Source organism: Helianthus annuus, chromosome 15, assembly GCF_002127325.2.
Source record: "Helianthus annuus cultivar XRQ/B chromosome 15, HanXRQr2.0-SUNRISE, whole genome shotgun sequence".
Taxonomy (NCBI): Eukaryota; Viridiplantae; Streptophyta; class Magnoliopsida; order Asterales; family Asteraceae; genus Helianthus; species Helianthus annuus.
Window position 1 is genome coordinate 60,309,911 of NC_035447.2, and position 72,089 is coordinate 60,381,999.

Below are 72,089 nucleotides of genomic sequence, written 5' to 3' on the forward strand. Positions count from 1 at the left end.
TTACCTGATTTACTGATTATTTGTGCATACTTGTGATTGTGTTACAGACACATGGATACATCAGGCACCGGAGACTCAGATACCACTGGACCTCTACCCATAGTGTCGGATGACATTGTGTCATCGGAGCGTGAGGTGCATACCTCAGACTACACGAGCACGGATGATGATGACTTCCAGCCGTTCGCTCTACCCGACGGCATTGATGAGCATACTGATGACTCTTTGCCCTTCGCTTTACCCGAGGGTGCCTATGAGCCTATTGATGGCGATCCTGCTGAGTATCTTCCCCTTGTTGTGATTCCAGCTCCGATTCCTCTTGCTTCTTATCCAGCACACGAGCTATTACTAGACGCCGAGGCTGACGGCGACATTGATCTCTACGAGGACGAGCCTTTTGAGGACGAGGATCCTGATGCAGCCCCTTTACCCGCTGGCGGTCTCTTGATGATTGCTGATGCCCCAGCTGGAGACTCGCCCGTCCACTCACCAGTCCCAGACTCCTTTGAGTCTGTGGCATCTGCTCCGTCTCACAAGGTGAGCACTCAGCATTTTGTTCATGACTCGGACCCTGATCAGGCATCTTCTGCCGCCCCCATTCCGAGCCTTGTATTTGAGCACGACGATATTGAGGATTCCGATCCCGTTTTTCCTCCAGGATTTGACCCTGACCGCGATATTGAGTATATTCCTATGGACCAGCATATGGAGGACCCTGTTGATCCCGTCGATCCTATCGATCCCTTTGATCCAGAGTTTGATTTTGACATGGCTTTTGACGACCCGGAGCCTGCCGTAGCCCCAGAGCAGGCAGCTGCTTTCGATCCTGTGCATGAGCATGACTTGGTACATGCTGACGTTCCTGTTGAGCCCGTTTTGGCTGACCCGCCTGTTGGCGATCTTCCTGTTGACGATGTCCCTTTGTTAGTTGCTGATCATGCTGTTGATCCTTTTGTTGACCCACCTTTGATTGCTGACGTCCCTGTTGACCATCATGTTGACCATGTTGATCCTGTCATTGCTCCTTTTGATCCTGTACCCATTGAGCCTGAGCACGCTCTATTTGCCGAGCATATGGATCCACCCGATGAGGAGGCTCAGCACGGTTGGATACCGGCTGACGAGGATGTTCCACCGCTTCCACCACATCACACTGAGGCACACCATACTGATTTTTCATTTCAGGTCCCACCGTTTGTACCTCCAGCAGGGCCTGGAGAGGGCTCTTCAGCCCACCCCTTTGGGCACATACCGATGCCTATGCCTTTCGTACCTCAGATGACACCTGTTCCATCTTCTGTTCATGTAGCACCATTCGATCCCACCAGCATGCCACTGCTTTGGTCATCTTCCTCACCGATGCCACCCACTGATCCATATCATCCATTCCATATGGGACATACCATAGAGGACGTCTTGATGTCCTTTGTCCATCAGCATGATTCCCATACGCAGCGACTCCAGGAGCTCGAGAGAGCTCAGCTATCTTTTGGTCCATATCTTGGTCAGACATCTTCATCTTTTCAGCCTTTTCGATCATTACCTCCTGACTATGCTGCCCGACTTACGACCTTGGAGCAGCAGATTGCATCTGTTATTCGCACTCAGCAGGCGATGGAGGAGGATTGGCTTCATTTACGCCGCTTACTTTACGCTCACTTTCCCCCTCCTCCACCCCCATCCGCATAGGGCTCATTGGTGCCATAGTGGTAGGCGATGGTGAGACGACCGCGATTGTGACTGCACAACCTTTTGGAGACCATCTGACGATACTGATTTTTGTTGATATTTGTTGATGTACTGGATGTATGTGACACTGATGTGATATTGTTTTTGACAGGGGTGATGTAGCCTCTATTTGATTTGTGATTGTATGATACAGTGACGTACTGATACCCTTACCTCATTATGGTCTCGATATATATAACAATCGCCGTATTCTCACCATATCTGATTCACTTGATTGCTTAGTTATGTTTTGGGACATGGGATGTTGTATGTATGATATTTGCAACATGGGATGTTGGGACATGGGATGTTGTATGTATGATATTTGCAACATGGGATGTTGGGACATGGGATGTTGTATGTATGATATTTGCAACATGGGATGTTGGGACATGGGATGTTGTGTGTATGATATTTGTGACATGGGATGTTGGGACATGGGATGTTGTGTGTGATGTATTGATAACTTGAGATGTTATATGCTACTACTATTACTATATACGTATGTTTATTATGGCCTAATCGACGTACGCATCTTTAGAAGATGGCACCCAGACGTCAACCGCAGCCGATGCCCACTACTCCTGAAGAACTACAGCAAGTTATTGCTGCTGCTATTGCTCAATATGCTGCCTCGCAAGGAGGACCAAGCGGAAGTAGCTCGAACATTAACGGCAACCAAAATCCTCCTCATGGTAACCCTAAGTCATTAAGACATACCATGGCCTAAACGGATTCCTTTAGCAGATGCTAATGCCGTTCCTATGATGTAATGTATGTGCAGGGTGCACCTACAAACAATTCTTGGACTGTAAGCCCATAAACTTCGACGGCACAGGTGGTGCTGTTGCTTTCGTCCGCTGGGCAGAGAAGACCGAGTCCGTACTTCGCATGAGCAAGTGCGCTGTGGATCAGCAAGTCACTTACATCTCAGGGCTATTTGTGGATGGAGCCCTATCCTGGTGGAATCTACAGGTCCAGACCCTTGGCGAAGCCGCAGCTTACGCACTAACCTGGACAGAGTTGAAAGAGCTCATGCGCAAGAAGTACTGTTCTCGTGCTGAAATTCAGAGGTTAGAGACCGAATTCTGGCACCTAAAGATGGAAGGTTCCAAGATAGCTGAGTATGTCCAGAGGTTCCACGATTTGTCGCACGTGGTACCCTACATGGTTACACCGGAGTTCAAGAGGATTGAACGCTTCATCTGGGGATTGGCTCCTCAGATAATCAGTATGGTGACTTCTTCCAAACCTGCAACCATCACAGAAGCCATTGATCTGAGTGTGGCTCTCACCGAAGAGGCGATTCGGTTGAACAAGTTTGATGGGGTTGAGCCCAAGAAGAAAGAGACTCATGTGGAGTCATCTGGTGGTAGTAAGCGAAAGTTTTCGAGTTTCAAGCAAAGCACCGGGATGGTGGTTAAAAAGGGAGAATCGAGTGCGCCAGCTCAAGATACGGCTGGTGGTAGAAAGAAAGGAAAGGGATACATGGGTGCACACCCCAAATGCAACTCATGCCAAAAACATCACTCTGGTCGTTGCAGCCTGAGAGTTTGTGAATCATGTGGGAAGACTGGTCATACGAGGGATTTCTGTTGGGCTAATGCTGGCCGGGGAGGCCAAGGAGGAAATGGGAATAGGAACAACCGTGGTGGTGCTGGGAACCGCCCACAAGGAAGCCTGGGAGGTGATGGAAACCGTGCCAACAATGCTAACCAAGCAGGCGCCATGAATCGGAACCAGGGAAACCATCAAGTTGGAAACAATGGTGGGAACGGGCAGAGGCCCGGATGTTTTAATTGTGGAGATCAAGGGCATTACAAGAGGAATTGCCCAGAATTAAACTAGGCACGCGGAAGAGTGTTTAACATGGAAGCCAGGGAAGCGCGCCAGGATCCCAACGTTGTCACTGGTACGTTCCCTGTAAACCAACGCTATGCATCCGTTTTGTTTGATACTGGTGCCGATTATAGCTTCGTATCGCTAGAATTTAGAAACATGCTTGGTTTAGCCGCTAGTAAGTTAGATATTCCATACTCGATCGAATTAGCGAATGGGAAGTTAGTAGAAGCTAACGAGGTGATTCGAGGTTGCGTAATCGAATTAGGAGAGCGTGAGTTCGCTCTAGATCTACTACCAGTCCAGTTGGGAAGCTTCGACGTGGTAGTAGGGATGGATTGGTTATCGAGTAACAAGGCAGAGATAGTTTGTCACGAGAAGATTATTCGAATCCCGACCGATGATGGTGAGACCATTGTTGTTCATGGGGAGAAGCGTGAGACGCCGTTAAGGATGATTAGCTGCCTGAAAGCAAGGAAGTGTTTGAGGAAAGGATGTGTTGCTTTTCTAGCACACATTGTGGATAAGAAGGCTGCTGAGCCGAAGATCGAAGACATCCCTGTCGTGAGGGAATACCCAGAAGTCTTTCTAGAAGACTTGCCTGGCTTGCCACCTCAAAGGCAAGTGGAGTTTCGCATCGACTTAGTTCCAGGCGCTGCGCCTGTGGCTAAGGCACCCTACAGACTTGCTCCGTCTGAGATGCAAGAACTGTCGACACAACTTCAAGAGTTGTTAGACAAGGGTTTTATCCGACCAAGCTTCTCGCCTTGGGGAGCTCCAGTTTTGTTTGTGAAGAAGAAGGACGGTAGTTTCCGTATGTGCATTGACTACAGAGAGTTGAACAAGCTGACAATCAAGAATAGGTATCCTTTGCCAAGAATCGACGATCTGTTCGACCAGCTTCAAGGTTCAAGCTTCTATTCAAAAATAGATCTTCGATCTGGATACCATCAGCTACGGATACAGGAGGAGAGTATCCCGAAGACAGCCTTCAGAACTCGATATGGACACTACGAGTTTCTCGTTATGCCGTTTGGTTTGACAAACGCACCTGCAGTGTTCATGGATTTGATGAACCGAGTTTGTAAGCCGTACTTGGATAAGTTCGTGATTGTATTCATCGACGACATCTTGATTTATTCGAAGACAAAGGCTGAGCACGAGCAGCATCTTAGAGCCATTCTAGAGTTGCTGAAGAAGGAACAATTGTACGCCAAGTTCTCTAAGTGTGAGTTTTGGCTACGTGAGGTGCAATTCCTTGGACACGTGGTGAATGGAGATGGAATTCACGTGGACCGCACCAAGATTGAGGCGATCAAAGATTGGGAAACGCCAAAAACGCCAACCGAGATTCGGCAATTCTTGGGTTTGGCTGGCTATTATCAAAGGTTCATCAAGAACTTTTCTAAGATCGCTCAACCGTTAACGCTCCTCACGCAGAAAGATAAGAAGTTTGATTGGGGAATCAAACATGATGAGGCGTTTCAGATATTGAAGGATAAGCTTTGCAACGCGCCAATCTTAGCTCTACCAGAAGGCACTGATGATTTCGTGGTATATTGCGACGCATCGCGTCAAGGATTGGGTTGTGTGTTGATGCAACGCCAAAAGGTTATCGCCTACGCATCACGCCAACTGAAAGTGCACGAAAAGAACTATACCACTCATGATTTGGAGCTAGGCGCAGTGGTTTTTGCTTTGAAGATCTGGAGACACTACCTTTACGGTACGAAGTGTACAATCTTTACAGATCACAAGAGCCTCCAGCATATATTCAACCAGAAGGAGTTGAACATGAGGCAAAGACGATGGGTCGAGTTGTTGAACGATTACGACTGCGAGATCAAGTATCATCCAGGGAAGGCGAATGTGGTCGCTGATGCCCTAAGTCGTAAAGAGAGGATCAAGCCCATAAGGGTTAGGGCTATGGAAATGATAATTCAGACCGACCTTTCCTCGCGCGTTCGTGCAGCACAGAAGGAAGCTCTCAAGGAGGGAAACCTTGAGGCAGAATATCTCCGTGGGATGGAGAAGATGTTGGTGCCAAACAGGGAAGGAACATTGTGTTTTGGGAAAAGGATTTGGGTTCCTTTGTTTGGTGGTTTAAGAGAGATTATTTTTGATGAAGCTCACAAGTCACGGTACTCTATCCACCCTGGAGCGGATAAGATGTACCAGGATCTTAAAGATTATTACTGGTGGCCTAGGATGAAAGGCGATGTTGCTGTTTACGTGAACAAATGTTTAACTTGCGCCAAAGTTAAGGCGGAATACCAGAAGCCTTCGGGACTCCTGCAGCAACCAAAAATTCCCCAGTGGAAGTGGGAAGAAATCTCCATGGATTTTATTACGAAGTTGCCAAGAACGCCAAAAGGCCATGACACTATCTGGGTGATAGTGGATCGCTTAACGAAGTCAGCACACTTCTTACCTATCCGCGAGAAGGATAATACAAGCAAACTGGCCGAAATCTACATGAGAGAGATTGTTACACGCCATGGAGTACCTCTCTCGATTATCTCTGATAGAGACGGGAGGTTCGTATCGAGGATATGGCAATCCTTCCAGGAAGCTTTTGGCTCAAAGCTGAATATGAGCACAGCTTTTCACCCGCAGACCGACGGCCAAAGCGAGCGGACGATTCAGACGTTGGAGGACATGCTGAGAGCATGTGTGATGGATTTAGGCGGTAGCTGGGATAAGCATTTACCCCTGGTTGAGTTTTCCTACAACAACAGCTACCACACCAGTATTGGTGCCGCGCCATTCGAAGCTTTATATGGACGCAAGTGCAGGTCGCCGCTCTGTTGGTCTGACGCAGGTGATAGACAATTGGTAGGTCCCGACGTAGTTCAGGAAACTACAGATAAGATCGCGCAAATCCGAGATCGCATTAGTGCGGCTCGTGACCGTCAGAAGACCTACGCAGATCTGAAAAGGAAACCTCAGGAGTTTGAGGTTGGGGATATGGTTTTGTTGAAGGTATCACCCTGGAAGGGTGTGGCATGATTTGGGAAACGTGGGAAGTTGAATCCGCGCTACATTGGTCCTTTCAAGGTTTTGGAAAGAATTGGGACCGTAGCATACAAGTTGGATCTACCTGCCGAACTGAATAATGTTCACGATACATTTCATGTATCCAATATGAAGAGAAGTCCAACTCAAGTTAACGTTGCCATTCCTACCGACGAAATTCATATTGATGACACGCTCCACTTCGTTGAAGAACCTGTCGAGGTCACGGATTGGAAAGTTAACAAGACCCGCCGGAGCAGTGTCAAGCTCGTCAAAGTTCGATGGAATGCTAGACATGGTCCTGAGTTCACCTGGGAGCGTGAAGACCGAATGAAAGGAAAATACCCCCACTTATTTCCTGAGAACCCTGCTTCTACAAGCAGAATTTAAAATTTCGGGACGAAATTTATTTAACGGGGGGAGAATGTGACAACCCTCACAAAACCAGGTATCCGTACGACTTAATTAACTATTAATTGTTGCCTATTTACTGTGCTTAACTGAGATTTCTGATAGACTGCTACTTGATTGTTGATACTTGTACATATCTGCATCATACTTTGATTCTTCCGTCACTACATTATTACTTACTGAACTCTAGTGACAAACATGATGCACAAAAGCGCAGTAGCATTTGGACGGATAACCTATTTGACATGCTGATATAGCCAGCATCAGGCAAACACTGCCTCTAAAGGCCTGAATGAGCCAAAAATATTTTACTACACCCATAGAGTGTGTAGGGATACAAGGGTTGTATAATTGCGTCTCTAGGAATAAGATACAGAGATTGGATGTGCCTAAAACGTACTCTAAGCACAAAACACAGCACTTTTATCAGCATACTAGCTTCTAGCTAATTAATAAAGTGCCAAAACATGGGGAAATATTCCTGACACTTTGCAGAATAAATTGTGTCGCTAAAAATTTTATTTACAACGCTTAAAGGATTACTTAAGCACTTTAACGGATTACCATCCGACCGAACAACCGGACTATACCCGGAACATAAAAATATTGCCAGAAATATTATTAGCCTTTTTTCTGAGCCAGTTAGGGTCCCTGATTACCCTAACACCCGCTTTATAACGCATTAAACAACTAACGGGGTTAATCCCTAAAGTTAACCGACTTAACCAAACTAAACTCTAACTGAACGATCAAGATCCAACCGGGTGACCCCACCCCCCTTAGGGCCGGTTTGGTCCCTTTGGAACTAGAGGGTACACCTTTTTATTATTTTATTAGTTTCGTGGATATCTAGAGCATGAAACCGATGGACGATGGCACTTGATTTTTCTATATAAACACTCACACACTACATTAGATTACACACACACTAATCACCAACTTTCTCTCTCTTGCTCTCCTCCCTCTCTCGGCCGTAAACCACCACACCCAACCATCCATCTTCGAGTTCTTGTCTTGCCATTCCAAGTGTACACAAGTGTTGGGGATCACGTACGAGGAAGCTTGAAGCAAGCGGAAGTTGAAGGACCACGCTCATTTGCTTTTATCCACGCCACTTTCGCCAAAGATCTTCCCTAGCCCCGAGCTAGAGGTATAACATTTAAAACTTGTTCTTGATCGTATCTAAAGTGGTTAAAAGGATTTTTAACGGTTAAAAGTCGGTAACCCACCTTTTGAATCTAAAAAGTCTACAAAAACTCGAATATTGTTGGTTAAAAGCATATAACGCGTGTAAAAGTCGTAGTATTCAAATATGTTGGTTGTAGAGACCCGATCTACGATGTGGTGGCTCTTATCATCGTTTAACCCGACTTTGTTAAGATCCCGAATCTTGACATACACTTGTTTCTTTTGTACAAGGGTTAAAAGGTGAAACTCCACCACACGAGAAACATGAACTTGTGTAAAAGTGTTTTGACATGAAAAATAGTATTTAAAACGAGCCGATCTACGTATGTACAAGTGGTATATTCGTAGAACCAAGTGTCGAGAAAATCATGTTTTATAAAAGTTGGATAACATGCTAACAAAGGTGATTTTTATAAACTACAAGTGTATAAATACTTGTGAAACGAAAGATCTGACAAAATAACAATTTTTATAAAAATTGTCGGGAAGTTGTAAAGAGTGATTTGTTCCAAAAACGGGGTTTTTGCAAGACTAAACTATTTTATACATAGATCCACTAAATGTAACGAGATCTACACAATAGTTTTAGAAAAACTAAAAGTTCATGTAATAATGTGATTTTACATACTAGTCTACGAGTTTAATGTGTTGAAACTAGTTTGAAGTATCGGAAATTGATTTGGTTGATTTGAAGAATTGTTGAAATGATTCTGTAAAAGAAAATGATACGCTTGAAAGCGTGGCCACCTCCAGTTACAGGGGAAACTCTGGCGAAATTTTCTAAAAATCTAACACTTAGAATTATTTACAAGTGTTAAACTATTTTGAGATGTTTTCAAACTATATTTCGCCATGACTTTATTTATTAAATAATCGGAGGTGGGATTTTCACAAAAACTAAACGTGATAAATATTTATTCGATAAATATATTTTTCGCAACACCGTTTATGATTATTTTGTGAAAATGTATAAATATTATTTTTAGAGTAAAAATAATATTTACTAACTTTGTCGAACCCAAAATAATACCAACACTTACACGACAAACATATAAGTTACAATGGTAATTACTATTACCGCTTAATCGCCAAAACGTAACTTACGCCTTATCCGGAAATATTCATAAATGCGGATATTGTCAACGTATTATTTTGGAAAGTATTGTGTAAAAGAAAATATATTATTTTTGAGAAAAATAATTATATTTTGGAATGAGAAATAAAATATATATTAAGTGAGACTTAATGTTATAAACACGCATGTATTAATTCCCCCATCCTTGGGAAGGAGATTTTCTACCAAGTATATACACGGAACGGTTGTCTAACCGTTTCCCGAAAAATTAAACTATAAAGCTAAGGCACGGCCATCCGTCTAATAGAATTAGCACATGTAGGTCGTTGCGCAGCAGTTGGATATTTGGATTACTTGGTATTGTGACGCACTCACTGTGAGTTCATGTCCCCCTTTTCTCTTAACTGTTTTCAGTTTTCTAAACTGCGGGGGTGAAATACATGTTACTATGATTATGAATATGTTTATACATGGTATGGTTAGCGTAAGGAGGTTTGTTACTCAGATCATGTGAGTGGGTAGGCACAACTTGAGGCCATTAATCCTCGTAGTAGGACCGAGGGACAGGAGCGGTAGATCTATCTGGGTGTAGCGAGCCCATCCCCAGGTCCATCATAACGGACCTCGGGGTGACTTAGTGCCCGACGCATAAATCCGCTAGGTTTGAGTCATCCCTACTTGCACTTCACACATATCAATGGCCTTGCAAACCATTGGTGATCTCTTTTCTTTTTCCTTATTTGCTACATACCAGGTTTTTAATAAAGATAAAGGTTTGTTTACGCACTTTCGCATGAACTCGCTCAACATTATTGTTGATTTTTCAAATTACATGTATTTCAGGAATCTAACGATCTGGCGCCGTATGGCTTGTTTTCCGCTGCATTAGGCCCGAGGTCATCCAGGGTTCGAGGCTTGTGACTCTTTCCTGGACAAGTCACAGTCCCTGAACCATGTTTATTTTAAGTTTGTGGTTGTAATGTTTAGACAAGTTTATGGTTGTCGGGTGTTAACCCGTTAAGACAATGTTTTACTATTTTATTTTTAATGGATGATCTTGCATATTTTTAATTCATATAGCTTGTTGTGATTAAGCTATGGTATTAAGAAGTCACACCAAATTAACCACGCTTCCGCAAAGCCAGGGTGTGACATTTTCAACATCAAAAACCTTTTTGTCTGAATAAAATTGATTTGAAATCTTAATTTTACCAACTTTCTTCTTAAATTTTTCAGCCCGAAGTGGTGGAAAATTCTCATCATCCACAGTCGGAACTGATTCTTCACCATTTACCTCAACCTGTGGCTCCTCTGATTTTGTGGAATCAGATTCATCGCCAGAAAATAGCTCCTCTGATTTTGACCTATCAGAATCATCGCTAGAACTATCAACAGACTTTTTAACAACCCATTTCTGGTTGTCAGATTTAGCTCTCTTCTTGTAAAACCTGTTTGAACATTCACCAATTTCAAATTTTAAATTTTTGAATAATTTTGTTCTGTCAATTGGTGGTTCAAACTCAACAATTTTTTCTTTTAGTTTAGAAACTCCCTGTTTGGTATGTTTTGCCTGTGAACAGTGCATGGCAATATGACCATTTCTTCCACACTTGAAACAGGTTCAAGTTTTCTTTTTCTGTTCAGCAATCTTCATTTCCTCTTGCTTCTTTGCAAGGAACTCTCTGTTTGATTTCTCCAAAATTCTTTCTTTTCTTCTTCGTATGCTGAAGTTCCTGAAACAAATGTCATCTTTGATTTAAAATCTCGAACATATTTTTCATTTTTCTGTTTTTCTGTTGGAATAAAACCCAATGCTTTCTTTTTGAAATTACCGTTATGGTTTGGTTTCTTTCGATAGCCAGAACCAGAACTGTAACCCTTTTTCTTGTTTTCTCTTTGTTGAACTCTTGAGGTGTATTTTTTAGGTTTATTAGTAAGATTTAATTCTTTTATTTCAAAAATATTGATTTCTGTTAGTTTGAAAACCTTGTTTATCATTTCAGTTTTGACACCTCTTATTGGAAATTCCTCATCAGAATATAACTTTTCAGAATCATTCAAAGTGTAAACAACTTTGAATGTTTCATCATTCAAGTTAGATTTTGATAACATGAATTCTTTGTCATAAACTATTTTTCCCTGTTTTTCATTTTGACCCGGAGTGCTGGACTCAGACTTTGACTCTGACATAGACTCCGACTTTGACTCCTCTGTTTCATCGCTATCTAACACATGATCCACCACTTTCTTCATCAATTGAGATTGTTGATCAGTGTCAGACGATGTAAAAGTAACATCAATATTTTCTGGCAAATTGACCTAGGACTCCGACTCCCACTGTAAGTTTGTAGCCTTTTTGACTCTTTCAGAATTTGGATTTCTAGGCAAATATCCATTTTCCAGCGGGGGTGGACACTTGTTATAACTGACACCTTGTTTCTTACCAGAATCTTTCTTGTCAGTCTTTTTCTTAGTGTCATTCTTCTTCTCAGTCTTCTTTTCAAGAGTCTTTTCTTCAGAACCTTTTCCAGAATTCTTTTCTTCAGTTTGTTCTTCTGTCACCTCATCTTCTTCGAATGCCTTCATGCCTTCAACAGTTGGATAGATCCTGTCAATGACATAAGAAGTTCATGAGTAACTTTTCAACAAACGATTAACTCTTTCAGTTTCAATTCTTTATAGTTCCAATTTCTGTTCAAAAGCAGCACACTTCTCGATATAGTTGTTCACAACTTTTTGCTTTGTCATGAAAGATCCCTGAAGTGTCTTCATTGCTGTTGCCTGCTCTTCACTTGTGTCATTGTACATATTCATCGCTTTGTTCAGCACATCATAAGATTCCTTCAATCTGTTCATATTGTGAATCAACGAACTGTTTTGTTTCTTCATTGCTTCACAATTTTCACACATTACTGGACATTTTTTCGCAACAGCTTCTTCATCAATTTTAAACTTTGGAACTTCTTTCACCTTTTGCCTTATCACAGGAACATCTTCATCATCACTACTAACTGGTGTTTTTACCTTTTTCTTTTTCTTTTTGGCTTTCTCATCTTCGCTATCACTTTCTGCCATCATCTTCAGATGTTGTGCCATTTGTTTTGCATAATACTCAGTATCATCATCACCGTCTACTTCAATTCTAGCAACAAAAGCTGTGTGAACTGGAGCTTTATTAGGATCATAGTCATCCCAATTGAAATTCTCCCAGCTAAACCCTTCAGGTAATTTTTCATCATCTTGATCAATCACACATGCTTTACCATCAGCTGGTATATATTTGTCCCAGTTGAATTATGTTGATGGCTTCTTTTCATCTTGATTTACCATACAAGCTCTCTTTGAAGGTTCTTCAATTACAACCCTTCCATGTACTGTTTCTGCCTGCTGCTGAGTTGGTTGTTGAGCAACTTGATGGTAGATGGCTTTCCGGTAATAATCATTGTTGTTGTTGAAAGGATTTTGAGCTCCACTTGCTTCGCGATTCTTGCACTCTCTCTTGAAGTGTCCTTTTTCCCTGCAACGAAAACAAGTGACTTTAGATTTGTCAAAACCCAAAGTAGAAACATTAGCCTCACGAAGATCATCTCTTCCTGTGATCTGCTTGAATTTCTCATCTCTCCTCAACACGCTAGCCAAACACCATTTTATATCCATTAGCTCCATCTCTTCAGCATCAATCTGGTCATAATCTTCCTTAGTTAGCATAGGATTTCCGATTCGACCTGCAACAAAACTTCGATACGATTCTAAAACAGTTCCTAACAGAGACATGTGGCTCTTTGCAACTTCTTCAGTATAATCTTGATCATTCTCAAGATTCAGTACAATGTTGCATAATAGCTTCCTACCACTCTTTGTCACTGTCAAATTTGGATCAAATGAAGGATAGGATGAGAAACTTGTTTTGCTGCTTGATCCTGTTGAAGAACTTCTGGATGAATTCTTTGCATTGAAAGCAGTTTCCACTTTTGGAGAAAAATTTGTGGTTTTATCATTCAACCCTGCTTTGTAGTAAAGCCCAATGTCTTGTTCACCATCGAAGTCTTTCATTCTGGAAACCTTTCTCTGTTCCATCTCCCGAGCCTCAATCTTTTCAATGAATTTGCTAAGTGTCATCTTGTTGAAACCTTTCTTGTTTCTTAGCATCATAAGATATGTACCCCAAGTTTCGTGTGGCAACGCATCAGCCAGTTTCTCAATCAACTCTTCATTCTCTTTGTTGATACTAACTCTCTTCATGTTAACCAACAGATTGCAGTATCTTTCAATTATCTGCTTTGTACTTTCATTCTTCAAACCACGAAATAAATCAAACTCTTTTTTCAGAAGCGATTTCTTGTTTTTGATCATCTCTTGGCTTCCAACAAACTTAGATCGTAATGCTTTCCAAATCGAATATGCACTCCTAGTGTGTTGTAGTAAAACCATGATGTCTTCTTTCACAGCTTGTTGTAGCAGATTCAACATCATTTTCTCATTTTTATATTTCCTTTTATCATCAGCACTCATGTCCTTGATCGCAATCTCCTCTTCATCGGCATTTGTTGGTCTCACGTATTTCGTCTCAATACATTCCCAAGCATCTAAATAGTTTGCTTGTACCCAGTTTTCAAAACGACTTTCCCAACCTTTATACTCCTCAATGTTCATGAGTTTGGGAGGTTTTTGCATAGTTCCTGTTTCGTTTTCCAGCATCGTATTCTGTGCAAGAGTGATCGGGGTAACTGGAGTAGCGAATGCGTTATAAAATTCCTCGTCCATGTTTCGGATTTCAAGAAATTCACACAACTGTCTTTCAAGCGAAATAACCAACTTCAAACAACAACTGTTCAAGCGAGATCACTGAACACTTTGGAGCGGAATCACCACAATACATTTCAAGCGAAATTAGAAGTGAAGCAGAAAAATGATTCAAGTGGAATCACAATGAACTTACAAGCGGGTTCTAGTTTCGAGCGGAATCAAGCCCAAAATTCAAGCGAAATCACGCTGATGTCATCATTCTATCGAGTGTTTTCAAGCGGAATTACAAAAATTTCAATTTTTAGATCGATTTTAGGCCTGAAACTTTCAAGGTTTTGTTAAAACATGATTGCGCACATACTGTGTGAATTTTAGCCAATTTTAACCGTGAAAGGTTATGAATTTTGAAAAAGAAGGTGTAGAAATCAGAATTTGCAGCTGAATTGGTATGAACTCTTCCTCCTGAGCTTTGATACCACTTGTATGATCGTTTTCAGACCCGAACGAGTCGATCAGAAGAGTTTTGCTCAGTTTGAACGGCAGAAATAGACAAACTGAGGTCAATTCAGCTAGAATATCACTTTAAACTGTCTCTTTGATTGATAAAATGACTTTTACAGCGTGACGACACTTCGGCAACACTTCGTTGCAAACCGGAACAACTGACTTACTGATTTCGCTCCAAGTGCCATATATATAGGCATGGTATTCCGCTTGAACACATCTCAAGCGGAATCAACATTACAGTTTCGAGCGAAATCATCATAAACATCTCGAGCGGAATTAGAAGCTAAGTGATTTCGCTTGAACATGGCCTAATGCCATTTCAAGTGGAATCAGCTCTAAACTCCACTATCTCGTTTTTCATGCCCTGATCTATCTAACTCTATACAAGACTCGATACAAGATGAAGACGACAGACGGATGCACCAACACCATTTCTAATGCGAGGAAGGTTTTCCACCACACTATTATTAATATATTGTTGGTGTATTAGGAGGGCCCATAATAATAAGGTGTTCAATAATAATCTCATTGATCCGCCAAAATTATAGAATACATCATGTCTGTTAGTTTTCTTTGGGTCAAGAGTATGTCAAATGTGATGGTATTAATTGGGCTAAGTGGTGCATGTTTGATATAGATGGTTAATTGGTGACAAGTTTTTTTGGTAGATGTACTTTGTGTTTTACTTACTTGCTAGTGAACGGTAAATTTTAGGTATACATTATTAAATTTTAGCTATGGTAGATATGCATTGATATCGGTATATAAATACACTACATTGATTCAAATTTATATTTGATGGGTTATGAAGAAAATGGGCCTAAAACGATACTATCATTCTATATATCAATTGACAACAGGTGTTTGCTATAGTATTTGAGGGTATTTTTGTAATTCAAAGCTCTGCAATTAGATTATCCACGCGTTCAATTTGCTTCTCTGTTCCTCGTCTTCGTGCTCTCCAGAACAGAACAGCTTGCGCACCACAACCACTACCGACTCACTTCCATCTATTACTAATCATCTTTGATTGACACCACTGCCAGTGCCGACCCTCTTCCATTCGCTGATCGCAGCGGACTGCCGATTCCAAACTAGGTTATGTATATGGATGCTCTGATGTACCAGTTTCTTAGTTGTTTCAATCTTGGATGTTTTTCTTCACAAAATTTAAATTTAGGCCATCTTTAATTTACTAAATTGGGTTTACTCTCAGGAAAATCTTGAATTTTGGGAAAGTTTGCATCCAGCTTCCCTCATATTAAACCCTAGATTTGTGTTATAGCTCCACTTTAAGAGGAAATAAAGTCTGATGCATGCATTGAATCTGTAAATACCGTAAATCAATTGGAAAATCATGGCATATGCGCTTCAATTCATGCAATAAATCCAGTTGAGGTCTAAAAAGTAACTCGAATTAGTGAACAATTATTACTGATGAAAAGGCTTTCATAGAAAACATTGAACTCGGTTCTTCAGTTTATAGAAAAAGTAGTTTAAGAAACAAAACTGTTAAGTTATAGTTGTTTTAAAAAAACAGTTGTTCATTGTAGTTGTAGATTTTCTAGCCAGAATCTTTCCCTAGTTCAAGAACTCAAGTAGGAAAAAATATGTGGCCTCGGTTTCGACTTTCATGGATTCAGGATTTATGTTGGATATTGAAGATAAGACCTTTACAATGCCAGACGCGTACTTGGCGTTGTTTCCACATCTGTAATATGAAGGTAATTTTCATTATGTTTAATTGGTTTCGCTGTTTGAAAATTTGTCGATTGTATGTGAATGCGTTGTTATAACATGTAGCTGTTATAGGATCTTGTGGAATAGGATTTGATTCTGCAAGCAGTTCGGTACGAACGAAGAAATTTCGAACAAAAGGGTCAGAACTCACTGATAGGAAAGGAGAGACAAACAAAGCAATGCTAAGAGCTCCGTTCAAATCACAATTGAAGTTCAGACTCTCAGATCTTCGAAACCACACATTTACTCATACGAAAGCTGCTACACTTCTATCCATAACAACATAAGTTTACATTTACTTAGCTCGTGTGTAATTAAAGAAGAAACTAACCTAGAAAAGTTGTTCGACAAAAATAACACTTCATCTGAAGGTCATTAGTATGTTAATATTTATAATTTTATAAGTCTCATAAAACACTTTGCTTTTTACTATTGTCAAGGCCACCAGTTGTGGGGCGCAACAACGTGCCAGCTCAGCATGGGTAGGGCACGTAACACGCGCGTGAAGGCACGCCGCGACTCAGATCTTTTAGTGATTAACTATGAGGGCTTGAAGTTATGGTATGAAAGTTTGGATCTTAAATGTTTGTTGATTGCATATATTGTTAGTTACAAACAAGTTTTTTCCCTTCTCTGTTAAACCCAGTTAACCCGCTAACCTCTCTTCTGCCTCGACTCAGTTACCTGATAAAAAAATCATGAATATGTATAAACTGATTGGTTTTAATTTTCATTAAGGACATAATGTAACCTGACGAATCCCCTTCACAGTAAAGCACACTTCGCCCGCCGCAACGAGGCGGGATACATTCTAGTTAATAAATAAACACAAAATACAATACGAACGCTCCGCTTGCGATATGTGCATATAATGTATATATGTGTGGGCACTTGGGGGGGAAAAGTGAAAGTGCACTAGTTTTAACGTTATTTTACTAATTTCGTGAAAATAATGTTAAAAGAGGGGGATAATTAATCATGTATCATGTGGTGGCGTTGATAGCCAAAAGACAAGGGAGTAGATGCACTAATCGGCCTTTGTCTTAATTGTTGAGTGTTATGTGTCTTATGTCCAAGGCTTGATGCAAAACTACTATCGAGCCGGGGTTCTCACTGGAAGCATCATCTCTATTCCTACGGGGTAGAGGTAAGGCTGTCTACAATCTACATCCAGACCCTACCTTAGCTTTGCTATTGGTGGGATTTAATGAGTATGCTGATGATGAAAATACCACGAAATTGTTTTCTTGTGCCTCCTACAACATGGCCCCACACATTGAAGATATCTTTGACTGATATGATAAGGACTCTATGTTTGAAAGAGACCACACATGAAACACATGTAGCAACTTTATATATTAGTCTCACTCTCACCCATCTACATTCACTTCATTTCTCAGCTATTCCTATTGTAATTTGTAAGTTTATTTACTTTTTTTTCTTGAGTTGAGACTTGAATACTCGATTTCTAAAATATTTTCTTTTGCTTGTTTCTCATTTCTTAAATAAGTTTACTCAATTTTTTATTGTATAATTTTGAATCTGGTCTGATTTTGGCAGTAAATATTGCTAAATATTTTGAATAAGGTCAACATGCTTCAATTATGTGATAACTAGTGAAGATATATTATGTATCAAAGATACATTTAAATTGATAGAAAACTAGCTGAATATATAAAATGTTTATGTATAATTTTTGTCTTGTTCATTTTTGTTTCTTGATTTATAAAATGTTTATCATAGTTCAAATTTGGTCATTTTGTAGCCTTTTCATATTTTACTTCAAACTTGAAAGTTTGCACATTACTCACTATCCACCAACTATAATGGGCCAACACGTTAGAGATCTGATCTTTAATTACTTTGCAGATGCTCTGTAGCCTTACTCACTATCAACAAGCATGAGGTTTAAGAGGATTTGTCTAGCAAACCTTAAATGGCGTCTTATTCACTATCATTGGCTTAAAGAACGTTATGAATATCACGTGTTCTGGAGCTTTAAAATGTGAGTTTTAAAGCATTATATTGCATAATATACTTTATATGAATATTTCTATACCTATGGCTTTAGTCATCTTTAGACAGGTGAATAAGCATCCCATAAACACACAAAACACTTTATAAAAAAGTTAATAAATTAGATGTGGGTGTAAGGGATTCTAACAAAAACTCAAGCACGTTGGTCTAAAAAGTAAAAAAAATAAATAATTTTTTTTCTAGTTTTTATAAAAGTACATCATAAAAGGAGACATATTGTAACATGATGCGTGTTAATAACATAGTAGAGACATATAATATATTAAATTGGAAAGAGTAAATTATGATTTTGGCCCCTTTGATTAGGTAGAGGTTCCTGTAAAAAAATGGTTTTTTGTGAGAAAGGTAAGAAAGAATCTACACAATTAGATCTTTGATCTAATGGTTGAGATCATAATGGCAAAATTGTAAATAATGTTTACTATTAAACATATTAATTTTCTAGATTAAGGGGTTGTTTGGTAGCCTTTGAATGGTCATTAAGAGGCTACCTCTTAATGGAACCATTAAGAATTTTACCAATGAGAAGTTAGAAGAATGTGAGATGTGATGATTTACCATTCAGATGTTACCTCTTAATCATTCAGTCTTCAGGTTACCTCTTATTCATTCAGAAGTTTTAAACCATTAAGAGGTAGCATCTGAATGGTCATTAAGAAGCTACCAAACAGCCCCTAAGGGTATATAGGTAAATTTAACATTTTTAAATTAAGAAACTAAAATTAATGCACATGTAACTTCCCCCGTCTTTTTTAAACATCAATAACTTTTTATACGTAACTTTAAAAAAAAATACACCATAATAACGAGCGTTTTTTTATCTTTAATATGAGTACCATATTGCTATACTTATATAGAGAAAAAAATATGTTTGCTGAATGGTGTTATATACTTACTGAATGGTGTTATATACTTGCTGAATGGTGTTTATAGAGATCTTATAAAAAAATCCAGTTTCTACAATTAATGTGGCGGTTATGGAAAGTTTTTAATTAATTGAATTAATGATAAAATTACTTATTTACCCTTTTGAATTAATTTAGATTTAGGACACATGTTATCTCCACAATATTTCTCACCTTTCTCACACTTTTAACCTTTTTTACAATAACCTTACCCCATAAGATTATATTACTTTTACTATATTAGCCAAGAAAGAAATTTTTTATCATCTGTACCCACATCTCTTTATCTAACTATTTTGGCCTCTGCGATTAATTTCATCCATAATCCTGGTTAATAAATGGTCACATGCTCTTTACATGATGGACAATTAAGTAATTTCATCTACCTAAACCAATTAAGTATTTTGTATTAAATTAGGAAATGATTGCACGACACTACTACAAAAAGAGGCATTTTCTATGAAATTTTGCTACGAGTTAGCTACGGATTAGCTACGAACACATTTTGCTACGAATTAGATACGGATTAGCTACGAACTTCCGTCGCAAATAAATTTCTAAGCAAAACTCATAGCAAATCCGTAGCAAAATCGGTGAAGTTAATATAAAACATATAATGTAGCAAAACCGATAGCAAAATCCGTAGCAAAACCATGAAAATAAGTATTTAGAAATAAACTAAAAAAATTAAAATAAAATCTGTAGCAAAATTGTGAAAATAAATATAATAAAAAAAACTTACTAAAATTGGTAGCAAAGTCCTTAGCTAAATTATGAAAATAAATATTTAAAAACTAACTAACTGAGGTTTAAAAAAACGATAGCAAAATCGGTAAGTAAATAGAGTCCGTAGAGAAATTGGTTGCAAAATCTAGAAAAATTCTTAAAACTAACGTAGCAAAATCTGTAGTAAATCCATAGAAAAATTCATTGCAAAATAAGAAAAAGAAAATATTCAAAAAATAATTTTCTAATATCCATCGAAACATCCATAGCAAAATACGCTGCAAAAACAAAAAAAAAAGTTAAAATTAATTAATAACAGTGGTAGCAAAATCCATAGCAAAACTAACAAAATAAATATTCAAAAAACAATAAAAAAGATGCATTAGAAAATCCATAAGAAAAAATGGACAAAAGAAATATTAAAAAATAATTAATAATATATACAATAGAAAAATTAAAAGAAAAAAAATATTAATTACTTAAAATAGTTAAAAAAAGTCAATTTTACACGGACTGATGTAAACATAAATACATTCAATATAGCCATCTCATACAAATAATACAAATAATACGTACTAAATTATGCATAGGGATTAACCATAGGGATGAGCAAATGGTGCTAGTTACCGGTACCGAATGTATTTGGTACCGACTTTTGACGTTTTTGGTACCGGTTTGGTACGGTACCAGTATTTGTCAGTTTTACCACTCAAATACCGGTACCGTACCAGGTTTTTCGGTACCAGTGTCCATTCTTGGGATTTTCAGTACAAGTTGACACCGAACTCATCTCTAGTTAAACATATTAGATCGTTCTGGTAATTGATTTCTATAATGTTTTCATATTATTTGCACTCATTTAATAAATATTTAAAATCCATGGATTTTGTATATTAACTGGGGTCCAAATCGTAATCTAAGTTAGGGTAAAATCATAATTTGTTCGGGTCAATGGAGAAGTGTCAGGCAGTTGCCTAGCACTATTCCCCTCCCCAGCTTAGAATTACGATTTGGACCCCGTTAATATACACAATCCATTGGCCCGAACAAAGTACGATTTTACCCCAGCTTAGAATTACGATTTGCCCCTCAGTTCAAAATTACAGTCTTACCATCGTTGAAGATTTCGACAAATTATGATTTTACCCTAGTCAAATTTACGATTTTTCCCCCAATCAAAATTACAATGTTGTCATCGTTGTAGCTTTTGACAAATTATGATTATACCCCAGTTGAACTTGTGACTTATCCCCAGTTCAGAATTATAGGCTTTTCATTGTTTCGTTTTTTTTTCCAGCAAAACTTTGATAGTGTTTTGTTTTAATTGGTAGAGAAATATTTGGCCGAGCGCCCCACAACGCCTAGTATACTACAAAGACCATGAGGGGGAACAATGCCAAGCAGCTGCCCGTCACTCCCACATTGGCCCGGACAAGTTACAATTTTACCCACAGTTTAAAATTACGATTTTCCCCTTTTCAAAATTAAGATTTTGCCCCTAATTCTAACTGACATTCTTGCCACTGTTTTAGATTTTGACAAATTACAATCTTACCCCAGTTAAAAATTATGATTTTGCCCCCAGTTTGAAATTACGGCCTTCCCATCGTTTTAGTTTTTTTAGCAAAACTATGATTGTGTTTTATTTTAATTGGTTGACTCGATATAATTTATATTCGTGTCAGGCAGCTGCCTTGCACTCGCTCATTGTTTTGACAAATTTCAGTTTTGCCCCAGCTAAAAATTATAGTCTTTCCATTATTTTAGTTTTTTTTTTATCTAGAAAAGCTATGATAGTGTTTTGTTTTAAGTGGTAGAGAAATATTCGGTCTAGCGGCCCGCAATACGGACAGGGCATAAAACTAGTTCATTTGCATATATAATATCTATTTAGTTATATGCAATTAACACTTAATCATGTTTAATATGTTACAAATAATTATTCAGTTTATACAATAAACACTTAATCATGTTTAATATGTTATAAATAATTATTTAGTTTATAAATTATCTATAACTAATCAAGAAGTAGGGTTTACTTTTGCATTATCTTTTTCAATCGCAAATCACAATCAAAAACCAAAATCACTGCTGTTTATTCTTTTATTATTGTTGTCGATTTTCTCTATATTCTCTGTTTAATCTGTATTGCTCATCTTTCAGGTTAGTTTTTTTTTCTACTTTGTTTAATCGATCTGGTGTTTTAATGATTATCAGTTTAAAGATTTTGATTGCTCAGTTTATTATTGATGATTAGTGATTATCAATCTATCAGTTTATTGACTTTGTTTAATCTGTATCAGTGTATTATTGCTCACCTTATAATTTAGATGCTTAGTTCAGTTTATTAATTATTGATTTTTTGACTGCTCAACTTATTATTGATGATTACTTCTTAGTTTTTTAGGAAATATATCCTTAGTTCTTAAGATTGATTAGAAAGACACTTGTATAGAATCTGTTAAGATTATGTTTGCTATATAGAACTTGTTTAATTTGTTGTTTATGCTATGTAGAACCTGTTTAAGTTGTTTAATATGCTATAAATTAGAAACTATTTGTGTCTTTTTTTGATGTTTTAAACTATTTGTGTCTTTTTTATTGTTTTATTGCTGCTGAGTTTCTCATCCTCATGTTTTAGGACGTGCATTGATTTTATTGGTCATGGAGTGGTATACTGATCGAGCATGGATGTATAAAATGACCAATAGTGATGGATTTATTAATAAGGAATACTATGACAATTTGAATAAGTGGTTATACTTCGTCTTTTCTAAAGATTCAATTGTGGATCGAAGGGTGACTAAGCGTCGTAAGATAGTACCTAACATCAGATGCCCTTGTTTAAGATGTCAAAATTCCATCTACTTAGATAGAGAAACTGTTCAAGAACACTTGTTAAAAAGGGTTCCATGCTTGATTACTACACATTGTATGAGCATGGTGAAACTTCCGTCTGTGTGGTAGGACAATCTTCTACTATGAGGGAACTTGATGATGATGATTATGGTTGTAGACGCATGGTGTTAGATAACATGTATTCGTCAGGCTATAATTCGACAACACACGCAAATCTAGATTTAAATACTCTTGAAAGGGATGTGCCGAATTTAGAAGCAATGGGATTCTATAACATGTTGTTGGTGCACTTGTGTCTGTACTTTGTCTGTATTCAGTCACGATGTAAACGATGTCCTTGTCACTCCTGTAAGTTGACCAAGTCAACCGTCCTCCTGGTTTGACTTGGACCAACAGTTAGGAATATGTTTGTAAAGTGTCTGAGTCGAAAGATGGGCCATCGAAGGATTATGTCTATCCTTCGATGAGCTCGAAAGATGTCCAACGAAGGATACTGTTGAACCTCGAAGGATATACCATCCTTCGAGGTAAATATAGATCCTTCGAGGGCTTTGTGATCGACAGATGATCTTTCGGTCATTCTGAATGATCCTTCGACCAGACCTGCTGTGTATGGGTATATATACCCATGCAGTGTGTTAGACAAAGATAGATGCACACAGAAGGATAGAGAGATACTTGAGAGCATTCTGTCCGAAACACACACACACACTTTGAGAGTTTGCAAAACACATTTGTGAACATTGTGCTTGTAACCGGAACCTTTCATTCGCATTAATACAAGTGGTGTTAATCGGTGAATCTTTGTGTGTTTGTGTTTGTGCTTGTTTCATCCCGGTTTGCTCACTAGCTTGGATTCCGCACTTGCTAGTGGGTTAGTATAACAAGGTTAAGGTTGAACCTCATCCTCCGAGAGGGACCTACAAGTGGTATCAGAGCTAAGGCTCTTTACCTTGTTTAAAACCGGGTTTGTTCAAGTTCTTGGTGTGTTTGGACACTTGGTTTAGCACCCGTTTTTGGTGGTTTTCCTGCATTTTTAAACTGAAAAACGTGTTCTAAACTAACCGGCAGTGTTCATAAGCGGGTTGGGTAACTTAAAAACTTGTTTTTAAGTGTTTTGGTGATTTCCGGCCAAACTCCGGTCATAATTCCGGTGACTGGTTCTGGATAAGGATTTCCATTTTGGGTAATTTTTGTTTGAAAATTCTGAGTTGGTAAGAAGGTACAGTCTGACCATACCTTTTGCGTAAAGTTGACCTTCACCAACCCATCACCTTTTCACCAACCTTTCACATCAGTGTCAGTGTGTCAGTGAGCATTTCGAAAGATATCCTTTGACCTCGAAAGACCATCTTTCGATCAAAGACAGCTCGATAGATAAGCATCTTTCGAGTAGTCTTTCGAAGTCTAAGCATTATCTTTCGTTTCTGGAATCTAGTCGAAAGATAGTTGTTCGAAAGATAAGGATTTATTTCGAAAGATAAGGATTTATCTCGAAAGATAAGGATCTTTCAAGTGTGAATCTTTCGAAATTTTGAATCTTTCGAAACCATTGCTCGAAAGTCAACAGTGATCTTTCGACCACTGTTGATCATTCGAACAAGTGTTGATCTTTCGTTTGTGGTCTGTTTATTGTTAACAAGTTTCTGTTTTTCAGATCTTTCGAACCAGGATCCTTCGGCTGTGTGTGATCTTTCGGAATATTCATTTAGCATTTATTTTTCTTATCAATCATGAATCCGAATTGGTGGAATCCAGCTCCAGACAGTGGAAAATATACAAGTTCAGGTTCCACTCCCTCATGGTGGGGTACACCGGCTCCCGATAGTGGAAAGTACACGTACACAAGTCTATCACCTTCATGGGCCGAGTCTCCGGTATCAACATCTTCACAAGAAAATGCCATATCATCAAGTCAATGGGCATTAGTATCGAATCAAACTCCGAGCATCCAAAGTATCTTATTGAGCGAAAGTGAAACCGGAAGTTTGAATCGACCCCCGAAGTTGATGCATTTAAATGAATATCCAGGCTGGGTTGATAGATTCCGTACATACGTTCTTGGTCAAAACACCGAGTTGTGGATACGTTTCACCACAGATTTCGATCAAGCTATAGAAGTTGCTGCTTCAGATACTGCTACGTTTGCCGATCTTCCTGAAGATCAAAAGAAAACGTATGATCTGGAAAAGAAAGCATACGCCATTCTCACTCAGGCGTTAAGCAAGGATATCTACCACCAGTTTGTCAGCTTCAAGACAACTAAGTAGTTGTGGGACGGGTTAAAAACCAGAGGAGTAGGGAATGAAGCAACACGTCAATTGCGTCATGATCTGCTCAAGAAAGAATTTGACTGTTTCACGTGCATGGATAAGGAGTCTTTGGGAGACATGACAAGCCGGTTTTATCATTTGCTTACTGAGTTGAATAATTTTGGTGTAGCTACAACTCAAGCAGAAGTGGTGAAGAAGTTTGCTGATGCTTTGCCTCCCCAATGGAGCAGTTTCTTGGAAATCCTGAAGTATAACGGAGTGTTGAGAACTAAAAATATCAACGACTTCGTGCAGCTTTTGGAAAACAAGGATCAGGAGGAAACATTAAAGGCGAAGAGAGTTCCACTGCCACAAAATACAGAAATGTATTATGGAACTTCCAGTACTTCGTCTGCAAGAACAGGTCCACATGCTCCATTACAAACGGCATTTGTCACAAGCACGGATATGTATGGCAATCCGGTGCAAGTTCCTGTTAAGCCACCTCCCACCACAGACATGTATGGAAATCCAATACAACCACCTCCTCCTCCTCCTGCTCAACAACAACGTGCGTGTTATGGAGGAACATCATCTGCTGGTCAACAATCAAAACCAAATACAGTACAGCTCGACACTTCAAGCTTCTCAAAAGTCAGTGTAGAAGTAGCTAAGGAACACATGGAGCTGCTTAACACTGTAGTGAGCGCGTACTGCGGGTTAATAGAAGGTCAGATTGGCAACATTAATCTGACACAAGAAGATTATCGGCAGATTGATAAAGAAGAGATGGACTTGATGGATATCAAGTGGGCCTTTGCTAGTGCTGTGAGAAGGGCAAAGGATTGGATGGAAAGTACTGGCAGAACCAGCTTGGAGAGTAAGAGAGACACCAAGTATGGGTTCGATAAACAGGCAGTGAAGTGCTTCAACTGTGGTGAACGGGGTCACTTTAAGAGGGAATGTACAAAGCCAGCTCAGCACGGGAACCAAAACCCCTTCAGAAATCAAGGCAACCAGCAGAACAGAAACAATGAGCGTACATTGGTGCCTGTCAACAACCAAACCAACCGGGCACTTGCGGTTCAGGTGGATGAAGGTTGTGACTGGTCAATCCAGTTGGGTGGTGATGCTCCCGATGGAACAGCATGTTTTGCTCAAGTTGTGAAGAATGTAGTTCACACCAGTGGTGGAGAATCTTCCGCCAGTGGTGGTGAATCTTCTGAAGATGAAGACTCTTCTGGGTACAGCAGGAGTGTTGATGAAGAATCCTCAAGTTCGGGCGATGATCATGTGGGTGAGACATCAAATGCAGCAATCAATGCAGATATTGATGAACTTTTGGGAGAAGCTGCAGCAGAGACTCAAAGAAGATCTATTCTGGTGGATCAAGCTGCTTATGCTTCGTCTTCTCTCCATTCAGCCTTTATGGCTAATGTCGACGGTTCATCAAGTCAGGTATGTGTCGATGAACCCACTGTTGATAATTGTGATGAATGTGATAGATTGCATGCTAGATGTGCTGATTTAGAGAAAAGTATGTCTGAGTTGCAAGGCAAACATGATGCTTTACAAGCTAGTTTGTTTGACTTGCAAGACAAACATACTAAATTGAATGAGAATTTGAGTGACTTGCAAAGTAAGCACGAAGCTTTGCAAGAAAAGTATGATGTGACTTTTATCCACAATCAGAAATTGACTGTGGACCTTTCCAAATGCACGGAAGCCAACATGTTTTACGAAAACCATGAAAAGGAATTTAAGTCGGTAATCGAGAAATTAAATAAAGATAAAACCGAACTAACTAAAATGGTTTCCAGAAAACAAACGGACATTAATTTGTATATATCTCGTCTTGAGACAATGCAAAAAGAAATGGCTTGTGTAAAAACGGAAAGTGAGGCAATCCAACTCAAGTTAGATAGTTATTTGAGTTCTAGCTATGTGTTGGATCACATCATTGATGTGCAAAAGGAGAAAAGGGACGTCACGTGCATAGGCTATAAGAATTGTCCACCACCAGTGAGACATAATTATGATGCCATGCCGGATGAGGAGGACAGGGTGTTCTTTGAACCATCTGTGCCTCTAGATGTGAAAGAGTTTGCAGCAGGACTCGGATACCAGAAAGAAGTATCCTCAGATTCAGATGTGTCAGCAGATACATTTGTAACTGCTGAACAGAATCAGGATCCTCCAGTTGTGATTGAGGATGCTGATTCTTCTGATGATGAATCTGATGATACTGATTCAGCAAAGTCTGATGCGGTAGCCAAAAAAGAGGACATACCTCTTGAGAATCATATTCTATGTGATCCTCCTGCAAAACCCGCTAAGACTGTTGCAATCGAGTCCTCGTCTGAAAACGAGTCGGAGAGTGTAAACTTGCTGTACACTCTTGTTGGTGATGATAAGATTTATTCAGACAAAGATTTTCCTATTAAGAATGTTAATCAATCCTTAATCAGTAAAGTCTTTGAGAATTCGACTAGTAAGTTTTTGGGAAAGACAGGACCACGTGTTACAGTTACACAGTGTCCTCCTATTCCAAAGGACGAAATTCGAAAACAATTTGGCAACAAGAAATTACCAACAGTGCAGAAACAGCAAAATTACGCCAAGCCAAAGGGAAAATCACCGGCTCAAGCTCAAAAGAAGCCGAATCAGAAGAAAAACAAGAATGTAACCTTTGTGAAATCGACGGGAACGGACAAAATTGAAACGTTTGAAAATAAATCTAACTTAGATTTTGTCAAGAAAGCTACTGTTTTGAAAAGAAATGAACAAAACAGTTCAAAGCCTAGTACCTCGGGTTCACAAAGTTCAACATCATCGGCTAAGCAATCACATGATACTTCGGGGTTTGTTGAACGAAGATCATGTTTTGAGTGTGGAACAATTGGACATATAATTCGAAATTGTCCATATCTTCATAAACAAAAAGGAAAAGTTGATGTTCCCCGTGACCAAACTGACCGTAAGCAATCTGTTTCTGTAAAGCAAGATCCCCGCCTTGTAAAAGAAAGGGAAAAGAAACAAAAACGCCAACAGGTCAAGAAAATTGAAAAGGCAATTAAAACCGATGTGGTTAACAAATCATCTGTTTCTGTCAAACCAGAAAATTCAAGAACTTCAGACAACCATGAAGTTAAAATTTTAAAGAAAGACACTGGTAAAACAAAACAGACATGGAAACCTAAAACGGTTACTGAATCAGGGGGAACATCACAATTCACCAACCATCAAAGACAAGAAGTTATTGTCATTGATGAAAATGGAAGACCCAAGACCACAATGGCTTGGGTCCCCATCTCCAACTAATCATTTTGAGTTCATGTGCAGGGTGTTCCAGGAGGAACTATCAGTAGTCATTGGATTGTTGATAGTGGGGCATCCAGGCACATGACAGGCGACATGAAGCTTCTCTACGACGTCAAATCTGTTAGAGGAGGGTATATTGCTTTTGCTGGAGATAAAGGTGGATATATTACGGGTGAAGGAATGATATCCAACGGGATTGTCAGCTTTGACAAGATCAACTTTGTGAAACAACTTGATCACAATCTTCTTAGTGTTTCTCAAATCTGTGACAAGCAGTTCTCAGTACACTTTGATGGTTAATGGATTTTATGTGCTAAAGCCCGGCTTTAAAATTCCAAAAGAATGGATTCTCTTGTCAGCTCCAAGGATAAATGATTTGTACGTCCTTGATATGAGCCAAGCTATTACTACGTCTGCACAAGCAACTTGTTTCGTTTCCAAAGCCAGAGAAAAGGACACTATCTCTTGGCACAGACGAATGGGTCACATTCACTTACGCAAAATGAATCATTTGGTATCAAATGAATTGGTGAATGGTGTTCCTCTCAAAAATTTCCATTTTCAAGACGTCTGTGTTTCGTGCCAGAAAGGAAAGCAAACGAAGAAGAAGCACCCTACAAAGAAGATCAACACGGTGGCAGTTCCTCTTGAACGTTTGCACATGGATTTGTTCGGTCCTGTCAAGCACAAGAGCATTCGGGGTGATCAATACTGCCTCGTGATAACTGATGATTATTCAAGATTTTCTTGGGTAGCGTTCATGGCTCACAAGAGTGAAACCTTTGGTATTATCAAAAACTTGATCATTCAGATTGAGAATTTGTATAAATTGAAGGTTAGGCGGATACGTAGCGACAATGGTACTGAATTTAAAAATCATGCCATGACGGAGTTTTGCACTTCAAAGGGTATTCTTCATGAGTTTAGTGCAGCTTATACTCCTCAACAGAATGGCGTCGCTGAACGTAAGAACCACACATTGATCGAGACTGCTAGGACAATGTTGGTAGAGTCGCAGTTGCCCATTCCATTCTGGACTGAAGCTGTGGCCTCTGCATGTTACACATTGAACCGAGTCCTTACAGTCAAAAGGCACAACAAGACCTGCTTTGAGCTTCTTCAAAAACAGAAACCAGATTTGTCTTATCTTGAACCGTTTGGAGCTCCATGCACAATCATCGATCCTAATGGAAAGTTTGGGGCAAAAGCAATTGATGGATACTTTCTTGGGTATGCCACCCCTAACTTACGAGTCTGGAATCTAGAGACTAAAAGGGTCGAGGAATGGTCTGAGGTCAGAGTACAAAGGCACACTTTGCCAGTCAAATGTCCGGGTCAACCTTGGATGTTTGAGTACGATGATTTTTTCAATTCGATCAATGTTGAAGCCGTTGAAGAAAGTGCTGCGGCAAGGATGTTTTTCGAGAGTGACAATGCAACAGTTTCACCGGTGGTTCGTCCAATTCTTGTTAATCAAGAACCATCTTCTTCAGTGAACAGTAATACTCTCAACAACGAGGATTTTCATGATGCAAACGAATTGAACGAATCTTCAGAGGATGATGAATTTCTAGATGCAGATCAAGAAGCCCCAACAACAGCAGTTCATGGTACTTTAGAGGGTACTCCTCCAGTGGATGCCCATAGAACAGCTGAGGCTACTGCATCATCCTCTTCGTCAATTCCGGGCCTTGATTTGGTTGTTGATCTTAATCTTAACAACCTGGGTAAAAATATTCCAGTTCGAGAAAATCCTGAAACAAGGATTCATAATACCCATCCTCAACAAAACATCATAGGAAATGTGCAAAGTGGCATTCAAACAAGAAACATGTTGCGAAACAACAACAATGCAGGCTTGTATGCGGCTATTCGAGAATCCGGGCAACAAAACAATTGGTCTTTCGCGTGTTATGTTTCACAGGAAGAGCCAAGAACTTGGAAAGAAGCCTTGAAAGATAACTCTTGGGTTGAAGCAATGCAGGAAGAACTGCAACAATTCCAGAAGCTGGGTGTCTGGAAACTCGTAGAGAAACCTGCTGGATACAAGAAGATTGGTACCCGTTGGGTTTTCAAATGCAAAAAGGATGACCGCGGAGTTGTTATCCGGAACAAAGCTCGTTTAGTCGTTCAAGGTTTTCGTCAGATTGAAGGGATCGACTACAACGAAGTCTATGCACCTGTTGCACGTCTGGAAGCTATTCGAATCTTTCTGGCTTATGCCTCATTCAAAGGATTCAAAGTTTACCAGATGGACGTCAAAAGTGCATTTTTACATGGTGTGGTTGAAGAAGAGGTGTATGTCGAACAGCCTCCAGGTTTTGAAGATCCTATCCATCCCGATCGGGTTTGGTTGCTCAACAAAGCTCTATATGGTCTTCATCAAGCACCACGAGCTTGGTATGCAACCTTATCTCACTATCTGCTGGAGAACGGTTTTCGTAGAGGTCTTATCGACTGTACTCTTTTCATCAAAGAACAAGATGGAGATCTTCTTCTGGTACAGGTATACGTTGATGATATTATTTTTGGTTCTACTAATGATGTCTTGTGTAGGAATTTCGAGCGCATTATGCAGGATAAATTCGAGATGAGTGCTATGGGGGAAATGACCTTCTTCTTGGGCCTACAAGTGCAACAAACTGAGTCTGGGATATTCATCCATCAGACTAAATATGTTGGCGACATCTTGAGCCGGTTCCAGATGTCTGATGCAACGCCCATTGGTACCCCATTGCCAACTAATCACGGAATTACTCCAGACTTGAAGGGTGAAGCTGTTAGCCCCTCAAACTATCGCGCAATGATCGGATCTCTTATGTACCTCACAGCATCAAGGCCAGACATAATGTACCCAACGTGCCTGCTTGCCAGATATCAAGTTAACCCGAAGGCCTCACATCTTGCAGCTGTTAAAAGGATTTTTCGTTATTTGAAGGCTTACCCGGACACCGGTCTGTGGTACCTTAGGGATAATAACTTTGAATTGGTCGCTTTCAGTGATTCTGATTTTGGCGGATGCAAAATCGACGGCAAATCCACAACGGCTGGATGTCAGTTTTTAGGAAATCGCCTAGTCACATGGCAGTGCAAGAAGCAGACATGCGTCGCTACATCAACATGCGAAGCTGAATACATTGCTGCCTCAAGTTGTTGCTCCCAAGTTCTTTGGATCCAACAACAATTGCGCGACTACGGTTTTGAATTCCTAACTACTCCTATTTACGTTGATAATTCTGCTGCTTTAGATATCACTAGAAATCCTGTGCAGCACTCAAAGACCAAACACATCGAAATCAAATATCACTTCATACGTGATTGCTTTGAGAAAAGGCTAATCGATGTTGTTAAGGTCCACACCGATGACCAACGTGCCGACCTTTTTACCAAAGCATTTGACAAATCAAGATTTGACTTTTTATTATTGGTAAACGGCATTAAGGTCAAGCAAGAGTAAACCAACATCGGAAAATCATTTTTGTAAATATCTTTGTGTTTTAAATTTCTCTTAGTTTATTGATTTTAGGGGGAGTAAATCCAAAAATCGGAAAATCCAAAAACATCGAAAAAATTCAAAAACACAAAAACAATAGAAAAACAAAAATGAGTTTCCTGGCGAGCAAAAGAGAAAATGATAGTACATCAGTGGTCTATACAAACCTCTTTAAACCTTAAATGAAAAATGATAAGCAGCTCTATATAAGATGTATCGGTAGGCTCACAATCATTTTAAAGTGTGCAGGGTGATATAAATCTTAATCGACTGAAGACCAGGTGGGAACCATTCATTGGCATATGGTCTTAGTACCGAAATTTCGTTTGATAGATTGCCGAGGTTCTGAGATATTCGGTCTTTATGCTGCTTATCATCTGGGTATCATGGTTGTTTCTTTTACCGAAAAATAACGGGGACGCAAGTCTAGATCTTCCATGATACTATACATACGTGTACATATTACATACTGCATACTGCATTCGACCTCAATAAGTGATAAACAATCACATGTCCAAATCGAATAAGTGATAATATATCACATTTATCCGGGAGTCAAGTTCGTCTCTCTGCTGTACGGAAGTACTGACCTGTTCACGGACTTGCTCCTGTGCCCTCATGCATATGAAAATCAAGTTCCTCATCAATAAGTGATTATATCACATAGGGTTTGTTTTCAATTCAAAATAAGTGAGAATCTCACATCATATACGGTCAAACAGATGATAATCGGCATACTCACCGGTAAGATGAACCCTCGTGCATACCTTGATACGGGAATGTGTCGTGATGTGGATGAACACCGGTCGGTAAGTATAAATCATACCTTAACGTATCCCCTCGCCATGATTACATCTGATAAGTTGAGCTTAAGTGGACAATAATATCGATAATTGTTATAGGATGCTTATCTTAATGTTAACTAACTGAACAACAGGAGCGTTTGGCATGACCGTACACTGATATGATTCTCTTACCCTCGAAACTCGCAAAAAGAATGTCTGTATATATTTATTTACTACTTGCAGTCTTTACATTTGAAAAATTCAAAAATACCAAAAAGATTTTATTTCCGCTTTATTTTCGATCGTACGATGTTGGAACTCGAGTCTTCGTTACCTGAAACCTGAACGAAAACCGAATTGACTAAATCTTCATAAATGGTCGAAATTTGCAAATTTTGAAAGTTAGAATTTAAAATTGATAAATTTATTAAACTTTCAAACTGTCGGACGGTGTTTGATTGAAACATGGTCATACGTGTGTTAGTTGTTTATGTTAACTATATTCCAAGCAGTTGTTCTCATTACGCGTTTAGATTTCTTGCATGTGCAGATTCTAAAGGCAAGGAGAACATAGTCGACGACAAGCTTCGGAATGAAGACACGACGTGAAGGCAGTCAAGAGATGAAGTTGATCGAGTTGCCGCTGACCATCATCAACACCACAAGGATCTCACTTCATAAAGATCAAGTATTTCACGAGCATAACTCAAGGGGGAGCTTATGTTAAGGGGGAGTTTGTCAACACACTTCCTACATGATACGGGTAGTTTGTTGATACACTCTCTGCTTTCAAGACGTGAAGACTTTGAAGATCCTCCGACATTGAAGACTTGAAAGGACATCAGAGTCTTGAAGACATGAAGATCAAAGATGATCAAGATCGAGACAAATCTGCAAACATCGAAGATCGAGACAAAGCTACAGCCAAGGGGGAGTTTGTTGGTGCACTTGTGTCTGTACTTTGTCTGTATTCAGTCACGATGTAAACGATGTCCTTGTCAGTCCTGTAAGTTGACCAAGTCAACCGTCCTCCTGGTTTGACTTGGACCAACAGTTAGGAATATGTTTGTAAAGTGTCTGAGTCGAAAGATGGGCCATCGAAGGATTATGTCTATCCTTCGATGAGCTCGAAAGATGTCCAACGAAGGATACTGTTGAACCTCGAAGGATATACCATCCTTCGAGGTAAATATAGATCCTTCGAGGGCTTTGTGATCGACAGATGATATTTCGGTCATTCTGAATGATCCTTCGACCAGACCTGCTGTGTATGGTTATATATACCCATGCAGTGTGTTAGACAAAGATAGATGCATGTTAGGCCCTAAAGTGTGAGACTGACGCATCAAATTAATCCAACGGGCTATGGTTACGAACTGGGCTTTACCGGGTTAGTTTATATTAGGTTTTGGACCTTTATAGGTCACTTGGGCCAAGCTTTAGGCCATGTGGGCCAAGCAGGCCCAAGGGGAGCCCATGTAGGGAAGTGGGCTTAGGTATGTATATAAACAAGTTTCTAACTTGTTTTAGGGTTGGATATTCACAGGTACAGATTTCCTAGAGAGAGAGCTAGAGAATTCGTTTTGGTTGTGAACACTTGTACCAGACGGTTTTGCTTTTCAAGTAATAGAATCGTGTGCAAGTGTTTAAAGGTGATTCGGTTTTGTTCTTGCTTTTCGTATTTTTCGATTTAATCTTGAATGATCTTGTGTTTGGTTTCCGCACTCTCACAAGATCAGGTTTGATATCATTGAAAGATCCGTTTCACGGGACTTACAAGTGGTATCAGAGCTATTAGAACCTATTTCTAGGCTCGGTGTGATATCAAATATTCAAGATTTTCGTAATTTTTGAGTTGGTGTTCTTCGTGTTCTTCGCGGTATTCGAAGTGTTCATCAAGTTTTTATTGAAAAATAGCCATATTTTGGTGTTTCGATTTTTTTTTGGTGTTAAAGGATTAAATTTTCCTATTAAACTGATTTGGAAATATATTCTAATTTTGATAACATTTTAAATGTTTGAATAATTTCCAACAGTTTCGGAACAAGTTGTTTCTAAAAGATATTTTCAAAAAGGAATTTCTTGGTTGACCAAATCCTGTTTTTCAACTTCATAAAAGATCTCGAGTCATCACTGTTTGAGTCGCAACCTCTCTGCTCAGGACAAGCCGCAACCACCATTACGACTCGTCACGTTCATCACTCTTCATCATCATCAGCACTTCTTTCTGCTCAGGACTAGCCGCAACCACCATTACGAGTCGCAATCCTGTTCCGAGTCGCAACCGAGTTACCGAGTCGCAATCACCTCCACCTTCACCGAGTCGCAACCTCCAACCTCCATCATCATCCTCCATCTTTTCCGACCACATATCCGACTCGCAATCACCATTACGAGTCGCAACCGAGTTCAACACCAGTCGCAATCAACATCCTTAATCGTCTTCACCGTAAAACATTGGAAGCAGGTTGTTCATCGGTAATTACAGTTCATCATCTCCATTCATCACGTCCGTTCACATCATCGATACGGTTTCGGGTTCTCAAACTTCATCGGTCTCGAGTCATTCCGTTCCGAATCGCAACCATCGTTCATCATCCTCTCTCACCGATCACCATCGTTGCCAGCAACAATATTCCGATCACTGTGAAACGACCACCGTGAATCATCATATTTCCGATCACCTCCGGTTGTCTTCTCCGATCTGTACTTCGTCTCCTTTCACGTTTCTGGTTACGAGTCACACCTGTTCGTCTCGACATCATCATCTCTTTCAGCGTTGTGTAATCGATATGCCTCATTTCTTTTGAAATTAGGTTTTCTTTTGGTTCGGCAACGTTAAACGAAGAAGACAACATCTTTAGGTTTTCGGTCGGTTTTTATCGAACAAGAAGACATGGACTTTGTTTTCTGTGTAATATAATAATAAGAGTTATAATAATCTTATTTAATAATCATTTAGTAATCATTAGGCAATCATTAGGTTTTTAATTTAATAATAATAATAATAATAATAATAGTTTAGTTATTTTATTTTATTTTATTAATTTATTAATTAAAAAAAAAGGGGGTTTAGTCTATAAAAAAAATAAAAAAATAAATAAAAAAATAAAAAAAAAATTATAAAAAAAAAGGTTTTTGTTTGTGATAACCGTTTTGACAAGTTTTGAGGTACGGTTTCGAAAGCGGGTTCGTTCGATTGCGTGCAAAGTGTTTGATTTAGCGAGTACACGGGTTCTCGTTGGTTTGTGTTTTGAGGAGAAGATCAAAAGTGTCAACTACCCTCTGAAATTATGACATTCATCACTAAAGAAGACATACTTTCTGTCTTTTGCACTCCTGAGTGCCGAGGAAGGGTTGAGGCTTATAGGATACAAAACGCTGAGTTAATCGAAGACTACAATGAAATTAAAAGGAAAAATTTCACTTTAACGAAAAACGAAAAACTTTTCAAAGAGAAAATCGAAGCTCAGCGTAAGGACATTGTTCAACTCAAGGACGATGTTAGTGTAGCTACGGCCCAACTCATCATAGTCAAAGAAAAACTGTGTGAGGTGACTAAAGAACTGGAGAATGTTAGGGATAAATACCAAATTAATCAGTTAAACATTAAAAAATTCGATTCCTCCAGTAAATTAGTCAAAAATCTGTGTGATCAACAATTAGCATATTCTAAAAAGAAAGGGTCGGGATTGGGTTATAATCAGACTCCTCCTCCGTACAATGATAATTACACTTATTTACCAATGACTGAGGAGGAGATCCTGAACGAAAGTAAAATGACTTATGGTTCGAAAAACAACAAGTCGTCTGTTCATGACAGACATGTTGAGCCACAAAAGTCTATTCCATTGAATTTTGTTCCCAAAGGCACAATTGATCCTAATGTTTCATCTTCATGTGCAGATGATAGCTCTGAAGTAAAGTGTGGTGATGTTCATGGGAGTGAACCGGTCATTATTTCAAATGTTTCTGAACCGTATTTTGAACGTTATTCTGAACCAACTGAGTCAGACATTGCTTTTACTAATTCTTTGTTTGCGTCGTTTTCTGCTTATGTTTCGTCGTGTGAGCCTGTTGTTTTGGGCGAGACTGATAATGATGTGTGTGTGGATAACTTAAATAATAATTGTGGTGATGCTTGTTTTTCTGATAATGTGTCTGATTCTAACGTTTCTAATGTTTCAGTTGATGACAGTGTTACAGGTGAGGTCCCTCAGGACAAATTCAGTGAAACCACTGAAAATCCTTCTCAAGAGTATTCTGATTCCTCTTCTGAATCTGTCTCAGTGGGTGTCCCTAATGTTGAATCTAGTGGGAACCCATTGGAAACCGTAGCTGAAAGTAAACCACAAGTAGATTCACATGATACGTGTGTTGATGAAACACGTGTTGATGAAACTTCTACATCTTCTGAAATTAAAACTGAACCAGATTTTGAAAAGGAAGAGGTGGTCACATTGAATGAAAAGTCACAAGTAAATGTTTCTCATGCTTCTGCTAGTTCTGATCAACAGGTACAGAAACAATCAGAAAAGGCACATGGATCACAAGCAAAGCAACCTAAGCAAGCTCGTTCATCTAGACCCATCAAATCAGATAATGTTGCTAGCACTCCGAATCTCCAGACAGTGAAGAGACAAACTTGTTTCAACTGTGGAATTCCTGGACACATTGCTAGAAATTGTGTTCATCGTCCAAAAGTGCAACGAAATGCCAACATTCACTCTTGTGCTGGTGTTAGTGAGCCGGTTCACAACACGCAAAAGGAGCCAAATCGAGTAGATCAAAATCAGGGATATAAGAAGTCTGCTCATCAAGGACAATCACAATCTCCTAAGGCTCGTAATAAGGTGAAGAAAAGCTCCAATCAGGGAGAAAAGACGAAGAATGGTGCTCAGAGCAACAAGACTTTTACAAACAGCAAATACAAGCATCCAAATTCATCTTCGTCCAAGAGTAATGTGTAGGCGTATCCAGCGCAAAAAGGACCGGTTTGTCCTTCAGGACCTGCTAGAGCGAATCAAGCTGCTCAAAACGTCTTTCCGATGAAAAGACAAACTTGCTACAATTGTGGCATTGCGGGTCATATTGCTAGAAACTGCACAAGGCGTCCCTACGTACCTTACTATATGCAAAATCAGAGGGTTACACCAAAGGGTAACTACCATTCCAAGCCGATGAAAGTATCATCACCTAAGGCTATGAAGAATGTGAATCCCAAGGTTAAACCTTCTGATGGGGATTGGAACGCTGCTAAAAACAAACGCAAAGCTGTTCAGGAACAAAAATGTTTTTCAAAAACTCAAAAACCTGAACAAGTTAAAGTTGCTCAACCAAAGGCAACAAACGCGTTTGCTAGACCGAAACAGATTTGGAAACCCAAATCCAAAGCAGCAATGTCTCCAATCCTTGAAATGAAAGGGGACTTATGTTTGAAAGAAGTGTCTTATTTTGATGCTTCAGGTAAACCCAGGACCACGATGGCCTGGGTACCCATGTCTTACTAATCTCCTTACTTTTCAGGAACAACCAAGGAGGAGCTGTTGACAATCTCTGGAATGTTGATAGCGGTTGTTCCAGAGATAAAAACGGGTAACATTTCACTGTTGCAAAAAGTTCAAATTTTTTTTACAGATGATATGTTTACTTTGGAGGAGATAAGAGAAGTAAGAAATGATCAGTAAAAGGTACCGTTTAAATTCAGTACTTTGATTTGAATTTGATTAGTCTTCAATCTGATGACAGAACGGTAACACAAAAATATTTTTCTTTCTTTTTCTTAGTTTATAACTTTGTATATAAAGTGTCCTTTCTCTAGTAAATGGTAAATTTGCGCAAAAATCCAAGATTTATGCACAAATTTAGGGGGGGAGAGGAACATATAGATAGATATAGAGTTTAGGGGGAGAAAACTCAGAAAAGAAAAAAATACAAAAAGAGTTTGATGTATATATATGTATTGCTTTAGGGGGAGAAAATGAGAAAAATACAAAAACATTAGAAAAATGAAAAAGCCAAAAAGAAAAATTGCATGATATGGGAAGTGAAATAAATGTTTGTGTTAAAGGATTTGACTAACACATGTAAGGTGCCATAGCTGAAAAGACTAGGATCTACTGCGATATGTCGATAGGCTTGACGCTCAACATGATAAAAGATACTAAGTGATATAAACATAACGAACTATGTATCATGTGGGTAACATATCAACGGCGTATGATTTTATGGTCTTAAATCTTGCGTTGATAGATAGCCAACATCTGAGGTTTCGGGTCTTTATATTGTTGAATCATCCGGGGATATCTTGGTTGTCCTTCTGCTTAGAACTAAAATTGTACATGACCCCAGGAAAGAAAGTCACTTGGAATTAGCTCATTTCTATTTGAATGTCTGTATGTTTTCCCGATACACACAATTTTGATCTGATTCTGGAATCTTCTCTGAAAAAAGTCGTGTACCTCCTCTGCTGCATCCAGATACATGCTGACCTGGAGGTGCTAGGCAACGACAGCTTCTGCTGCATCCAGATACATGCTGACCTAGCTGTACGTTGTCGCGCTGTAGATCTAAACACCCGAAAGAGGCCCTCTAGTGCCCAAAAGAAACCCCAATAAACCTATATCAAATTGAGAAAAACTCATTTGATCTGTATATTATATCATCTCTGCAAAAGATCTATTCTGTTCTCTTCTCAACCTACTCCCAGTTAAGATTTCAGAAATCTGGATTGGACTTGTGAAATATGTGGTAGGGAAGATACTTGCATGATAGAGTGTGCTGGTTATATTTCCGGGATTTGATTAGTATTTATTTGGGTGTTCATTGTTAAGAAATTAAAACATGATAAAACAGATTATATGCAGACTGCACAGTCAGGATATCTTAAAGGATGACATCAGTATACTCACCTGCTACGATGAATCGTTGTGCTTACCTTGATCGCGGGGGTATGCCTTGGAATGGGACACACGGGTATAATAGCATAATATTACCTTAAGCATATCACGAAGTTAAAAAATGAAAGTTGAGCGTTAAAGTTTAAGTGGACAAACATATTGGCAATCGCATAGACCAGTTTGATTAGGCTCGTACTGAAAAGTGTTCCTTAGTCGGCCTGAGAACGAATTTTGATCCCATTGCAATTGTAATTGTACATTATGGTAGTTGTTTATATTTTAGTTTTTATTTTCTTTTAGTTCTTAAAAATTTAAAAAATTAAAAAATAGAAAAATTCAAAAATCCAAAAAAAATAGAGTGCTTATTTGTTTTTCTTAAAATTAAAAAAATGTAACCGTTCTTGAAGATTTGACTGATCATCAAAAGTTAAAAGAATTTAAATTGTGAAATTTCATGTACCAAGTGTTCATGTGGTACTCTCCCTGTTGCATAAGAAATATTTGCTTATGAGTTTGTGAGCATGTGCAGAACTTGATTTCAATCAAGAACAGGGGTTGATGAAGATTGAGATGCTGTTAGTTGCTGAAGAAGCCAAAGCATCACAACAACAAGATGTACCTGAGTCAGAAGAACCGGATACGAGATGTCGTCTGACAGTGAAAGTATATTCGAAGAAGTACCGTGAACCTGCTTGAAAGACAAAGACTGAAGAAGAAAAGTGCTGTTGAGAATCCTCCTCTCACATTCTTTTTGACAAAGATTTTCAAGCAAATGCTGATCGTGATCCTGATATGAAGCTAACCGCAAGAGCTGAAGAAAGAGACCCAGTGCTGAGAGTTCAGAAGTCAAGAACTTCCACAACATCTGCAGCTTAGAGACAACCATAGATTTCGTTGAAGACGTTGCTGAATTCAAGTCATGAAGACAATTTGATGGCATCAGTCTAGGGGGAGATTGTTAGGCCCTAAAGTGTGAGACTGACGCATCAAATTAATCCAACGGGCTATGGTTACGAACTGGGCTTTACCGGGTTAGTTTATATTAGGTTTTGGACCTTTATAGGTCACTTGGGCCAAGCTTTAGGCCATGTGGGCCAAGCAGGCCCAAGGGGAGCCCATGTAGGGAAGTGGGCTTAGGTATGTATATAAACAAGTTTCTAACTTGTTTTAGGGTTGGATATTCACAGTTACAGATTTCCTAGAGAGAGAGCTAGAGAATTCGTTTTGGTTGTGAACACTTGTACCAGACGGTTTTGCTTTTCAAGTAATAGAATCGTGTGCAAGTGTTTAAAGGTGATTCGGTTTTGTTCTTGCTTTTCGTATTTTTCGATTTAATCTTGAATGATCTTGTGTTTGGTTTCCGCACTCTCACAAGATCAGGTTTGATATCATTGAAAGATCCGTTTCACGGGACTTACAATGCACATAGAAGGATAGAGAGATACTTGAGAGCATTCTGTCCGAAACACACACACACACTTTGAGAGTTTGCAAAACACATTTGTGAACATTGTGCTTGTAACCGGAACCTTTCATTCGCATTAATACAAGTGGTGTTAGTCGGTGAATCTTTGTGTGTTTGTGTTTGTGCTTGTTTCATCCCGGTTTGCTCACTAGCTTGGATTCCGCACTTGCTAGTGGGTTAGTATAACAAGGTTAAGGTTGAACCTCATCCTCCGAGAGGGACCTACACATGTTACAAGCTTCCGATGAGCCTTTGTGGGAGGGGGAGAAGGCCACCGATTGCTCAAAGTTGCAAGCTGTTACAAGTTTTCTAAACTGCAAATCACTTTATAATGTATCTAACGCATGTTACGACCACATCATTTCTATGGTTAAAGAATTGATGCCTGAAGGGAATAAGCTACCAGAAATCTTTTATGATACAAAAAAGAGCTTAGAAAAGCTTTTTCTTCCTAAAGAAAGGATTGATGTTTGCAAAAATCACTGCATGTTATTTTATAAGCAAGACATGACATTGACACAATGTAAATGGTGCGGGGAATCTCGTTACAAGAGTGGCCAAAATAAGGTACCTCATTTGGTGATGACATACATGCTGATTGGTCCTAGACTTAAAATGTTGTATATGTCTACAAAGACAGCAAAAAAAAAAAAAAAAAAAAAAAAAAAAAAAAAAAACATGACTTGGCATCATGATCACAAAACAAAGGAGGGTAGCATGGCACATCCAAGTGATGGTAAGGCTTGGAAACATTTTGACTCAGTGAATCCTGGCTTTGCGAATGAGATCCGGAATGTTCATCTCGGGTTATGCACTTACGGCTTTAACCCAAATAACTCAAATTCAAACCCTTACTCATTGTCGCCCGTCTTTCTTACAATCTATAACTTACCTCCATAGATGAGTTTGAAATATGCATATATTAAACTATGTTTGGTTATTCCTGGATGAAAGAGCCTGGATCAAAATGTAGATGTGTTCCTAAGGCCATTAATAGATGAGCTTAAAGAGTTGTACGAGGAAGGCATTGAAGTTTATGATGCTTATTGCAACGAAAACTTTATGATGAGAGCTATTCTTTTATGGACAGTCAGTGACTTCCCTGCCTATGCCATGTTATCTGGCTGGAGCACGCATGGTCAGTTAGCTTGCCCATACTGTTTGGGAGACACAGAAGCTTTTAGGTTACAGGGTGGAAGCAAAACAAGTTGGTTTGACTGTCATCGAATATTTTTACCTCGGTCACACCTTTTCCGTAGTGATAGGATTGGATTCCGGGCTAATAAATCTATATCGTCGTCATTGGGACCTCCACATGAGTTAACTGTTTGGCAAATATATGAACAAGTCTGTGATGAAGGTGTAACGTATAACCCAAAAAAGAAAATTCCAGGATTTGTTAAAACTCATAATTGGGTAAAGAGAATCATTTTTTGGGAGCTTGAATATTGGCCCATGTTGTTAATCCAACACAATCTTGACATAATGCACATTGAGAAAAATGTTTTTGAGAATCTATTTCACATAATTATGGATACTCAATATACAAAAGATAATATCAAGGCAAGGGTGGATTTAGAACAAATTTGCAATCGACCGCAGTTGCATACTTGGGTAAAGAATAATAATAGACACATGAAACCAAAAGCGATATACGCTCTAACCAGAATGCAAGTAAACGAAGTTTGTAAATGGTTGAAAACAGTAAAGTTTCCTGATAGGTATGCTTCAAATATTGGTAGTTGAGTAAACGTTAAAGATGGTACTTTTTACAGCATTAAAAGTCATGATTGTCATGTGTTTATGCAACGGTTGTTGCCTATTGTATTAAGAGGCATGCTACCAAAACAAATATCGGAACCAATAATAGAGTTGTGCACATTTTTTCGTGTAATACGTTCAAAAGTTTTACACATTGAGGACTTACAAAAACTGGAAAAAAGTATCGTTGTATAAGATAATATTCATAATTAATAAAAATTATTTAATAAATAATAAAGGAGTCGAGCCCAAGCCGAGCTCGAGCTTGTAAAACAATCTACGAGCCGAGCTCGAGCTTTAGAAACAAAGCTCAAATGGAGCCAAGCTCAAGCTCGAACTTTCATAGGTTAAACGAGGTCGTGCTCTAGCTTGTTTGATTCGTTTGCACCCTTAAATTGGTAATGTAAAAAAACAAAGTACTACAAGAAAATATCAAAAAACTAAGCTAACGACATTTGATTTGATAAACATAAGCCGGTAAGGATTCTTTTCCACAATAATAATAACAACACTTAATTCACAATCATTACCAAAAACAATATTTGATACACATAATTCAACATAAGTTTCATATACTACGACTATTTCCTTATAAAGACATATGATTAAATAATAATAATAATAATAATAATAATAATAATAATAATAATAATAATAATATTCTAAAAAGAGACACTTTTTATCTTACATGTAACAATATATAAAATACGAAAACAAGTCAAGATTGGTATAATATAACAAGCTAGCCGCTGAGTTTTGTGTTGCAACTTAGATTAATACACTTTTTTAAAACAAAAAAAATATTATTAGAATGTTCAATGTTAAAACTTCAAACGCCCAAAACAAGAACAAATAAATAATGGGCTTTGAGAAAACCCTATATCAATGTTTTCGCTGTGAACGGTTGTGAAGATGCCTCCTTCACCAGTGGTTGTTCTAATCAGAAGACCTGCAGTTAAGATTGAACTTCATTGTTTAGTTGTTTCCATTTAATTTTTATGATACGTTGTAATTGAATATGATATTTTTGATTCTTGAATTGCTTCCTGGAATTGGAATCATTAGATCTAACAAGACCTAACACTAACACTAAGACCTCATCATAACCTCTTGAATTAAATTACGGATGTGATGTTTATAATAATTATTGTTTATTTTTTGCTGTAACATATATACTCTTGAGTCTTCATTCCACTAAGAATTCCCACACCTGGAAAGGGTAAAGAGTTAACGTTAAATGCCTAGCATGTAGGTCGTATGTTGTTGAAAATAGATACATGGCTTAACAAAAAATAAGAATTTTATACGATATTTAGAACTTGTTACTAATTTCTTGTTTTTAATTAAAAATTGAGCAATTGTGAAAACCCCTTATAAATTATGCTGAATTTCTGCAAAAGGACATGTGAACTTTATTTTTGCGAAAGCTGATAGGGGTCATTTACAGTAGTTTTCTTTATATAATGCTTAAGCGTATATATTCTTACAACATGCTGCATTTTTTTCCATATCTAACTGTTTAGTGCATTTGTGATTTCTTGAGATAGCCCAAACCCGAAAATCTAATTTATATTTCGTAACAGTTATCAGGTATATTTTTAAAGAATAAAACCTAATTAATCTAAACCAAATACCCCAAGCTTGAACAACATCCTTACATTGAACATTGTTTATTTACACTTATTTTATATAACAGTCCTTATTTATGAATATTAATAAGTTTATTTTTGTTGTAGAAAATATGGCACACAATTCAGCAGGACATGGTGAGGGTCAAGGTGCTGGTAGGGGTCAAGGTGCTGGTAGGGGTCAAGGTGGTGGTCGAGGTAGCGGACGTGGTGGGGGTCAAGGTGCTGGTAGGGGTGAGTTGTAGCATAAACTTAATGATGTTGATGAGCCTGTCACTGCCGTTGGGCGTGGACCTGTTATTCCAGCTCCACTACCCACACCCGAAAATTGCACTTGGATTTGGGTTGAAAATGATGAATAAGTTTTTATATGTTAATATTCTCTTTATACGTGAATGAAATCATTACTAATGTTGTTAGTGGTACATTCTTTTCGTTTTGTAGATTCAATGATCATGATAAAGTTTCTCAGACCATTGGATCCAACTTAAAGTCTATGTGGTCGGGTCCATGGAAAGGATTGAAAGATGTTCCTTCCCATCACCGCGAATGCTTGTTTTAGCGTTTTCAGGTGTATACTTACTACCCAATTGTATACGATAATGCTTATGACTTAATAAATAAATTAATATATTATTAATAAATGTTTTTATGGAGCAACACTACCGATGGGAAGATAATTCGAAATCCTCAATTCACTCATGCTGGGAAACGTGCATTAAGGGGAAGTTTCCTGATTTGTTGAAGAGGGCTCGTGATAAAGCCAAGGCCCTTGCGATCCAAGAGGGTGCGGAAGTTGAGAATGATTTGACTCCCATTCTTCCATTTAAGCCACTGTGGATGAGTCAAAAGTCTTGGGAAACGCTAGTGCATACTTGGAATTCTGTTTCATGGAAAAGCAAAGCTTCTCAAAACAACGATAACAGAGGAAAAGCAACGGGTGGCAGGCACAACCTTGGCTCGAAGAGCTTTCTCACGGTTAGAAAAAAACATGGTGAGAAACGTTAATTTGTCATCTTGAAAACACACACACATATATAGACACTGGAGTAAACACTAGTAGGATCCCCCGCGCTTTGCGGCAGGCATTTGTTCAGCACCGGTTCAATTCATTAGCCCCCCTTCAATTTAAATATTTAACTTTCGCCACTAATATTATATAACAACGAAATGTAGAGTGTATCTCTGAAAAGCATCAGGTATACGAACTTTGTTTTTTTTTACGAATTTGATAATTTTTTGTAAGTAAAGTTCGTTTTGAGCTAAATTTAAACATAGAGATGAAGCTCGGGTATTTAGGAGTGCTAAATGGATCGGGTTGGCGGGTTCAACCCGAACCCAAAAATTTTAAACGAACCCGAACCTAACACGAACCCAAAAATCTTATCATATAAAAAAATACCCCTATACTGTAGCAAACATGTATCAACTGATATATATAATAATTTTGGGTTTTGATGTAGGAGAAGACCTTGGAGTGGCGCATCAAGTTCGATCAATTCTGGTTACAAACACACGCAAAGAAAGGGTCGAGACCCCTAGCTGGGTTGTTGGGGTCTAGCAGCTCTATTGAGCACGGTTCGGGAGAAGGCGGTGACATGGAAGAGAACATTCATGAGCATAACGTGACTTGGGTTGACACGAGGGCAAGTGAAGCTTATGTAAGTTCTGTTATTTTGTAAATGTATGTTTTTAGTATTTACATAGGTATCAAAGATGCTAGGTGCAAAAAAAAGCGAGGGTTGAGAAATAAAAAGCGAACTTAAATGAAAAAAATATATTATGTATTGAAAAATTAATATACTTAATTGTTATATATATCTAATTGATATCAGAAAACTAAAAACCTTTTTAAATAACTTAAAACTTAAGAGCATTTTGTAAGAAATAAGAATTTTGAGCATGTGTTGTCACTGTTATGTAATAGGAAACACTTTCAACAAAGCATCATGTATTCTACCTCTTATTGACCTTTAACAATATACATCTTTTTTATTTTCTAAGCTACTTTCTAATCTTCTTCTTTTTATCTTTTAAGTTTTAGGCTAGATATTTAAACATTTACAAGCATGAAGATGGAAATATATTCTGGTAAACTTATAGGCTGTTTAGAGCTGACTCTGGTCGAAATATTGCCAGAACTGCGCATGGACGGCTATGATGTGCTTTTTGGGCGACTCGCCTCACCTTAGTGCAAAATGTGAGCGCTTTTAATAGAAATAATTTCTTTTATAATTATATAAAGCTAATTTATTGATTGTTTTATGCGCCCATCAAAGGAAACTTACAATAAACATGTTGTCGACAAATATGGAGACGATACCAGCTTGCATCCGAAATTGACATGGAATTGTTGTCGCAAACTGTTGGAGGCAAAAAAAAGGTAAAATGTATGGGATCGGCACTATCGCTATCTTGCGTGTCGTGATGATGGGTGCATAAGAGAGAAGTGACAACGATGAGGTATATATTAATTCTTTTAGTAGGAAAAAGTCTATTTTCATGTGATAAAAATTATTAATGGGTAGTTTAAATGAATTACTTTATACCGAGTTAGTTTGTTTGTAATGTTCTATAACTATGGATGTAATAGCTTTTATTAGGGTATATTTGGTTATAATATGTTATGATGTGTCATAACTTATTAGGTGTCATAATAGATATTAACAGGTTATTTTTGCTTTTGATGTTATAGGTGGAACGGTTGAAAAAAAAATAGCGGAGTTGGAACAAGATAAGATAGAGAAACATGTTATGATGGAGAAAATTGAAGAACGTGCGAGGTTGCATGCCGAAATGAATGAGAAAATTCAAATGTTGTCACAAAACCCGCCACCAACTTAAAATGCGTTGATTTTATTATAGTGCTTTTAGATAATTTGGATTTTTATCGTGTTAGGTTTGGTTATGTTTGAATTATTTGGATTTTTATCGTGTTGCATTCGGTTATGTTTGGATGATTTGAATGTTTAGTATGAGTTTTTAATATTTATTGTTATGTTTGAATTATTATGTTTTATGGTTTGAGTATTTATTTTTAGTTTCAGTTTTTTATATTTATGAAATTTGAATATAATATTTATAAAGGAAAAATTGAAAACAATATAAAAAAAAGAATTTATTTAAAAAATTCCAAGCAAATAGCGTAGCTAAATTTGTTGCAAAGACCTAAAATCGATAGCTATATCTGTAGCAAAGTCAAGCGAAATTCGTAACTAAATTCCGTTGCAGAATCGTAGCAAAGGCTTGCAAATTTTTGTAGCCAAATCATAGTGAATTTGTAGCTAAAGTCTGTAGCAAACCCGATAGCAGAAAACGTAGCAAGTTTCGTAGCAAGAAAAATGCAAAAGGTTGCAAATTCTCGTAGCCAAACGATAGCAAGTTCGTAGTTAATTTTTTGTAGCAAAAACATTGCAAATTATCATAGCCAATCCATTCATAGCAAAACTACTCTCTAGCTAAAAATAACATAGCTAAAAGTATCCGTAGCTAAATTTACCGTAGCTACAAGTATCTGTAGCTATAAACAACCGTAACTAAAAACCATCGTAGCTAAAAGTTTCCCTAGCTAAAAACATCCGTAGCTAAAAACCCATAGCGAAATTTCATATAGCAACCTTCTTCATAGCAAATTCATAGCTAAAATACCAACGCCATTTTTTGTAACTAAATTTGTCACAAACATAAGTTCCGTAGCTAAAGTTCGTAGCAAATAAATTCGCGACGAGACTTGTAGCTACGAACCAGATCCGTAGCAAAACGGGTGTATGCTACGGATTTGTTACAGATTTGGCCGTAGCACATGCCTATTTCTGTAGTAGTGCGAGAAGTATTCGATTATTTATTATTATTTTTTTGCAATCAGTGGTTATTATTATTATTATTATTATTATTATTATTATTATTATTATTATTATTTTATTATTACTATCACTATCGTTTTTTTGGCAAGATTTCTAAAAACTGCGAAATTGATATTAATCATTGATTAAGAAATAGTTTTATTCGACTAGATTTAAAATTATAATTGTATTACTTTTATAATAATAAAGTTCAAATTATGTTAGGAGATGTAAAATGTATTGCCGATGAAGTGTAGACCAATTGGTTTGCATGGAGGTGGGAAGGTTTTCCTCTAGGGGTTTCCTGCCCAGGGTCTCAAGTTCGATCCCCAGTGGAGGCATTTATGTCCCATGTGGTGTTTGGCCTGGTTTCGCCCTGCCCCCGTTTGGGGGTGCCCGGATTCGAACTTGAGCTACTCCCGTTAAAAAAGGGTTGGAGTAGTCGGGATTGCCAGTTGATCTATACCTTACAAAAAAAAAAGATGTAAAATGTAACTTTAATACCTTTATTTATAAAAAGGTTACTTCACATTAAGGTTTCTAAAAATTTAATTACCTTTTTGAAGAATATTACCTGATAGCCAATATTTCAAAACATTAAAAAAAGATTGATTAGAAGTTAAAACTTAAAATGAGTAATTTCGAAACGATTATTGCTTGGTTGCCAGTTAGTCACTTTAAAAAAAAGTAACGTGTTACACATCATTAGAAACTTTAACTTATAAAATAATAATACGTTTTTGTGATAAAATATAGTTTAGCACCGTAAAAGTCAATAACTTTATTCATTCTATAAAAAACCCCACTTAACCTAGTTTTAATATATAAAAGTTTCTAAAAATGTTTACAATACATATTAATAAAAAATAATATAACTAAAGTAATGATAAGTTACCTTTAAAGAAACTAAAACTGAATAATGGAAAAGTAATGATAAGTTACTAGAAACTAAAATTGAATAACGGACAAATGCTCACATTAATAGGTTTTTTTATCAATAAGATATAAATTTGTATATAAAACAATAAAACCACCGTAACCAAGTTTGACCAACCCAGCGCGGGCATGATTAAAACAACATAGTCTGGGCAGATCTTGGCTAGGGTCGCCGTTTAGGCGGTGTGACATTGGGTCACTAAAAAAGAAAGTGACCGTTCAAAAAATAAATAATATAATAATGTTTCATGTCAGACATTCACGCAACAAACAAACCATCTCGTACAGGGGCGGATCTAGCTTATGGTGAGGTGTAGCCCGGGCTACCCCTCAACTTTGTCTCCGAAGTGTAATTTTTTTATTTTTTTTACCGTTTTATGTATAAGATCCTACTGAAAATTTATTAGGATACCCCTAAGCAATTAAAATGAATAAGGATGGATGAAGAATTGATCGGAAAAAAATTCCGGCGACTTGCAGGTTTTACTTCTAAACAACGAGGAAGACAATGACTTTATGTATTTCAAAAACCAATTGTTGGGTTCTTGTGGGCCATATTAACTAAAAGGCAGTCAACAGAATTAATAGTATAATATTAAAATATTAGTATTTATTGTGTCTTACACCTTTCAACAATACAAAGCCATCATTAGATATATAATTTGATTATTTATTATTTTATTTATTTTTTCGCTTTAGTGTGCCAAAGAATGTAAGAAATCAAAAGTTAATTTTTTTCTATTACAAAATTTGTTGGTGGTTTACCCATTCATTTCAGTGTAAATTTTTTTTTTTTTTGATATTATTCATTAAGCCCAAAACCTTTAGTAAATAAACCTAAATAATTAGTTTTATGATAATTAAGTCTAAATTGTAATAACTAATAAAGACCAAATAATAAAATAATTCATTTGAACAATGTGATGGTTTGTGCAGTCGAAAATGATTTTTTCAAAAGATAAAAGACGACAATGTGATGGAGCGATTTCAAGCTATGAAAAAAAAGGCCAAATCTATTAGGGGGTGTTTAGCCTAGCTTTTATTTTTTGGCTTATGCTTATATTTTAAAGTAGTTTATATCTTATTTTCTATCATTTGATAAGCTCTTTTTAAGTGTTTGGATTAACTTATAGCTTATTTTCTATCATTTTTCAAATAACCTAAAAACCATTTTCAAATAAGCTTATTCAAATTAGCTTATCTAAGCTAATAAGCATAAGCTTAAAAAGCTAAACCAAATACCAAGCTTATTTTGTAAAAAAAAAAAAAAGCTATAAGCATTGTTAAAAAAGCTACGCCAAACACCCCCTAGGTATTTGCTTTACTTTATTTATTTATTTATTGTCGTTTTCTAATATCGTATGATTGTACGGTAAAAAAAAATTGGGATACCCCTGATTTAAGAGGCTAGTTCCGCCACTGATCTCGTATCCTCTTGATGAAACATAGACTAACACTAAGGTTAACCGGTGGGATTGTCTCTTCTGTGGGTTCAATCTCCTTCTCTGCTCGTTGAATGGCTCTGGTCCTGCAAAACAGCAACACCGTTAGCTCGTTAAGAGGGAAATATGGGGGTTTCCCACTTAACCAGGCTCTAGCGTGAGAATAAGTACTGTTCTGAGGAATAAAACAGTGTGTGTTGAAAGTGAGAGTATGGAGTGGAGAATAGAACAACCTGAATGATGAAGGGTCCTATTTATAGCCGTAGGGTGAAGGAGGGAGGAGCAACCTTGCAAGTTGCTATAGGGCGCCAGCTGTTCGACCAAGGGGAATATCCTCTTGGTCTCCTCTGCTGTGGTCAGGGCGGTGGTACACGTGGCGCGCCTATATTCGCCCAAGCTGAAAACGTCGTACTGCTGCTGTCGGTCTGCTCCTCAGATTTGCTGCAGGTCCACATGGCGCTTGGTGACTGGTGACACGTGTTGTCCTTCCTGTCGGAAGGAGCATCTTTTGGTGCCACCTTGACGTCTTCCAGAAGCTTCTGGAAGCTTCTGGATGCTCCTGCTGATGTAAGCGCCATGTTGGATGAAAAAGTGGTGTGCTCCTTGCCATGTAGGCAAAGGATTGGGACCATACCTCTTCAAGTCCCCCCAGTCCAGTGTGCCTTCTAGTTGAGTTGATCGTCTAGGAGGGATTCTGGACTTGTAAGGATAATGGTTTTTGTTTAATGCATGTTGTTTACCTCGCGTGGTTGATTCGAGTGGATGCGTGGCGCATTGGCGTGATGGCTTGTTGGTGACTTTACAAAGTTGAGCCAACTGGACGCACGGCGCATGGCTTGTTGGTGATTTGGCAAAGTTGAGCCAACTGGACGCGTGGCGCATGGCGCATAGCTTGTTGGTGACTTTACAAAGTTGAGTCAACTGGACGCACGGTGCATGGCACATGGCTTATTGGTGATTTGGCAAAGTTGAGCCAACTAGACGCATGGCGCATCGCTTGTTGGTGACTTTACAAAGTTGAGCCAACTGGACGCATGGCGCGTGGCGCGTGGCGTGTTGTGGTTCCTTCTAAAAAAGGTTTCCTTTCTTGGAAGGAAGACAAGTGATGTGACTGTTTGGCGTCCCTGTCATGTCGGAGATGAACAGGCGCCTTTTCAGTGGTGTCAGTTACTTTTCTTCATGATGTCAGACGTGTGCCGCCCACGCTCCCGGAGAACGAGGTGACGGTTTCTCTCTCTGCTGACGTGTCTTTCCCCTGTTGGTTGATGTTCCTGATTCCTGACGGCCCACTACCCATCGCATTTAATGCGATGGGTATAAATTCATGGCGGTTTCTTTCGTCTCTTTCACTTTTCAAAATTTGAACACCAGTTTTTTCGCATACTTCTCTACTTCTCTTCTTCTTCTAGGTTCGTTCATATTATCTCTTTTCATCTTTTTACAACATGTCTTCTGGAGCTAATCCTTCGACGAAGAGGAGAAAGTATATGGGTAGGAATCCTCCGGGCCCTGACCGGGCGGCGATAGGTTGGAAGGAGGAAGAATTTCAGAACTTTGTGAGAGAGATAGGTTTCCTCCCCGAGTGGGTGCTCAGTTTCCGACCCCAAATTCTACTGCCCTGGATGCACCTCCAGGTTACATTACGTTATATGCGGCCTTCTTCCGGGAGGGTAACTTCAGACTCCCTATGACGAGGTTCACCACCGAAGTGTTGACGAACTATGGGCTTCACATTTCTCAAATCAAAGCTTTGGGACTTCTTCGTGTTACCCATTTCGAGTTTATCTGCCGGGCCAATCGTGTTGAACCAACCTTTGAGATGTTCAACGTTTTTTACATGGTGACCTACACTGGTGGTTTTTACTCTTTTAACTCTCGGACCAGTGGCGTTATCCCTTGCAGTTCTAATCCACCCAAAAGCCTTCACGATTGGAAACATAAGTTCTTTTATATCCACCGTGGTGTTATTCCGGTAGACATGCATTATCAGGCGGAAAGTGAAGGGATCCCTAAGGTGGGTGTGGTTGTGGATTTTGCTCAACAAGAGTGGTACAAGAAGGTAACCCACAAGGCTACCTCTCTTTCTCAGCTTGAGGAGAGGGCGTTGGTAGGTGCTGGCATGAGTATGCTGTGGGTCCCGAAGCATCCTTTGGGTGTCCCAGTTTATGGTTATCAAGGCAAACGTATGTAGTGTTGTCTTTTTTTTTTGTAACCCTTTTGTATTTCCTTCTGATTTTGTTTTGTTCTTATTCTTGTTTCTGTATTTCACAGTTGGATACAGTTTATTGAATGTTCTTGACCCGAGGGCCGGTGGTGCTATGGTTGAAGCTATTCAAGCAGAGGGGAAGCCGACATGGTTGGACCAAATCCGCTACCGCTTCTTGCACCCTTCCAGCGAGAGTTTTGCCACTTATGCCAAAACTATCTTAGGTGGAGATAGTGAAGATGATTTTGATGGTACTATTGACCCTACCCGAGAGGAGGTTATTGTCCTCTCGAGTGAGGGTTCTGACCGATCTCGTGACGGCCTAACACCTCATTCCCCGCGTGCAAGTCCAGCGCAAGGGGCTGTAAACGAACCTGTCGATGAGCCTACTGGTGTTGACGTTGATGTTCCGGTTGAGACTGCTGATCAGTTGGAAACTCGGAGAAAGAAGATGTTGGATAAATCAGAGAAGGAGAAGAGGGCTGAGGAAAATGTTACCGAGACTCCTCGTAAGCGACCCTCCACCCTTCCTTCCTTGGATTATGTTGTCATTTCTGATACACTACCTGGTTTAGACGCAGGAGAAACACGCACTGGGTGCGATCTTGATGATAGTGCCACCTTAACAGAGATGATGAGAAAGAAAGCTCTTCAGGACAAGAAGCGGAAACTTGATGAGCAGGTTGCTGCTCTTGCGGCGAAAAGAGCCAAACTCCAGAAAGAAACTCCTCCTGCTCCCTCGGAATCAGAGGTTGATCTGGGAGCTTTTACTGAGGAACATGGGAACCTTCTGGAAAAAATATTCGTGGCTTCTGGTTCTCGTGGTACGAGTTTTTTCATTTGTCTGTTCTAGTTGCCGCTTTCGTTATTTCCTTATGAATATCTTGTTTATTTCGAAACAGGTGTTAAGTCGGGTAAGACTTTTTGCAAGGTTGATGTTTCGAAGATTACTCCCCCCGCTTCTCCACCCTCTAGGGTTTTTGGCTTATCCCTTTCTCCTGATGATTTGGGTGAGAAGAAGAAACCAGGTAATGTTGAGATTGAACAAGTTGGTGAAGGTGGTGCGGGTGGTACTGGTGGTGATGGTGGTGATGGTCGTGATGGTGGTGATGGTCGGGGTAAAGGCATTGAGACTGAGGCAGAATCTAGTCAAGCTACCCCTCGCCATACCATCTATACCAAGCGTCCACCAGGTGCTGGAGGTGGTGCTACTTCAAAGGTACCTCAGAGTCATGAGTTTGAAAATGTCCAAACTGGATCTTGGGATACTCACAACCCAGCATGTGACGATCTGCCGCATGCTCCTCGGTGGCATTTAACTCAAGGCTCCTGGATGAATGATCACGCTAACTGCCAAGAGTTCTGTAACTTATCCCTCCCCCTTACTGAGAGGTTATTTCAGAAAAGGCGCAACCGGTTTGATCTCTTAGATGATCATATTCATGTCAGGGTTAACTTCTTTGCCACCTACCAGGAGATTGTTCGGGAATGGAAGCTGATGGGGGAAGAGACTCTTGAATTTGAAAATGAGAAGAAAGCATTTGCTAAGGAGAGGGAGAAGTTCAATGCGGAGAAGAAAGGTCTGTTATGGAGGGTCTCTGATGCAGAAGGGAAGCTTGCGCAGGAAAAGCAGTTTAATACCAACAAACAGAAGGAATGGGAGACTACTTGCAAAAGGACTAATACAGAACTGCAATCCCAGCGCGATGCTATTGTCATATTGTCTGGAGAGAAAAAGAAAATTAGTGAGGAGGCTGAGCAAGCACGTGTCGCGTCTCAGAAAAGGGAAGAAGAGTATCTCCAGTGCATAGTTAAGTTAGAAAAGCATGTTGAAGAAAAAGTTGTTGAGAGCAAGGCTTCCGAACTCCTTGCTAAGGAGGTCTCTGCCGATTGCAAGTGGCTACTTGCTCATGCGGTGCCTCGGGTAACTTTCTTTACATGTTTCCTTTGTATTGACTGTTTATTATCCTTCTCACGTTTTTATTTATTCTTGCAGATTTCTGAACATATCGTAAAATCCCATGAGCTTGCCAACTATATGTTTGAGTTGGGTCAAGCAGCATATAATCACGGGCGGAAAGATGGTTACAGCGAAGGTAGGGCTGCGGCTGCCAATAATGAGAAGGATTATAATTTTGACCTGTATAAGGAAGATTGTGTTGCTACGTATGCTGCGAAGCATCGTGACTACGAATTTCTCGAGTTTGGCATTGTGAAGGCTGTCGACAAGTTATCCCGGAGGGCGAACGCTATCAAAGTTTTGAAAAAAGCTCTTGGTGACTCGGGGACTGAAGGTGGTGTGGGTCCCAGTCACCAAGATCGAAGGTTTCCGGCCTGCGCGTCGTGTATAGGCTTTGATAGCCTTGTCGATCTGACAATTTGGACAATTTACCTTTGTGCTTTGTGAACAACTTACTTATGCTTGACATCTGTTAACATTTTGTTATATTTGGCTGCTTTTATGTTAATATTTAGCTTTGCATCTTTGTTTGTTGCGAATTTGCTATCGTTACAATATGTGCATGTGTAATTACTTTGATTAGGTATCACGAATGAATGATGGTGCCGACAGGTTATGCTGTGTTAGCTACAACGTTTGTTCTGTCGTTTGCGCGCATGATTTGATTCGTGTGTACGAAGTGATCGATTCGTAGGTTATTGTGTTGACCCGGCTGTGTTCAGCTTTGGGGGTCTTACAATGTTTGCTTACCATGTTATCGATGCTTTCGTGTTTATGTGGGCACGAAGTGTTTATTTGGCGTTTTTTAGGCTTTGGTTGTGTTCTTGACCCGGCTGTGCACTTGATTGTGACGAGCCCTGGAGGTCTACAACGTTTCCTAATGTTGAGCCATTGATGTTTTCGTGTATGCCCAAAGTAATATATGCAGTTGTGACAAAAATTCGTATGAGATAAAGTAGCCAAACACTTCTTGTATTAATGTCAAATGTGTTGGCGCGCGGCCATTACAAGTACGTAAAAGAAAACTTCGGTCATTTACATGTAGCACCTTCTTAACTGTTTGGCATTCCAGGTTCTTGGAACTTCTTTGTTCTCCAGTGTGCGTAGCTTGTATGCTCCTTTCCGGAGAACTTGATCTACCACGTAAGGTCCCTCCCATTTGGGAGGTAATTTGCCTGGTTTTTCGGCGTTAGACGCTTCATTGTCCCTTAGGACGTAGTCGCCGGGGTTGAACGTGCAAATGCGGACCTTGCAGTTGTAATACTTTTCTAACTTGGTCTTGTATTTTGCTTCACTAATTGCTGCCATCTCTCTTCTTTCTTCTAGGTGGTCAAGGTCTAACCTTCTTTCTTCTTCTTCATTGTTGATCATGTTCATGGAAAGCATTCTTGGCGACGACAGTCCGATCTCTGCTGGTATTACGGCCTCGGACCCATAGACTAAACTGAACGGTGTCTCTCCATTGCTTGTTTTTGGCATCGTCCTATAGGCCCATAAGATGCTGGGTAGCTCGTCTACCCAGCCTCTTATTTGTGTTCCCAACCGTGCTTTTATGCCGTCTACAATGCTCTTATTGATGGCTTCAACCTGACCATTCCCTTGGGGGTGTGCAACCGAGGAGAAGGTATGCTCTATGTTTAGCTCTTTAAACCAGCGCTGAAGATCTTCTGCAGCGAAATTTGTTCCGTTATCTGTGATAATTCTTAGAGGTAGCCCGAATCTGCAGATTATCTGTTCCTAGATGAAACGCTGTGCCACGGTAGATGTGGTTGATGCCAGCGCCTTTGCTTCCACCCATTTTGTGAAATAGTCTACTGCGACTATGATGAATTTCACTGCACCCGGGGCTTCAGGAAAGGACCAACCATATCTATTCCCCATTGTTGAAACGGCCACGCCGTTGTTACGGGGACTAGTTCATTTTTGGGGCGCATTGTTTTCGGAGCATGTCTCTGGCACCCGCTGCATTTCCTTAGAACTTTTACCGCATCTAGATGCATTCCGGGCCAGTAATATCCGACGTTCATTATTTGGCTACTACCATTCTTGGGCCGGCATGGATGCCACAAATGCCCTCATGTACTTCGCGGGGTCAGGTAATTTGCATCTTCTGGATCGACACATCTCAATAACGGTCCTAAGTAAGACTTTCGGTACAAAATGCCATCAACCATCTGGTAGTGTTCGGATTTGTACTGCACTTCCTTGCTTCGGCTTTGTTTTCTGGTAGTATTCTAGACTGGAGATACATAATTATCGGAGTCATCCATGACGTCGCTCCCAACTGAATGACGCTCACTTTCCTTAGAGGTACCGATAGATTACTCAAAACTTCGATGCGCACATCCTTGGATAGGTGCTGGAAACTTGTGGATGCGAGTTTACTTAATGCGTCCGTTGATTTATTCTCGCTCCGGTTGATATGGTGCACCTTGTAGGAATAGAAGTTTTGCAGCAATGTTTTTGCTTGGTCCAAGTAGAGCGCCATCACATCTCCTTTGGCGTCGTACTGGCCGTTGATTTGCCCGGCTACTAACATGGAGTCAACGTGTGCCTCGATGTGCCTGACTCCCATCTTGATTGCTAACCTCAAACCAGCAAGGAAAGCTTCATATTCAGCTTCATTATTCATGCTCTTGAAATCTAACCGAATGGCATACGTGAATTCATGTTTTTCTGGACTTACCAGCCTAAGTCCCACGCCTGCGCCATCCTCATTGGATGCGCCGTCTGTATACAATAGCCATGGTTCTTCCGAATGTTGCCTTTCGGCTCTTTCCATTGCCTTGCACTCCCTGTCTTTGTCGTCAAGTACCTCTATCATGAAATCGGCCAACACCTGGCCCTTAATTGCTGGCCTTGGTCTGAAAACCACGTTGTGACCTCCGAGTTCTATAGCCCACTTCGCTAATCTTCCAGATATCTCGGGCCTTGCAAGGATGTTGCCGATGTTGTAATTTGTTAACACATGAATGACGTGATTGGCGAAATACCTGCGCAACCGCCTTGATGCATGAATTAGTGCCAGCACCAGTTTTTCCATTATGGCGTACCTTGTTTCTGGATCGTTCAGAGTGCGAGACACATAATAAACTGGTGTCTGAACGCCTTGGCAGTCCACGAGCAGAACTGCTCCAACTGCTTTATCAGACGCTGACAGATATATTACTAGGGGTTCTCCTTTTACTGGCACCGTTAATGTTGGCAGTCTTATGAGACAATCCTTCATCTCTCGTAATGTGCTCTCTGCTTCCGGAGTCCACTGAAATTGACTTTTATTCATGCAATTGCGGAGTGTTTTGATAAATGGAAATGACTTTGCTGCGTGATTGGCTAGGAAACGGTTGAGTGTTGCTAGCCGTTCAACCAATTTTTGCATCTCCTTGATTGTTGATGGTGAAGGCATCCGCTCGATCGCTTGTACCTTATTAGGGTTGACTTTAAACCCATCTTTTGTTACGATGAAACCCAGGAACTTTCCTTCCTCCATGCCAAAGGAACACTTCGTTGGGTTTAGCTTGATACTCACTCCGCGCAGGGTGTCGAATGTTTTTTGAATATTTGCCACCATCATACTTTCTTCTTTGCTCATGATGACCAGATCATCCATGTACACTTCAATGTATTTGCCGATAGCATCGATGAACGTGTCGTTCATCAGTCTCTGATAAGTTGCGCCTGCATTTTTTAAACCAAAGGGCATTTTGGTGTAGCAGTATAATCCTGTTGGGGTGCGAAATGCAGTCTTGTCTTCGTCTTGGATGGCCATCAGGACCTGATGGTATCCTTTGTAACAGTCAAGGAAGCATTTCCATCTGAGTGTTGCTAGCGAATCGATTTTCTCATCAATGCCTGGCAAAACATAACTGTCGCGCGGGCATGCTTTATTTAGATCTTTGTAATCCACACACATTCTCCAACTGCTATTTCCTTTCTGGACCATTACAGGGCTCGCCACTCAAGTTTGATATCGGACTTCTCTGATGATGCCAGCGTTTAACAGTTAAGTAACTTTCTCTTGCATAGCGTCATGCTTTATGTCTCCCGGGTGACGCTTGGCATGTACCACATGTTTTGCGCTCTCTGAGACGTTTAATCTGTGTTCTGCTATGTGTCGTGGAACACCCACCATGTCAGCTGGTGTCTAGGCGAACACGTCTATGTTTTCAAACAACAACTTTTTTAGCGCCGCGTACGTGAGATCAGACATTGCAGGGCCCAAGGTGACCGTTTGTTCTGGATATTTGCTGTTCAGCACCCATTTTCGGCTTCTGCGCGTGGCGCGCTTTTGCTGACCTGATTTCGTCTGTTGCCAAGACTTCTTTGCTTGCGTAAATTATTGCTACCCCTGTCTCTGTTGGGAACCCAACAGCTGAATGTGGTCCAGAGCAAATCATACTAAAATCTCACTGGGATTCTCTTCCCAGAAGGATATCATGTCTTGAATGTGCAGGCAGCACCATGAACGTGACTTCTTCTGTTCTTGAATTTCTTCCATCTGAGAGCAGCACCGGAAATGATATTTGGCCGAGAGGAAAGACGGCTTCGTTGCAGAAACCAGTTAGTGGGTAGTCAACTAGTTCCAAGCGCGCCTTGTCTTCTTGGTCGAATTGATTGAAACATTGTTCGTATATGATGTCTGCGGTGCTCCCTGGATCAATGAAAATGTAGTCGGTTTGGTAATGACCGATTACACCAGATATGACTATAGGCCTTCTCTCTCTTGGACCTCCTCTTACTATGGGGAAGATAACTTGTCTCTCGCGCCATGAGTCATCTTGTGTGCGCTTGTTATAATTCTTTCATGGCCTTCGTGGACCCCCTTGAACCATGTGGGTTTCTGACTTTCACAGTTTTTTGTTATCTGGTCCTTCCTCTCTTCTGTGGATCTGACTGTTATCGCGCTTCCCGCCTTTCACCAGGTGAGTGAGCCTTCCATCCCTCAGGGCTCTTTCTATCTCCTGCTTTAGGCTAAAGCAGTCGTCGGTTAAGTGACCGGTGTCTTTGTTGAATTCACAGAAAAGATTTGGGTCTTGGCCTCTTTTATTGCGCATTTGTAGAGGTGGTTTAAACTGGTGGTTCTCAGTTGATAGGACCTCAGAAGGTGTCTTTGTTAAGGGCGTCCACTGTTTTTCTCTATTTTCTCTTTTTACCTCTTTGCGATGAGCGATCTGATTGATTGTGTTGCGCGCATCTTCCCTCACTGGGCTTCTTTCCCTGTACCCGAATGTTTTCCATGACTAGCCTTTGCCTTTCTTGTTGCGCCGATCATTGTGGTTATATTGACGGTTGTCATCACCGGTCAACTGCTTGTCAGTGCGCGCAATTGTTTTTGCTGCCTCAATGAAGGTTTCCCAATCTTTGGGGCCTCCATCCCTTCCTTTCAATCGTTTGATCAGGTCGTCACACTTCACTGCCCTCATGAAGTGCGCGCGCATCCTATTTTCGCCTACATCTCCAATTTTCAGACATTCTTTGTTGTATCTGGTGATGAAATCTTCTACGCTTTCATGATCTTTCCTCCATATATTCAAACAATCAGCTGGATCTCTAGTGTGCCTGCGTTGTTGAGAGAAGTGTGCGAGGAACTTGTCCCGAAAATCGATCCATGACTTGATCCTTCCTGCTGGTAGGCTATCAAACCAGACGCGCGCTGTGCCGACGAAGGTTTGTGCAAAAAGATGACACCAAGTTGGTAAGTTCCAGCCTCCTGTTACTCCTGCGCCATTGAAAACTTGGAAGTGGTCATCAGGATCTGTTAAGCCATTGTATTTGCCCACATTGTGTGGCAGTTTTGTCTTGTCAATATCGGTTGTTGCAATCTCTTTGATGAACTGGGAGATTTCAGCCATGCCGTCTGGGCGATAGCTCAAAGAGTAGTCATGTTCTGCTTTTGGATTGTAGCCCGCGCACTTGTGGGGTTTGTATGACTCATGCTCTAGTGGTAATCTGCTGAACACCGTGCTTTCTCCTTTGTACGTCGGATCATCTTCCTCATTATCCCATTCGGCATTCATGTTGTGCGCGCCTAAACGACTTTGTATCGGCTTTCTCTGTGGATGGGAATACTGCACGTAATTACTTTCTATTTCGCCATAAGTATCGCGCGTGTCATGCGCGCTTGGCTTCTTGATGTTTGGCATAGGTCCTTTTTCAGGACGCAAGTTCCACGCATTGGCCTGCTGGGTTGTGTGGGTGCTCAGAGACCTTTGCGGTGGAGTAGCAAAGATAGATCGGTTAGCTTGTGCTTGGAGTAAGGCTTGTTGCACGCTCAGTTGTGTGTAGACGAGATTTAGGGACGCCATTTGTTCAGCATACCAGGAAGCCAGAGTTTTTCCTTCGGGTAGCCCTAAAAGTGCTGAGAAGTTCAACTGTGTTTGGACCGATGGGGCTGATGGACCGGCCCCATGGTTTGGAGTGGGAACTTCTGGAGGTGTTTGATTGACTACCCTGGGTGGGGGTTGGAAGGTGGCTCCATTTGAGGTTTGGTTGATGATTCTGGGAGGTGGTTGGAAAGTGGCTCCATTTGTGGTTTGGCTAACCACTCTGGATGCGCTCCCGAAGATGTCAGGGAACTTGTTGTTCGTTTGCCCTTCTTGGATGGTCTCGTTCCCTTGGACTCTTTGGACGTGCGCGGTGTCTGAAATGAGTCCAAAGGAAGAGATTTCTCCGTCCATTTGAGGAGAAGGGCTTGGTTCAGCCATTTCAAAGAGTTTTTCGAAGAGAAAAGAGATGAGGGTGGTTTGCAAAAAAATGTGGATGGCGCTAATGATGAAACACAGACTAACACTAAGGTTAACCAGTGGGATCGTCTCTTCTGTGGGTTCAATCTCCTTCTCTGCTCGTCGAATGGCTCTGGTCCTGCAAAATAGCAACACTGTTAGCTCGTTAAGAGGGGAATATGGGGGTTTCCCTCTTAACCAGGCTCCGGCGTGAGAATAAGTACTGTTCTGAGGAATAAAACAGTGTGTGTTGAGTGTGAGAGTATGGAGTGGAGAATAGAATCAACCTGAATGATGAAGGGTCCTGTTTATAGCCGGAGGGTGAAGGAGGGAGGAGCAACCTTGCCAGATGCTATAGGGCGCTAGCTGTTCGACCAAGGGGAATATCCTCTTGGTCTCCTCTGCTGTGGTCAGGGCGGTGGTACACATGGCGCACCCATATTCGCCCAAGCTGGAAATGTCGTACTGCTGCTGTCGGTCTGCTCCTTAGATTTACTGCAGGTCCACATGGCGCTTGGTGACTGGTGATACGTGTTGTCCTTCCTGTCGGAAGGAGCATCTTTTGGTGCCACCTTGACGTCTTCCAGAAGCTTCTGGATGCTCCTACTGATGTAAGCGCCATGTTGGATGAAAAAGTGGTGTGGTCCTTGCCATGTAGGCAAAGGATTGGGACCATACCTCTTCACTCTACGCCTGTAACGAGTGTGAACATGCATTTTAGAGAAATTCACCATTGTTGACAGCGACGGGACCCTCCGGCCACCCTCCGGTGTATCGAATTTTGTACTGAACGAAGATCTTGCTGTGACGTTGTGTGATACTTCGACCCTTCAGCAATCACTCTAGTTAAACGAATTATAGAGAGGAGAAGGTGTGTGACAATTATATTTTTTCGGATGGGATGCGGTGTGTAACACCCCTAAAATATTAAATTTTTTATACGTGTATACATGTATAATTATTAATATCGAAAATAAAATAGTAAAATTAAAATTAGGAATAATTAACCTAGTAAAAAATTTAGTTATAAAAAGATGGGAAACAAATGATGTTAGTTATATTACATAACCTAAAACTAGAGGGACTAAATTCGACATTCTGAAAGATCTTTTATTTAAAACAAGATAAGTTTTAAAACACACACACTTGGTGTGTGAGAACCCTCTGGTCGATCAAAAACACAGGGCAGGAATAGAGTTCACCTACAAAACCCTAAACTGACTCAATTTCTCATCAAAATCAAAGAGAGAAAATCCAATTGAACTCGATTCTAAGCTAAATTCGTGATCACTCTAGTTGGAGGATCACAAGGTGTTGGGAATCATGGTATCAAAATATTAACGGAAGCGGTTTATATAATTTACCAAAAGCCGATTATATAAATTTGATTTATTAATCCGATTAATAAATATTCCCAATCAGGATCAAGGTTATACGCGTATAAACAAATAAACAGAATAAACAACCATCGAGGGTTTTAGTAATCAACCTTTGACGACTACACCGGAATTGTAACACGCGGGTTACAACGAATCCTCGCTAGTAGGAAGTTCACAACCGAGCACAAGATACCCGAGAGTAGAACCGGCCAAGAAGGAGGCAGCGGCGATGCTTGGTCGACGGCAAGAGGATGGCGGCCAAGCTTAGGAGGGTGGCTAGGGTTTTGTGTTTTATAAAAGTGTGTCTAGGGTTTCCACCTTAAACATCCTTTTATAAAACCCAATCTTACATTAAGGCCCTTTAAGATTATACAATTATAATCCTCTTAATAATAATCTAACTAATATTAAGTCCCTCAGGTTTAAACTATTATTATTTCATAAATTATAATCTACCTACTCGTGAACATATACGATTCGTGAACCAACGTGTAACTCTTCGGATCGTACCGAGTTAGTTACGTTGACTTTAATTAAGGTCGGACATACATATATCCAACAATCTCCCACTTGGACGATTTTATTTAAATGAGTCAACGTGTGCAGAGTTGAACGCCTAGCTGCATCGCACTGCTCTTAACACGGCATGACACTTTACAGTCGTCAACTAGTTCTTTGCGTTCAAGTAACACTTTACTTAACCAAATACTATAGCCCTGATAATTCTATCAATAAGTCCCTTCTGTATAGAACGTTCGTTGATCATAAGACATGGATCATTCATTCTTATATAGTGATCAACCATTCTCTATTCTCGTCTTTAATTCAAAGTGGTCTAACGAACTACTTTTAGTCCCAGCGTGGCCACGTGTTTATTCCAGTTTGAGTTAACGAGGGCGCCAGAATGTCTAAACTTCTAATCCCATAGAAGTACAGAATTCCATCAGCATCATACAACTCCCACTTAACCTTGGATTCCTTCCAACGCTATCCGGATTACTACCCATGTTTCAGGACAATGTTAGATAACATCAATGATTGTCCTTGATCAATGTAGTTTAATATGTGCCTAAGGAAAAAGGACAGATTGAACATATCAATATCAAAACATCTCATGACTTGGATCCATGGAGATCGATTTGAAGCGAGTCACATCCAATATCATTCCCTAGTGATATCTGTGAATTTTGATTCTCAAACTCTTGAGTTATTCATCTCATGAATACAATCATCTCAATTCACAATAGTCTTACATTCAAATTCATTCCCATGTAATTTGATCGACTACGGATATTTTAGAATACGCTTATTCAAGGATATAAACATACAAATAACGAACACAGTTACAAAATAATTAAACTTGCATTTAACCAATAAATCAAATAACTATTTTAACGTAACTGTTGTAGTTCAAAATTAAAACACCAATACTAACTACAGATCATGCCCACTGTTTAGCAAATCTAAGCCCTATTTTTTCAGCATGCTCCTCATGTTTAGCTTAAGGTAGAGGCTTAGTAAAGGGGTCTGCCAGATTTAGATCCGTATGAACTTTGCTTAGTACGATGTCTCCACGCTCTATTATCTCTCTAATATAGTGGAATTTTCTGAGTATGTGCCTTGTGGTTTGATGCGACCTTGGTTCCTTTGCAGGAGCAATGGCACCAGTATTGTCACACAACATCTAGATTGGTTTCTTTATGCTAGACACAACGTCGAGATCAGTAATGAACTTCCTCATCCAGGCAGCCTCCTTAGCAGCATCCGATGCAACATTGTATTCTGATTCATAGGTGGATTGAGCAACCACACTTTGCTTCGAGCTCTTCCAAGTAACAGCCCCACCATTCAGAATGAAAACATACCCCGTCTGTGATCTTGAATCGTCACGATCAGTCTGGAAACTTGCATCAGTATAACACTTAACTGATAGCTCCTCATCCAGTCCTCCATATATTAAGAACATGTCCTTAGTCCTTCTTAAGTACTTAAGAATGTTCTTCACTGCAGCCAGTGACTCTCTCCTGGATTCTGTTGATATCTACTCGTCATGCTAAGAGCATACGAGACATCAGGTCTGGTACATAACATGGCGTACATGATGGAACCGATAGCAGAAGCATATGGAACTCTTTCCATTTTCTTCTTTTCCTCTTTGGTCTTAGCACACTGCTCGCCATTAAGAATGGTTCCATGTGCCATGGGCAAGAGCCCCCTTTTTGAGTCTTACATTGAGAAGCGTCGTGTGACCTTATCAATATATGTACTTTGACTTAAACCTAATAACCGCTTTGATCTATCTCTATGAATCTTTATTCCTAGAATATAAGCGGCTTCACCAAGATCTTTCATTGCAAAACATTTTCCCAACCAAGCCTTAACATCTTTTAGCATAGGGATATTGTTTCCAATGATTAGTATGTCATCTACATACAGAATTAGAAAAGTGATATAGCTCCCATTAGATTTCTTGTAAACACACGGTTCATCTTCGTTTTTAATGAAGCCAAATTCTTTAATTTTCTGATCAAAACGAAGATTCCAGCTGCGAGATGCTTGCTTCAATCCATAGATGGATTTATTTAGCTTGCACACCTTATTAGGATTGTTTGGATCGACAAAACCTTCAGGTTGAACCATATAGACATCTTCAAGTAAGTGTCCATTAAGGAACGCGGTCTTGACATCCATTTGCCAAATCTCATAGTCATAATATGCAGCAATGGCAAGTAGAATTCTAATAGACTTAAGCATGGCTACTGGCGAGAAAGTTTCCTCATAATCAATTCCTTGAGTCTGAGTGAACCCTTTTGCTACAAGCCTTGCTTTGTAGGTTTGCACATTTCCATCCATGTCGGTCTTCTTCTTGAAGATCCATTTGTTTCCTACAGCACGACCTTCAGTAGGAAGATCAACCAAATCCCATACTTGGTTATCATACATGGATTGCATCTCTTCATTCATGGCTTCTTGCCATTTCTTGGATTTTGAATCCAACATTGCAGCTTTGTAAGTAGCAGGTTCAGCTTCATCAATCATGAAGATATCATCATACCTTTCAGGGGCACGACGATCCCTAATAATTCTTCGAACACTTGGTGTTTCTGTTGTTTCTTGAGTCCTCTCAGGCTCAACTTCAACAACTAGATCAGTTACTTCTTGTTCTGTCTGAACAACTGGTTCGGTCACTTGTGATTCTCGAATTTCTTCAAGATCCACATAGTTTTCTCCAATCCCTCTTGCCAGAAGCTCTTCCTCCAAGAAAGTGCCTCTGCGTTTAGTGAAAATCTTATTTTCAGTGGGGTGGTAGAAAAGGTAACCGATCCTTTTAGCGTATCCGACGAAAACCACTTTTTCGACTCTGGGATTTATTTTATCTGAAGATTCTAGAGTGACATAAGCGTTACATCCCCAGACCTTGAGATAGGATACTTTTGGTTTCTTTCCATGCCATATCTCATAAGGCGTTTTGTCAACCTTCTTCGTTGGAGTTATATTCACAAGTTTTGCGGCAGTTTCCAGAGCATAACTCCAAAAGGAGCGTGGGAGAGTTGTTCGACACATCATTGATCGAACCATATCTAATAGAGTTCGAATTCTCCGTTCAGACACACCATTATGTTGTAGCGTTCCAGGTGGAGTGAGCTGTGAAACTATTCCACAATCCTTTAGATGATCGATGAATTCCTGACTAAGATATTCACCGCCTCGATCTGATTGAAGCATCTTAATAGTTCTATTTAGTTGATTCTCTACTTCGTTTTGGTACTCCTTGAACTTTTCAAATGTCTCATGTTTATGCTTCATAAGATAAACATAACCATATCTACTGAAATCATCAGTGAATGTAACAAAGTATCTTTCTCCATGTCTTGACATTGTTCTGAATGGACCACATACATCTGTATGTACAAGTCCCAACAGATCATTAGCTCTTTCTCCAACATTTGAAAAAAGGTACTTTTGTTAACTTTCCACTTAAGCATGATTCACATTTGCCAAACGTTTCCGAACCCTTAGAATCTAAGATTCCTACGGTTTTAAGTTGTTTAACATGGTTCTCGCTTATGTGACCAAGTCTGTAATGCCACATATACGTATGGTTAAAGTCCAACTTATTACGTTTATGGGAGATGTTGCATAATATGTTATTGTTTTGGATTTCTATCTCATAGATTCCATTGTTTGGTTTTGCATCAAAGTAAAATACATCATTAAAATAAGCTGAAATAAATTCACCATTAAAATGATAATTGAAACCTTGTCCATGCAAAGCAGAAACTGAAACAATATTTCTAGTAACACTAGGAATAAAATAAACATTGTTCAAAACAAGTTCTAAACCAGAAGGAAGTAAAAGAACATATTCTCCAATCGCCTTCACAACAACTCTTTGTCCATTGCCAACATGGACCTCCAAGTCGCCTTGTTTCAGCTTCTTAATCTTTCTTAGTCCCTGCAAAGCATTACAAATGTGAAAACCACATCCTGTGTCAAACACCCATGTTTTGCTAGAAAAAGAAAAGATTTCAATGACATATATACCCAAGGACTCTCCTCCTGAAGCCTTGGCTTGCTTCAGTTCAGCTAAATACTTAGCACAGTTCCTCTTCCAGTGCCCAATTTCATTACAATGAAAACACTTGGCATCCTTCTGAGGCTTCTTGTTTGCAACTAATTTGCCTTTGCCCTTCCCTTTGCCCTGATTGCCCCTTTTCTTGGAGTTAGGTTTCTTAACATGACCTTCCTTGATCATCAGCACTGGTGCAGTCTTGCTGGGTATATTCACCTCAGCAGTTTTAAGCATCTGATGCAGCTCTGCAAGTGTCTTCTCCATCCCATTCATATTGTAGTTCATAGTGAACTGATCATATGACTTAGGCAATGAGTTGAGGATGATATCCCTAGCTAATTTATCACTCAAGGGGGATTCCAGACGAGCCAAGTGATCAACATATGCCTTCATGTTTAGCACATGAGCGCTAACTGATGTACCCTCTTGCACACAAGTGGGTATGAGTGATCTCATCACATCAAACCTCTCATGACAAGCCTTCTGTTGGAACATTTCAACCAGGTGCTCATTCATCTCATATGCCATCTTGTCATCCATGGTCCTTTGAAGTTCAGGAATCATGGATGCTAACATTAAACATGAGACTTTCATAGAGTCATCAAAGTGCTTTGCATAGTTTCTATATGCAACAGTTTGCTGATTGATGGTTTCATCAGGGACTGGTGTTTCAAGAACATACAGTTTGTTCTCCGCCTTGAGAACAATTTTCAAGTTGCGGTGCCAGTCCATGAAGTTGGAGTGGTTCAGTTTGTCCTTCTCTAAGATGGACTTGAGAGAGAATTGGGAGGAATTGTTTTCAGTTGACATCTACAAAATTCAAAATTAATTAATTAGTATTTTATGTTTTTAATATCTTAATTTAATTTTACGACCCAAAAACAAAATTTTAATTAAGATGAGATCCTGATTCATCATATGACAGTGAATTGGCTTAAGCACTATCCACTGGTATGATTATGTAGGTAAACAATGATTGTTAATTGTGTCCACTACACAACTCTCCATTTGGGGTTATCGCTTAAAACGATGTATGTTTAACCCCAACTATGCCCACTTGATGAACAAGCGATGTTTTGTCCTTTACTGTTAACTGTAACATCGGCCTATGTTACACAGGAAACGCGATGATTACCTTCTTTCATGATGGACGCCCAGATGCAGGGTATAACACTAACATTTGGGTTCGATTTAGAATGAAGTGTTAACTCGTTAAGGGTGGCATAAAACATCAATTTAAAATTTGGGATTTATTTTAATATTTACAAAAATATTTTGAATAACTCGTAGCATGAGGCGAGTTACACAATTATTTATAAAATCCGATTTTATATAATTCGTGATAATAGAAACTCCTTTCCACACTCGCACGATATAGTTTTAAATACCCTATTAAACTATGTCGGTCGTTTTATCGCGAATGATCTTGTTTTAAATATTAATAAAAACCTTTTATTAATTATACTTTTCAGTTTTATAAAACTTGTTTTAATAAAACCGTTGTCTTGATTGGGAAAATTTTATTTATTTTGGGTTATCTAGATTATATACAATAAATAAAACACAACCACAAAACACAATAAAAAAACGAATCGAGCCCCTAATAGGTTGGCCGTTTCGTTTTAGCCAGAAACAAAACGAACTAGTCAAAAAGGGTTTCAAAAGCTAATTTTTGAAAGCTCCCACTTGACCCGCGATCTCTATCTTCATGGTACCTGTTCGCCATTTATCTTGATCATGATCTTGTTATTGTACTCAAAGGATTACAATAATAAATTTGAAAATACAATAAAACCAAATCTATTCTAATCCTATCTATTACATCGGATCCAATATCCGCAACAAAATGACTCGGAAAATGCATGTTTGGTTATAAGAAAGTGATGAGTTTCGTTAATAAACCAAACGGGTCAAAATAACCAAAGTAGTGAACTTTGGTAACATAAAGCGATGGATGTCGTTAATAAATGTTAAACGGGTCAAATTGTTGTCTTGATGCGAACCGCGAAGGTCGCACGATAAAAGACTCCAAAATAATGCCCGGATTCTTGAATAATACGCATTATAGTCGTTAGCTGAGAAACGGTTAACGATGAATATAAGTTATAAACTCAGGTTTGAGTATGACTACAAGATGGCGTATTCAAATGAAAGAATTCGTATTAAATTCATTTAAGTAATTAAGGTTGAACGGGTTGAATAAACATACACATATAAATAAGAGCGCATAAATTGCATGTATAACGCCCCGTCATTTTGATATGTTTAATTGGAGTTAATCTCCTAGAAGTTGAAAATCTAAACCCAAGTTATTGTTCATAAAACACAAACGGGTCAATAACTTGGAAATTATTATAAGCCGAGGGCTTAAATTTAAGAAAATTGTTTATGTAAATGTTGGATTTTTATTCCATAGTATAGATGATCGAATTACGATCACGTAGGAAGAAACGTGACTTAATTTGGATCAATAACGAAGAAGTTATAATGATTTTTGTAAAACTAAGTTTGGCTGGGAAAAGTACAGACCTGAACCAAACTTTTTGTCAAATTGAGCTTGTCGCGTCACGCGACAACGAAGACATCACAGCGTCGCGACACGCGATAGGTTGGCATGACTTTGTCGCGGCACGCGACGAGGCTCATAGCCGGAAAATTTTTGTTGTTTCTTGTTTGAAGCTCTGCAAATTATGTAAACTTGTTTTAAGGCTCATAACTAATAAGTTTGAGTGTTTTTGTTTTTAGGTAGCTCATACAAATCTTCGGATGAAGATCAAGCATATGAAAGAATCGAACACACAAATCAACAGAGCTTCCGCTACTTTAATAGTTTCTTTTGTTATTAAACTTATGTGTAATGATTATAACCGTCTTTTTGGGATATTTTAAAGTTTGTAAATATCGTTTGAAGGTTTTAAAACACTATGTAAAAGTCGTTTTACCCATGTTTTGGAAAGACGGAAATTTCCATGCATCTGATGTTATATAATAATAAAAGTGTATGAAAGGGTTTTACAAGTTGGTATCAGAGCCTGGTTAAGACGAAGTGTGTTCGGTTCAAAGCTTGATCAAGACATCCGGTAAATGATGTAAATAAGTCTAGATTTAAAGATTTAAATGATGTAAAATATGTGAAAAGTGTATGGGAGGAGTGTATGAATACGCTCGAACTCGGGAAATACACTAAGTAAGAAAGGTGAGGCAAGTTATATACTTGACCAAACCGAAAAAGGAATAACACATCACTTATGATTAAGTGTGTGTGATATAAATTTCCATATAACGAAATGGAAATGAATTGAATAGTTATTGATTAACTATTATGGACGTTTTAGTTAAAGAAATGTCTGGAGTAACCGGAGGTGATTCGACATCTCACTTAACTAAACAAGTGAAAGCTAAGATTTCCGAGGAAGTCAGAAAGGCTTTAGAAAATAGTCTGTCGCAGTTTATCGTTAGATTACAAACCACAATCTTATAGGTGGTGGGCGATATGATGACCGAATTAAAAGACAGTCTCTTACAAGAAAGAGATGAAAGGAGGGTGTTGGATGTGAATCCAAGTCCCGTAAAGAAATTAAAGTCTAATAAAGCTCCTAAGAAAGGAGTTACAAAAAGGGGGTTACCTCAGTGTAAAATATGTGGAAAAATTCACAAGGGCAAATGCTACTTTAGAAACAAATTATGTTCTACTTGTGGAAAAGTGGGACATATAGTTGCAAATTGCCCAGGAAAGGTGCCAGTGTGTTATATATGCTATAACCTGTGACATAAGAAGTCTGAATGTCCGGAGCTGGTTGGAACCAAAGAAACAACTGACACAAAGTCTGATGCCCAGAAATCGAGGGCAAGGTCGTTCCACATGATAGCCACAGAGGCTAAAGCTGAACTTGATGTCGTTTCAGGTATATTCTTGTAAATTCAATTACAGCACGAATTTTAATTGTTACGGGTGCAAAAAAATCTTTTGTTTCACATCGATTTATTTAACACCCTACATTCAGGTTAACGAAATTACCTTTGCTTCTAGAAGTAGAAATAGGTAATAATAAAAAGTTTTACTGTTTGTGATATGTGTTGAAACTGCAAGTTGAGTATTGACGATGAAGATTACTTCGTCGATCTAATTCCCATGTCAGTGGGAGAATTTCAAGTGGTAATCGGGATGGATTGGCTAGCTCGATATCATGCAAAAGTAATATGCAACCGTACGGAGATACAACTAATGTCTCCGAGCGGAAAACATGTTACTAATTATGGGGAGAAAAGTTGCAGTCCCCTAATTTGCTTATTTATTGAAGCTTATAAGCTTGTTCAACATGGATGTAAGGCGTACCTGGATTACATACATGATTTGACTAAAGAGTCTCTAGAAATTTAAGACGTATTAGTCGTACGGGAGTTGAAGATATTTTTCCGGAAGATCTACCGGGGATACCACCTGAACGCGCGGTGGAGTTTGGCATCGAATTAGTTCCGGGCGCGAAACCGGTAGCCAAGGCTCCTTATCGATTAGCGCCATCGGAACTACAAGAATTGTTATCACAATTGCAAGACCTTCTCGACAAGGGATTTATTCAGCCAAGTGTTTCTCCGTGGGGAGCGTTGGTATTATTCGTAAAGAAGAAAGACGGAAGCATGTGAATGTG

At 39.3% G+C, this 72,089-nt stretch overlaps 2 long non-coding RNA genes across 4 annotated transcripts; both read left to right on the plus strand.

Moving 5' to 3' along the window:
• The first annotated feature begins 17,588 nt into the window (after nt 1-17,588).
• On the plus strand, nt 17,589-36,777 carry LOC110872342. Of its 2 annotated transcripts, none has more exons than XR_002554391.2 (3): nt 17,589-17,667; nt 18,119-18,254; nt 36,534-36,777. It is a non-coding gene; the product is annotated as an uncharacterized LOC110872342 (long non-coding RNA). The 2 variants fall into 2 exon arrangements; XR_002554390.2 differs by lacking the exon at nt 36,534-36,777 and adding an exon at nt 22,559-22,932.
• Nucleotides 36,778-44,830: 8,053 nt separating this feature from the next.
• Nucleotides 44,831-47,089, plus strand: LOC110870932. Of its 2 annotated transcripts, none has more exons than XR_002553356.2 (5): nt 44,831-45,374; nt 45,844-46,041; nt 46,419-46,580; nt 46,660-46,843; nt 47,076-47,089. It is a non-coding gene; the product is annotated as an uncharacterized LOC110870932 (long non-coding RNA). The 2 variants fall into 2 exon arrangements; XR_004882160.1 differs by having other exon boundaries at nt 46,520-46,580.
• The last annotated feature ends 25,000 nt before the right edge of the window (nt 47,090-72,089 follow it).